The 72,089-nt window shown below is 38.8% G+C and overlaps 1 protein-coding gene across 1 annotated transcript; it reads left to right on the top strand.

Annotated features, from left to right (window-relative positions):
• The first annotated feature begins 17,858 nt into the window (after window positions 1-17,858).
• Window positions 17,859-58,751, top strand: SGPP1 (sphingosine-1-phosphate phosphatase 1). The gene is made up of 3 exons (XM_052647242.1): window positions 17,859-18,554; window positions 50,205-50,294; window positions 58,200-58,751. The coding sequence occupies exons 1-3, from the start codon at window positions 17,859-17,861 to the stop codon at window positions 58,749-58,751; spliced, it is 1,338 nt and encodes a 445-aa protein (XP_052503202.1).
• Window positions 58,752-72,089: the final 13,338 nt, after the last annotated feature.

Genomic DNA, 72,089 nt, shown 5'->3' with positions numbered 1-72,089 from the left:
TGTCAGACTTTATTTTGGGGGGCTCCAAAATCACTGCAGATGGTGACTGCAGCCAGGAAATTAAAAGATGCTTACTCCTTGTAGAGAAAGTTATGACCAACCTAGACAGCATATTAAAAAGTAGAGACATTACTTTGCCAACAAAGGTGTGTCTAGTCAAGGCTATGGTTTTTCCAGTAGTCATGTATGGATGTGAGAGTTGGACTATAAAGAAAGCCAAGGAATTGATGCTTTTGAACTGTGGTGTTGGAGAAGACTCTTGAGAGTCCCTTGGACTGCAAGGAGATCCAACCAGTCCATCCTAAAGGAGATCAGTCCTGAATGTTCATTGGAAGGACTGATGTTGAAGCTGAAACTCTCCAATACTTTGGCCACCTCTTGCGAAGAGCTGACTCATTTGAAAAGACAATGATGCTGGGAAAGATTAGAGGCAGGTGAAGAAGGGGATGACAGAAGATGATGTGGTTGGATGGCATCACTGACTCAATGGAGATGAGTTTATGTAAACTCCAGGAGTTGGTGATGGACAGGTAAGCCTGGCACGCTGTGGTCCATGGGGTTGCGAAGAGTCGGACACAACTGAGCGACTGAACTGAACTATAAGTCAGACAGACAAAGACAAATACCAAGTGATATTAGTCACACGTGGAATCTAATTTTTAAAAAATCATGCAAATGAACTTATTTACAAAGCAGAAACAGACTCATAGATTTTGAAAACAAACTTATGGTTATGCCTGTGTGCTAAGTTTCAGTCGTGTCTGACTCTGTGAGACCCTCTGGACTATAGCCCATCAGGCTCCTCTGTCCATGGGATTCTTCAGGAAAGAACACTTGAGTGGGTTGCCGTGCCCTCCTCTAGGTTTATCAAAGGAAAAACATGGAGCAGGAGGGAAAAACTGGGAGTTTGGGATTAATATGCACACACTACTATATACTAAATAGATATCCAACAAGGACCAACTGTATAGCACGGGGAACTCTACTCGGTATTCTAATACTCTGTACAAGAAAAAACTATGAAAAAGAATGAACATATGTATATGTAAAACTGAATAACTTTGCTGTAACCTGAAACTAACACAACATTGTAAATTAACTATATTCTAATAAAATTTAAAAAATAAAATAAAACTTCAGCTATTAAAAAAAAATAGTGTTCTTTCTTTCCTCTGTAGGGGGTTATAGTGGTTGTATATGCTTACCTGGCCTATGAAACCTTGATGAATCTTGTGTAAAATACCAGCTTATCGTTTTGAGGTACAATCCTTTGTCTCAAAAATATATATGACTATTCCTATGGTTTGTGTTTTTGTGCTCAATTTAAGAAACCTTTCAGCCCCCTTAATACAATAAAAATACTGTCCTACATATCATTTAAGAAGTCTGAAGTTCTGTTTCCTGTATTTAGGTCTCAATCTATCTGGAATTTTCCTTTGTATATTGTATGATTAATGGTCCATTGCTTTCCCATAGAGATTCACAAGGGTTTCCTTGTGATGGCTCAGTGGGTACAGAATCTGCCTGCAATGTAGAGACACAAGAGATGCAGGTTTGATCCCTGGGTTGGGAAGATCCCCTGGAGGAGGAAAGGTCAACCCATTCCAGCATTCTTGTAAAAAATATCCCACTTACTGAGGAGCCTTGCGGGCTACAGTCCAAAGGGTCACAAAGAGTTGGACATGACTGAGCAACTAAGCACACACACACACACACACACACAACTATTAAAGAGAGTCTTATCTAAAAACCTGACATTTATTTACTTAGGATTTTAATGTAGTTTCTAACATTTTATCATTTCCCTCAAAAAAGGATTACATATGTTAATATTTTATTAAATTTATTCCTGAATACGTTTGGTTTTTTTGTTGTTGTTGAAAACAGCGTTTTAAAAAATTACATCTTCCAACTGATATAGGCTGTTGAATTGCAGCTGACTTTTGCATGTTGATTTTTAAACAGTCTTGCCAGTTTCTCTTATTGATTTTAATAATTAACTTCTAGATTTAAAAATTTTAGGGACATTACTGTTGGTCCAGTGGTTAAGAATTCACCTGCAAATGCAAGGGACACAGGTTCCATCCCCCTGGTCTGGGAAGATTCCACGTGTTGTGTGGCGACTGAGCCCATGTGCCACAGCTACAGAAGACCACTGCTCTAGAACCCGTGCTGGGCAACAAGAGAAGCCACCACAATCAGAGGCCTACACTCCACAACCAGAGAGTGGCCCCTCCTTGCCGCAACTAGAGAAAGGCTGCACGCAGCAGAGAAGACCCAGCACAGCCAATACATGAAGAAATAGATAACTTTTTTAAACCTTATACCATTCACCAATAGTGACAGTTTTGTTTCTTCTATCCCTGAAGCAACTAAGGTTTCCAATACAATGTTGAAATGAAATGGTAATAACAGGTATCTTTCACTTGCTTCTGATCTTAGATATGCTTGTTGTTGTTGTTCAGTCGCTCAGTCGTGTTTGACTCTTTGCAGCCCCATGGACTGCAGCATGCCAGGCTTCCCTCTCCATCACCAACTCCCCAAGTTTGCTCAAACTCATGTCCTTTGAGTCAGTGATGCCATCTAACCTTCTCGTCCTCTGTGGTCTCCTTCTCCTCCTGCCTTCAATCTTTCCCAGCATCAGGGTCTTTTTTAATGAGTCAGTGTTTAGTATTTCACTATTGGATAAAATGTTTGGTATAAGTTTTTGCAGATAACTTTTATCAAGTTAGTAAGTTTCATTACAGTCCACATTAAAAAAGAACATTCTTTTGTGAATGGATGTTGAATTTTATTTAATATTTTTCCTTCATCACCTGAAAAGATTACATGTTTTTCTTAGATTTGTTGTTAACACAATAAATTACATTAATTTACCTACTATTAAACTAACGTGTCTTCAGTATAAATCCAGTATGCTAACATTTCTAATATACTGTTTGATTTGATTCACTAATGTTTTGTTCCTCTATTTCAATGCAAAGAAATAGAGGAAAACAACAGAATGGGAAAGACTAGAGATCTCTTTAAGAAAATTAGAGATACCAAGGGAACATTTCATGCAAAGATGGGCTTGATCAAGGACAGAAATGGTATGGACCTAACCGAAGCAGAAGATATTAAGAAGACGTGGTAAGAATACACAGAAAAACTGTACAAAAAAGATCTTCATGACCCAGATAATCATGATGATGTGATCACTAATCTAGAGCCAGACATCTTGGAATGTGAAGTCAAGTGGGCCTTAGAAAGCATCACTAATAACAAAGCTACAGGAGGTGATAGAATTCCAGTTGAGCTGTTTCAAATCCTGAAAGATGATGCTGTCAAAGTGCTGCACTCAATATGCCAGCAAATTTGGAAAACTGAGCAGTGGCTATAGGACTGGAAAAGGTCAGTCTTCATTCCAATCCCAAAGAAAGGCAATGCAAAAGAATGCTCAAACTACCCCACAATTGCACTCATCTTACATGCTAGTAAAGTAATGCTCAAAAATTCTCCAAGCCAGGCTTCAGCAATACGTGAACCGTGAACTCCCTGATGTTCAAGCTGGTTTTAGAAAAGGCAGAGGAACCAGAGATCAAATTGCCAACATCCGCTGCATCATGGAAAAAGCAAGAGAGTTCCAGAAAAACATCTATTTCTGCTTTATTGACTATGCCAAAGCCTTTGACTGTGTGGATCACAATCAACTGTGGAAAATTCTGAAAGAGATGGGAATACCAGACCACCTGACCTGCCTCTTGAGAAATCTGTATGCGGGTCAGGAAGCAACAGTTAGAACTGGACATGGAACAACAGACTGGTTCCAAATAGGAAAGGGAGTATGTCAAGGCTGTATATTGTCACTCTGCTTATTTAACTTCTGTGCAGAGTACATCATGAGAAACGCTGGACTGGAAGAAACACAAGCTGGAATCAAGATTGCCAGGAGAAATATCAATAACCTCAGATATGCAGATGACACCACCCTTATGGCAGAAAGGGAAGACGAGCTAAAAAGCCTCTTAATGAAACTGAAAGAGGAGAGCAAAAAAGTTGGCTTAAAGCTCAACATTCAGAAAATGAAGATCATGGCGTCTGGTCCCATCACTTCATGGGAAATAGATGGGGAAACAGCGGAAACAGTGGCTGACTTTATTTTTCTGGGCTCCAAAATCACTGTAGATGGTGACTGCAGCCATGAAATTAAAAGACACTTACTCCTTGGAAGAAAAGTTATGACCAACCTAGATAGCATATTCAAAAGCAGAGACATTATTTTGCCGACTAAGGTCCGTCTAGTCAAGGCTATGGTTTTTCCTGTGGCCATGTATGGATGTGAGAGTTGGACTGTGAAGAAAGCTGAGCGCCAAAGAATTGATGCTTTTGAACTGTGGTGTTGGAGAAGACTTGAGAGTCCCTTGGACTGTAAGGAGATCCAACCAGTCCATTCTGAAGGAGATCAACCCTGGGATTTCTTTGGAAGGAATGATGCTGAAGCTGAAGCTCCAGTACTTTGGCCACCTCATGCGAAGAGTTGACTCATTGGAAAAGACTCTGATGCTGGGAGGGATTGGGGGCAGGAGGAGAAGGGGACGACAGAGGATGAGATGGCTTGATGGCATCACGGACTCGATGGACGTGAGTCTGAGTGAACTCCGGGAGATGGTGATGGACAGGAAGGCCTGGTGTGCTGCGATTCATGGGGTCGCAAAGAGTCGGACACGACTGAGCGACTGAACTGAACTGAATGTTTTGTTTAGAATGAAAGTGTTAGTTGCTAAGTTGGGTCCGACTCTGCGACCCCATGGACTTAGCCCACCCCTGGTCCCTCTGTCCGTGGAATTCTCCAGGCAAGAATACTGGAGTGGATAGCCATTCCTTTTTCTAGGGGATCTTCCTGACCCAGGAATCGAACCTGGGGCTCCTGCCTTGCAGGCAGATTCTTTATCTGAGCCACCAAGGAAGCCCTTTTTTAGAATATTCACCTTATTTTATGAGTACTAGTAGCCAGCAGTTTTCTTTTCTTGCTTTGTCCTTCTCTGATTTTGGTTATCAAGGACATGTTAGTCTGATTACCCATTTTACCTGTAGAAGAGAAATATACACATTTGTAGATTCAAATATTATTCCTCTGTAAATGGAGATTTATGAATTATGTCAAACATGAACCAGTTAAAGAATGCAGATAAGACATATCTATTCAAAGTAAATGCTTTCTTCGACACTATCATTTCTTTTCATTTAATCTTCTTGCACTCCTACATAGACTATCTCTCTGGCTATGTAGTATATAGAGCAGTGTAGTAAAAGGAACATAGTATTCCACCAATACCCAGCAGACTTAATTCTCATTCCAGCTCTGCCACATTCTAAGTTGCCTCAAATATAGATTGATGATAATAACTTATTTATTATCATTGTCAAGATCAGATGAAATAACGTATATGAAAGCCAGCTTTATAGAAATGTACTACGCAAACTACAAAGAATCATTATTCTTTGCTAATTCTGGTATTCTTCCCAACTCAATGTAAGAGCATTTCATTTAAACTCTTTTCCAATTGAGTATATTTTGGATGAAAATATACCTAGTTTTGAAAATCTAAAGTTGCTAAATTTAGTTGCAGAGTTAATACAAAAAAGATTTCTGAAATACAAATTATGATGTGAAAGATTGTTTTGCTGTCTTAAGACAGTAAGTGGAAATGATATGATTTTATAGTACTCATAACTTATATACGAAACTAATTCTATGCACTAACAGTTAAAACACTATGAGAAAGAAGAAGAAAGCAACAGAGATCTGCTTCTGAAGTGATAGCCTACTTCTGGAGATACATATATAATATGTATATGAACTTGATGTTAAAAAAATGTTCATGACACTTTATTTAAAGAGACTAGGGAAGATTTCATTCAAGACAAACTACTGCAACGAGGGTTCTTCATTTGAGGAGAGAGAATGGGCTCAACTCTGAATACAATAAAGACAAGCAGGGATTTACAGTCAAGGAGCAAGATAGAGGTCAGTGGATAGAACACATTAGGGATAAGGGAGATTCCTGCTAAAGACTGGCCCTAAAATATCAAGAATGCAGGATGAGGAATTCGATCTGATACAAGGTGATCAGATACCAAAGGTGGAGGACTTTCACTAAACCAATTCAGCAGGATTCTTTGGAAAACTAGACTAAGTGGCCAGGGACCAAGCCCAAAGTCGATTTAGTCTTGGTCGAAGAGAGAGAGTCTTTGGCGGTAGCTGGAATGTTTGTCTCTCGACTAGATGGTTGAAATACCAGCTTTCTCTAGCCTCACACTGAGAAAATCTAAGGTTGCTTCAGGTCAACTCACCTTGTTAACCTGAACCAGCAACAATTAAAACTACAGAGTTCAAATTACAGTTTTGAAGCCTAAGATCCATTGTTTGCACTTAACCTTTCAGCAATAATTTTAGTATCTGACAACCACTTCTGACTAGCCCAGGGCACGAAAGTGTAATAAGAACAACTTTGGAAACAATGGAATGACTAAGTTCCAGATAAATTTAATAATACTGGAGTCTTTATCCTTTTATTAGATGTGGGTGTGTTAGAATGAATGACAATGCCTCCAGTTCTGTTCAGTCGCTCAGTCGTGTCCGACTCTTTGCAACCCCATGAATCACAGCACGCCAGGTCTCCCTGTCCATCACCAACTCCCAGAGTTCACTCAAACTCCTGTCCATCGAGTCGGTGATGCCATCCAGCCATCTCATCCTCTGTCGTCCCCTTTTCCTCCTGCCCTCAATCCCTCCCAGCATCAGAGTCTTTTCCAATGAGTCAACTCTTCACATGAGGTGGCCAAAGTATTGGAGTTTCAGCTTTAGCATCATTCCTTCCAATGAACTGATCTCCTTTAGAATGGACTGGTTGGATCTCCTTGCAGTCCAAGGGACTCTCAAGAGTCTTCTTCAACACCACAGTTCAAAAGCATCAATTCTTCGGTGCTCAGCTTTCTTCACAGTCCAATTCTCACATCCATACATGACGACAGGAAAAACCATAGCCTTGACTAGACGGACCTTTGTTGGTAAAGTAATGTCTCTGCTTTTGAATATGCTATCTAGGTTGGTTATAACTTTCCTTCCAAGGAGTAAGCGTCTTTTAATTTCATGACTGCAGTCACCATCTGCAGTGATTTTGGAGCCCAAAAAAATAAAGTCTGACACTGTTTCCACTGTTTCCCCATATATTTCCCATGAAGTGATGGGACCAGATGCCATGATCTTCGTTTTCTGAATGTTGAGTTTCAAGCTAACTTTTTCACTTTCCTCTTTCACTTTCATCAGGAGGCTTTTTAGCTCCTCTTCCCTTTCTGCCATAAGGGTGGTGTCATCTGCATATCTGAGGTTATTGATATTTCTCCTGGCAATCTTGATTCCAGCTTGTGCTTCTTCCAGCGCAGCATTTCTCATGATGTACTCTGCATAGACGTTAAATAAGCAGGGTGATGTTATACAGCCTTGATGTACTCCTTTTCCTATTTCGAACCAGTCTGTTGTTCCATGTCCACTTCTAACTGTTGCTTCCTGACCTACATACAGATTTCTCAAGAGGCAATGCCTAGGTCTTGCAATAAAACTCAAACAGGTTTGGGCTTGACATCCAAAGAATACTAACACTTATGCTTTCAACAGAAATCTGAGTATAAAGTAATGCCTCAAGTAAGGCCTTAAGAAAGCTGACCTTTATCTGAAGGTTAAACAGTTCCCTTACCCTTCTTCCCCAGAGGACTTAGATAAGATGCCTGCCTGATTTGTCAATGACAGAGCCACAGAGAAATATCCATTCTTTGCCTCATAAATGAAGAGCTGAAATGTTTTGTCCCCACTGATCAACAGGAAAAAATATTAACCAAATTTTGTTTAAGCTTCTTTCCTTCCTCCAGGATCCTGTACTTGGGGCCACCCTGAGTCCTGAGGCAGCATACAGCCCCTCCTTTAGGGTAGCTCCCTGAGAAGAGGTTGGCATTAGGGTGAAACACCCTTGACTTACTCCATCACAGGAGGAACCCCTGGTGGCTCAAAAGGTCAACAGTCGGCCCGAAATGCGGTTTGATCCCTGGGTCGGGAAGATCCCTGGGAGAAGGAAATGGCAACCCACGTCAGTATTCTTGCCTCTTGCCTGGAAAATTCCATGGATGGAGGAGCCTAGCAGGCTACAATCCATGGGGCTGCAGAGTTGGACACGACTGCGTGACTAACGCAACAACCGGTCCTCGCATCCCACATCCCTCACCTGGTCCTTTCTATCCTTGCTCACTCCTCTCTACAAAAAAAACCTCTTTTTTGCCCAACTCCTGATCAAGTCAAATTTTATTTGATTTCTCACGTGGCTAGCAAATAAATCTCTGCCAAGATCACAACTCCAGCCTCAGCATTCTTTGCACTCTTTTTGCTCTTTTTCTGGCTCTCTGCTGCCTGAGAATAAAGTCCAAATTCCTTAGTGTAGCTTTTAAGTCTTTCCAAGAGGTCTAACATCTCTTGTTTCTCTCACTGAACGCTTTCAGTGGTTTCTAAAACCTGCCTTGCTTTTTCTAGTCTCGTTGTGTTTAACCATTTCCTGTGTTTTGAATGTTTTCCTACCAAAATTACCCCATTTTAATTTCTATCCAACACACATACTGTTCCTTCCCTGTTTGGGAATTAATCTCTTCCACTATTATTTCCCTGACACTGTCTGTACCTCCATTAAAGTATTTAACATAATTGTCTATTACTACAGTAGGTTGTCTACAGTTTTTCTCTCTCCTAGAATATAAACTTCTTGAGGGCACAGATGTGCCCATTCCTCTGTGTATTTTCTCTGGCCTATAGCCTAATGCATTGCATTTGGTAAACATTCAATATTTGATCTTGTGATTAAAATGAATGCAGATAAAACATGAGAATTCAGGAGTCAATTGAAAATTATTTACAATAAGAAGATGGAATTTCCTAATTAATAATGGTCATAAGAGAATAGCAAAGATTGAGCTGGTTATTTTACTACCTCTTGGGAGGCAATGGATGAGATGAGATGGATGCAATGGTTGGATGGCATCACGACAGAGGATAAGATGGTTGGATGGCATCACCGACTCAATGGACATGAGTTTGAGCATGCTCCAGAAGTTGGTGATGGACAGGGAAGCCTGGCGTGCTGCAGTCCATGTGGTCACAAAGAGTCGGACACGACTGAGTGACTGAACTGAACTGAACTGAACTGGGAGGCAATATAACATAATGTGTTAAGACTGTGGGCTCTGGGTGTCAGGTGTCTGAAAGCAGGCTTTGCTACTTACCAACTCAATGACCTTGAACATTTTGTTTAATCTTTCTATACCTCAATTTTTCATATATATAATGAAGATAGAAAAAAGATTTACCTTACAGGGTTGTTGTGAAGATTAAAGTAGAAAAAAGATTTACCTTACAGGGTTGTTGTGCAGATTAAATTAGTTACTGTCAGTAAAGCCTATCAAATAGTACACATCATGTAACAAGACTCAATAAACATTACTTTTATTATCAAAATTGGGTATCTAAAAAAAAAAAGCTTCACTTTCTTGTTGCCTGTTAGTGATTGTTGGAGTTAAATGATTCCAAGGAATTTGTTACCAAATAGCTACTGGTCACACTGGTTGGTCACACTGGTTGGGCTTTCCTTGTGGCTCAGCTGGTAAAGAATCAGCTCCCAAAGCCAGAGACCTGGGTTTGGTCCCTGAGTTGGGAAGATCCCCTGGAGAAGGGAAAGGCTGCCCACTCCAGTATTCTGGCCTGGAGAATTCCATGGACTGTATAATCCATGGGGTTGCAAAGAGTCAGACACGACTGAGCGTCTTTCACTTCACTTCACTCACACTGGTTGGAACAGACCTGAGGCATTGCTAAGGATTATTAGGTCTCTCAAAGATTTGTATAAGAAACTACTACAGTTATGCTGGGAATGAGCCAAACCCAAATAATCAAGTTTATTCAGAATCTTTCTAGGGGAGTTCTGCAGGAATGGATTTCTAAAGCTCTTTCACCCATATATTGTTGTTCAATCATTCAGTAGCATCCCACTCTTGGCAACCCCATGGACTGTAGCCCACCAGGCTCCTCTGTCCATGGGATTTTCCATGCAGGAATACTGGAGTAGGTTGCCACTTCCTGCTCCAGGGGATCTTCCTGACCCAGGGATCGAACCTGCATCTCTTACATTGGCAGGAGGTTTCTTTACCACTGAGCCACCAGAGAAGCCCATATATATATTGACTGACAACATTCAGGTGCTAGGTATACAGACAGATATAGGTAATAATCAAGGATATTATTCCTGTCTTCAATTAATTTATGTTTTAGTGTAGGAGACAATCCTGAAGGACTTAGCCAGGTGAGAGATAGAAGGAAGTGAGTTCAAGACAGAAATAAAACAAGCTGACACAGAATGGACACAGAGCCCTGACACAGAGGCACGAGGGAGCATGAAATATTCAGAGCAATTCATTTCAGAATAACTAAATATAGAGTGAGGGTAAGAGGATAAGCGAGGCAGTAGTAAAGTAAGAGGGAGAGACAGGAACAGGATGATGATGACCTTGTCTACAAGGCCTGAACACCACCTGGCTTCTTTCACTGTGCCTGTTAAAGTTCCCCTAGCTTGCATACCTCATGGGAGGAGAGGAGAAGACAACAAAAAGTCAGGTAGGAGCCAAATAGCCTACGTAAAAACCAAAGTGCTGGACAGACTAGATCTCAATCACCTGGTTTCTCCTCTTACATCCTGACAGATCTACATTTAGTTCTTCGGGAATGACAAAGTAAAATTTGAATTTTTTATTCTGAAGGCAATGGGGAGACTCTGAAGAGCTTTAAGCAGGATAGAACTGTGATCCAGTTTGCCTTTAAAAAGCAGTTTTTAAAGCAAGGAAGAGATTTGAGGGGATGGTGAATAGAGGCAGAGGTATAAAGAAGACAATGCGTTGTATCTAAGTATGTGGAGTTTGAGATAATGATGGATATTTGTATGGTGATGTTAAAATGATAATATACCAAATTCAGACAGGGCTTTAAATAAAATTTCCAATGTATATCCTGCAGTTAACCCACTTTAGAGCTAAAAAATTTCTTACCTATATGAGGTTATTTTTAGCTTTTCCATAATCCTACAAGGCTCTTGTTCTTAGTGCTCTGAAACTATAAGTGATTTGCTGAAGATCTTACAGGAAGTCAGTGGCAGATCCATGCCCCAAATCTAGGTCTTCCAAATCAAGATAATGTTCTTTCCATAACTGTACATGGTTATAGTAACTTATCAACTCCTTATTCAGTGTCAATTTTGCTCTCAGCATCTTGTTAGTAGAAATAAAAACGACTTAGAAGCAAAGCACATGTCCTTGCCTCTGGCGGACAGCAAAAGGTTTTGCAGCAACAAAAACTGTTCATCACCAAAGCTGTAGGTGAGCAATCGGATCTGACTTTTAGTTCTAACTCTGCCTCTAACCACCTGTGTGATTTTATTTTATTTGAAAATTGCAAAACCTACCTCAAAAAAACGCTTAAATAAAAAAGGAATGTATTGGCTTATGAAATCCAAGGAAGAACTGAACACAAGCATCAAGAAAGGCAGGGCAGGGACCTCCCTGGTAGTACAGGGGTTAGGAATCTGCTTGCCAATTCAGGGGTCACGGGTTCGATCTCTGGTCCAGGAAGATTCGACACGCAGCAGAGCAGCTAAGCTCGTGTGCCAACTACTGAGCCCACATGCCACAGTTACTGAAGCCCGTGAGCCTGGAGCCTGTGCTCTGCAACAAGAGAAGCCACCACAATGAGAAACTTGTGCACCGCAATGAAGAGTAGTCCCCACTCCCTGCAACTAAAGAAAGCCTGCCTGCAGCAACAAAGACATAGCATAGCCAAAATAAATACATAAATTAAAAAAAAAAAAAGCACTACAGACTTGGGGTAAAATAAAATGGTATAAGTGGTCTATATCATAAGGGAAAAAAAATTCCATGGTGATCTCAGCCTATGTGGGCCAGAAGTAAAAGTGGGTGAGAGACCATTTATTTTGTTGACTGAGATATTCTCAGACCGTTTTTTTCCCTTAGAATATTCCTTTGGGAGAAAGTGAAAGGCTGGGGCAGAGAAAATGTAGAAGATAAAAAAATTCAACTCTTACTTTTAAAATTTTATCTACATTCATCATACATCTTTACATTTGTGCTATGATAGGTATCTTTTTGAGAATTCAGAGGAAATCCTAATTTTGAGAAGTATAAAACTAATCAGAGATGCAGGATAAAATCACTAGGTTATATGTAAATAATTTAATAAATATGGGTATAATCATTCAAAAATATTAATAATGACCACTTACTGATGCCATAAGTGCTATGTAGTGACATTTACATTTCAAAAATATTTTAGTAATAGTAATAATTTATGGTGACTAGTTTACAACATATAAATTTTGCAGCTTAACAAATAAGAAATTAATTTGAAACAGAAATAGGCTCACAGACATAGAAAACAAACTTATGGTTACCAAAGCGGAATGGGTAGGGGGAGAGAAATTAGGAGCTTGGGATTAACATATACACAATACTGTATACCAAACAGATAAACAACTAGGACCTACTGTATGGCACAAGGAACTAGACTCATTATCCTGTAATAATCTATAATGGAATAGAATCTGAAAAAGAATATATATGTATATAGACACACAAATACATGTATCTATGTATACTTAATCACTTTGTTGTATACTTAAAACTAACACAATACTGTAAATCAACTATACTTCAATAAAAATATTTAAAAATTCTAAACAAACAAACAAATAAATTTAGCTGGATTCCAGACAGGCAAAAGAAAACAGATTGATAATAATGAATATTCAATTTAAAATGAATATTATCATTTTCTTATTAAGTAATATAGTTTCTCCGTCCCCTGGAGGGGTTTAAGGAGATATAATTCACACTGAACATTGTATTAGTTTAAGGTGTATAACATAATGATTTAACACATTACTGTAATTTTAGTTAACATCCATCACCTCACATAGTTCTTTTTTTCTTGTGATGAGAACTTTTAAAAGCTACTCTCTTAGCAACATTCAAATATACAATACAATACAAATATACAATACAATAGTTTTGAAGCTAACTTACTTAGAAGGTGCATTTCTATTGATAAAGTCCTTTGAACTCATTGTAAAAGTGGCTGAATCAATGATCTGCACATGTGCTTAGTCGTTCAGTCATGTCCAAATCTTTGTGATCCCATGGACTGCAGCCCGCCAGGCTCCTCGATTTATGCGATTCTCCAGGCAAGAATACTGGAGTGGGTAGCCATTTCCTTCTCCAGGGGATCTTCCTGACCCCGGGATTGAACATGGGTCTCCTGCACTGCAGGCAGATTCTTTACCATCTGGACAACCAGAGAAGCCCGAATCAATGATTTACCACAATTCACTGTGATAAATTATCTGTTGAAGGCAGAACAACCAAGGCCAAGACTGTGTATTGTATTTTCCTTCTACTTTAAGGAAAGTTCCGTTAGAAATGACAGCAACATTTTGCCTTTATAGAACATGAGTCTTCAAAATGTTTCAATATTACATGAAGTGCAAAGAAGTATATCACAAAATTTAACATATCAATTGTAGGACATGGATTGAGACATTTGTTACAATGTAAGTACATGGAAACTTATATTACCATATGTAAAATAGATACGAATTTGCTGTTATGACTCAGGGGACTCAAACTGGGGCTCTGTAGCAACATAGAGGGGTGGGACGGGGAGGGAGGTGGGAGGAAGATTTGAGAGGGCGGGGACATATGTACATCTATGGCTGATTCATGTTGATGTTTGGCAGAAACCAACAATTCTGAAAGCAATTATCCTTTGATTAAAAAATAAATTAATTGAAAAAAAAGACATTTGACTTTGCAGGCAAGACACTGAATCACACCCAGAGAGTCATATCTTTACTTGGCAGAAACATTTTCTTTTAAAAAATGTTTATGCTTTATTTTAAAAACGCTTGCCACAGAATATTTAAATTTGAATTTTTATACAATTAAATTTCCATTAAGTCCTAAGATGTTCTGCTATGAAAAGTTTGGAGTGAATGTGAATAGAATCCACCAAAACTACTATTTTTTTTTCACTATGGTGCTTTGGTTTACAGCTAAGACATTTTCCTTATCATTAACAGATTTATTGTACTAGCAGGAGAGTGCTAGCCCCTTGAAGTTCAGTCAACTTGCATTTTTCTTCCTCCTTAGTGCAGTCATAGGCCAAATTCCCATTCCCCATCATCTCTGTTTCCATTACTTTTAAAGGGAATATTGCATTCTGACAAAATAATTCAGCCACGGGATATACAGACATTCCCTGGTTTGTGATGGATTGATTGAAGATTTTTTGACTATATGATGGTGCAAAGATATTACACATTTAGTAGAAACCATACCTCAAATTCTAAATTTTGATAGTTTCCAGAGCTAAGGATATGCAGTACAACAGGCTGGGCAGGGCAGGGGAGAGTAAGGAGCGGCAGCTTTCAGTCAACTACTAGATGACAAGATTAGATAATTAAGACACTTATAACCATTCTGTGTCCACACGGCCATTCTGTTTTTCACTTTCACTGCCAGTATACAACAAATTACATGAGATACTCAACACTTAATTAAAAAACAGGCTTTGTGTTAGGTGATTTTGCCAACTGTATACTAACGTAAGTGTTATGTTTAAGGTAGGCTAGGCTAAGCTATGTTGATAGATAGTTTAGGTGTATTAAATGTATTTTTGACTTAGGATATTTTCAATTTATGATGGGTTTATCAGGACCACCATTGTAAATTGAAGAAAATCTGTTAAGATCACCTTCTACTTTGTTTTCTATTCTTTTTTCCCTGCTATCTTTAGACTAATCCCCAGAATCAAAAATTTCTTGGCTGAATCTGAATAATTCCCCTCTGAACAAATTATTTTCATAGAAAAGCATGTGTAAATTGCCTTACAGACACTTCTCTCTACAAAGCTGCTCCTTGACTTTAAACACCAGCTAATCATCTGTTTGGCAGAAGCAGTCAGAGCTAACCCAATGCCACCTTCCTGCCTTTCACTCCACACAGTGATTGCTTGTATCTCATTTCCTAGAACTGTTTATTATGCTTCGCTTTACATCTTTGAATATATTTGCATGTTTTCTCTTGTTATGTCTTCCTCATTAAATTAGAAATGTCTCAATATTAGACAATATTTTCCAATCAGGGATGGACTATTGTTTGCCTGCAGAGCTATGAATTTAAATGTAGTGAGTAGTGAAAGTCGCTCAGTCCTGTCTGACTCTTTGCAACACCATGGACTATAGCCCACCAGGTTCCTCAGTCCATGGGATTCTCCAGGTAAGAATATTGGAGTGGGTTGCAACGCCCTTCTGCAGGGGATCTTCCTGACCCAGGGATCGAATCTGGGTCTCCTGCATTGCAGGCAGATCCTTTCAAATCCCTTCCTTCCGATTCTCATAATCTGATTCTAGTTCAGGCACTCATTCTCTCACTTGGTTACTGTAATCATCTTCTAATGATTTACCTGGCCTCTGGTCTCTGACCTGTGGCAATTCATCACTGATTTCCTTTCTAGTCCTCTTTCTAAGCACAGTTCTAATGGTGTTAGTGACCAAGCTGAAAGGCCGTTGATGGTCCCGCACTGCTTACAAGCACTTCCCAGGTGGTGCTAGTGGTAAAGAACTTGCCTCCCAATGCAGGAGATGTAAGAGACACGGATTTGATTCCTGGATCAGGAAGATCCCCTGGAGGAAGGCATGGCAACCCACACCAGTATTCTTATCAGGAGAATCCCATGGACAGAAGAGTCTGGTAGGCTTCAGCCCATAGTGTCACAAAGAGTCGGACACGACTGAAGCAACTTAGCATGTATGCACTGCTTGCAAAATAAAATCCCCAGCCTTTACAATCTGGTCCTATCTTCCCTTTCTAACCCCATTCCAGTCACTTACCCTTCCTACTCTGTATTCTATGAGCTATTAACTGTTTATCAAATATGTCTTTGCACATTTCCATCTGTCTTTATTCATTTTCTCTTTTCCAAAGATGGGCTTCTCCAACTATTCATATATCACTTTTCAATTATGATCTAGCTTAATAGGATCACCTCAACAACTTTTTTGCTGTTCCTAGTCAACTTGTTTCTTCTCCTTCCCAGAACATGTTGTTTATGACTCAGTTTTAGCACTTACCATCTGGTCTATACTCCAGAGGGGGATCTATCTCTGTCTCCTATTTATCTTGTGAGCAACTTGAGGGCACGGATGATGGTTTATTCGTCTTTCTATGGTCACAGCCTGGCAACTGGAGTGGGAGGAGGAAAATCATTCTCCCTGGGAAAGAAGAAAATACAATATTTCTAATGACATAAGAAATATGTCATTAGAGGGGAATTTTCCAGCCTGTTTCTTGGAAGAAGTTCAAAATTTTAAATTTAGACATTCACTGTACCTGAAATAACTTCCTGGAACTAGAGTTCAGAGCCCTTCTTATAAAAACCACTCTTTCTAGAAGTCAAATTTGTAACCTGTGGGACATGAAAGTTAAGTTTCTAAACCAGCCTTATCAAACTCAGAAATCTACCCCCTGAGTTCAGCTGCCAATTACACATCTTCTGTGCAACCCTGCTAGCTATTGGAATTTATCAAAAGGAAATTCTATAGGTAGGTAAAGAATAACTGTGATCTGGTAACTTAGACAAAAATATTTGTTAAATTCAAAACCAAACAGAGACCAGTCTTAATTCCTCGGGCAGACAAAACCAACTTAGTCACTTTTTTGGAAATAATAAGCAAAATTTGAACTGCTTCTCAAGGCTGATATGAGGTAACCCATGAAAATTCTATTATAACCAATCACTATGAAGAAGAAAAAAGTCACTACCTTCTCACCATATAAGCTGCTTTATAACAATATACCCCGATGCCTCACTCAGTATCTTGGTTTGAGCGATCCTAGTTGACAAACTGTCTCTTTGGTGTGTGCACAATATCCATTTACTAATTACTACTTCAGCGATTTATTGGTTTTACTTCACTTATTTCTGAGCTTTTGACAGTCAATGACACCCTACTGTCCTGGGATCTATATCTACTCTCGTCACCACCAGTCAACTGGCACGTGGCTTTAAGGACATCTCCGTAATTACTTGTAATTCCTTGAGTGCGTGGCAGTTACTTCGCTTTCGTTCACCATTCACCATTTGATTCTGTGCCAGCAGGACGTCCGGATGCTTGGCCACTGGCACCGCCGAACCTGGCACCAGGATCGTGGCCTTTCCCAGTCAACGCCGGACCGAGAGAAGCCGGCAATCCCAGCCAGCAGGGAGCGAGGGCTGAAGTTGAAGAGGGGCGCGCAAAGTCCGGCCCGCCAAGCGCCGCGACGCCTGGTGGGTATTAATAAGGAGAGCCTCCAGGCCGCCGCTCTGCAGAGCCTCAGCGCCCTCACGCCACCCGGGCGCGCTCGAGGCTGACCCGCGCCGCCGGGCCCCCTTCTCCAGAGGCCGTGGGGGCGGGGTCCGGCGGGGCGCGCGCCGGCGCGTGGAGGCCAGGGCGGTGGCGGAGCGCGCGCGGCGAGGGAGGGGCGAGCGGGGCGGGGGCGCGCGGCGGCGGCTGCGGCCTGTGGCGCCGTCCCCCGGCAGAACCCAGCTGGTGGCGGGAGGCGCCGCCCGCCTTGCAGTTGTCGCTGCCGTAGGCGCGCCGAGACGGATCCGGGCTGCGCCGGGGGCCGGCCCACCCTCGCGCCGCCGTCCTTCGGCCCGCGGGCCGCGGGGTTCCGTTATCATGTCGTTGGGGCAGTGGCTGGCCCAGCTGATGAGCAGTTTGCAGGACCCGCAGAAAGTGGCCCGTTTCCAGCAGCTGTGCGGGGTGGAAGCGCCGGTGAGCTGCACAGCCGCGGCCGCCGCCGACCCGAGGGAGGATGAGAAGGCGGAGGCGCAGCTCGCCGGAGAATCGCGGCGCAGAGAGCGGCAGCCGGGGGCGTCCGGAGGCCCTCCGCCGCCCGGGAGCGACCGCAATCAGTGCCCGGCCAAGCTGGGCGACGGCGGCGCCCCCAACGGCGTGCGGAACGGGCGGGCGACCGAGGTGGGCCCAGCCTCGCCGCGGCGCGCGGGGCTTCTGCGCCGCAACTCGCTGACGGGCGAGGAGGGACAGTTGGCCCACGTGAGTAACTGGCCTCTCCACTACCTGTTCTGCTTCGGCACGGAGCTGGGCAACGAACTCTTTTACATACTGTTCTTCCCCTTCTGGATCTGGAACCTGGACGCCCTGGTGGGCCGGAGGCTCGTGGTCATCTGGGTGCTGGTCATGTACCTGGGCCAGTGCACCAAGGACATCATCCGCTGGCCGCGGCCCGCCTCGCCACCCGTGGTCAAGTTGGAGGTTTTCTACAACTCTGAGTACAGCATGCCCTCCACCCATGCCATGTCCGGCACCGCCATCCCCATCTCCATGATCCTCCTCACCTATGGCCGCTGGCAGGTAAGGGTCCCTGTTCTCTCCCCGCACAGCCTCCGAGCCCTCGTTGCTCTCCGCAGTCGCTTGATTTTGGCCATTCCCTTCCCAGACTTCTCTTTCCACAGGTTTTCACAGTACCCTGCAAACAGGCCCTTTCTACCTTAAATAATGATAATGAAACGGTAGGGAAAACCTAAGACTTAGCCATCAAACTCTTATTTTAATAGTAATGCTTTTCTTGGAACCTAAAGGAAATACCGTTCGTGGAGTAAGTAATACATTATCATCGGGCTTTAGTTGAGTTGATAAAAGGTTTTTAATTCTTGTGATGCACAGACTGTCATTATGATTAAGTATACCGTGCTTATAATTAGTCGTTGGGTGATTAAGATTCACCCGTTTTATACGGTGCCTTTCCCCAGACTGATCTGTGTCTCAGGCGTAGGTAAAGTTATTGACTTTTTCTGGTGACAGTGTTTGTAAAATAAACATGGTCATTCAGGCAATGAAGTAATGAATTTGAAACGAAAGCCAGGCTTAGTGGAAGTTAATGGAGCACCGCCTGAGTGCTCTTTTTAAGGGGTGTGGTTGCTAATTTGCTGATAGACACAATTTAATTAGCTTTTGGATCACTGATCTGTACTGTCAGTTGTTGAGCTACAGAATGTTGAATTAGCTTTGCAACTGCTTGGTTTTAGTTGGTCTTAAAAGTAGGGATCTTGGTCAGACCAGTGGGCTTGTAAAAATGGTAAATATGACAGCCTGACAGCCAGGAATGTGAGTTTTTAAACAGGAAAACTTTTATATTTTGCATACTACTCCTGGCCTCCCATTTTTCGGTTTTTCGTGGTCTGTAAATGCATATTTAAAAGCTAGATCTTTTTTATATAGAAGCAAAATTTCTTTTTAGACTGATGTCTGTTTTATCTGGTCACTTTAAAATTCTTTTTGAAGTTCAGTTGGTTTACAATGTTGTGTTAGTTATCTGTCTTTTAAATTGTAAGGAGGTTTGTTCATTCTGCAGACCAGTCCCTTAAGAATAAAGTTAATAACTATGAAGAATCTAAGGAATCAGACTTCTTGGTTTCCATCCCCCCCATTACAGCACGAAATTATCTTCTGAGAAATACACATCCTGTGTAAACTCTGTTATGGTAAAGTTACCTATCTCAGACTTAATTTCAGTATACATAAACCCTTGTCCTCACAGACACTTCTGGGCAGTGCATTGCTTACAGACTGGAAAATGTGTAATGTGTGTAATAAGAATGGCAGAATTATGAGGGAAGAGTACCATGAATGTTTTTTCTTTTTCCCTATGCAACCTAAGGAGTTACACACAGTAATGTTCAGATTGTAAAGTAATGCTGCTTGTTTTGCATAATAGGTAAATATCTCAAATGCACTTAATCTAAATACTTCAGAGTTTAAGATTGTCATTGAGTTACGATATTTACTGGTTAGCTAATGATGTTTCTCTTATTTTTATGAGATTTTTCGGGATTCCGTAATGATAGAGCCTTTTTAAACTCCTCATTGAGTAGCTATGTTGCAAGCAATTAATTTTTAGCAGTCCAAGTAAGAGAAAGTAGTTTTTTTTCTCTTCATTCATTGAGAGCACATGTTAACAGGAAGTCTGAAAACAGTACCATGGGATGCATCTATCAGTATTCTAACACTTCAAGGTTATTTGTATTACCAGAGTATGCTTACAGTATAGTTTTTCAACAACCTAGTATATTTAATTCAAAGTTTGAGGGCTTTATATATCATACAGTTTTAGAATTAGAGCTAGTCAGGACTTAAACGTCTCCTGGTCTCAAACTGTCATTTTACAGATGTTGAAACTGACCAGTTACAGTAGAATTAATCGTGTAAAATTTGTTTATTCTTTTACATGTCCATTACAGGTTTGAATAAACTTCCAAAATTTGAGTAATTATTTGTCTTTGATTAGTTGTTTTGAAAAAAAGACTCCCTTACATGAAAGTTCTGTATTAATAAATGGTTGTAATAATTCAGTACCAAAAACCTAAATGACCTTTTAAATTTTTTCCTTTTTTGTTTAAAAACCTTGCTATGAATTGAAAACAAAAGTACCTTGCTTTGCTTTAAGGTGTTTTGGTCCTCTTCTCTGCCAATTAGTATTGTAGTACTTAGGAGGCTTGTATTTCCAGAGTGAGTAATGAAAAAAATGTATGTATTGCAAAGTGGGATAGGAATTAAACAGTGAAAGCCTAGTGCTTTTCTACGTAACAGCAGTTTTGGCTCACAGTCGCCGTCTGCTTGTGCTCCTGCTGCTTGTTCACGACAGGTGTGTTTGTCTCTACATGCCTAGGATGCTGAAACTTCTCTGGACACTTGAGTTATCTCCCTTTGGTAGGACATCTGCTTCACTCCTCCCTTCATGCCACTTCCTGTTCCTGCTTGAAATCTGGTCATGGTTCACTTACATGAAACCTTTTAAGTGAAACCTTTAAGTTTCATTATTCGTGTGTTCTTAAAATAACAGTAAGCCAGAAAAATTATTAGGGCTTGCATCAACTGCAGTTCCTATAGCTTACCCCCAGAGATTCTGATCCATTAGATAAGTAAGGGGTATTGCATTTTATTGAAATTCCCTAAATATTTTTGAGGAAAAAAACATGTACTTTCTTAAGTCCCATCCAGTAAAATTAGTATATTTGATCCTTAGACTATATTTTATATTTCTCCAACATTGCTGTTCTTTTGCAGTTCTTTTAAAGGCATGTTAATAATACAAAAAGGGAAATTGAAACAGTATGGCTCCAAACAATTATTTGATATACTGGAAGAATTTTTTCCAGTAATTCAGGATAAAAAGTGTTATGGCATTTCTCCACGTATTAAATAGCTTGATCATATTATTTGTTGGAGTTTTTTATAGCTGAATTGAGAAAAAGTAAGAAATAAGGAACATTCGATCTTAAAAACATAGTCTTTTGAAGAATAATATAAAAAAGTAAAGCACTCCTTTTATATTTATTTCTGCATGTTCTTTCCAGAAATAAAAAGTCTTAATTTTTCAATAATATGGCATATAATGAGTTCAAATTTTATACTTGACTTAATAACATTAAACAATTTATAGATGAATTTCATTTTAAAAAAAATTAGTGACATCACATGCTTTATAGCCTTACCCATTCCCAACTAGTCCATATGCTTTCACTACTTTTAAAATTATTATTAAAATAAGGACTATTATTATCTTTATTAATATTTATTAAGGCCTTACTATGGGTCAGATATTGTTTGAAATGTTTATTACCTCATTTAGTCTGCTCTTAAAACATACCAGTGTTTGATCCTACTGTTAATACAAGCTTACAAATTAGGAAACTGAGATAGGGGAAGAATAACCTTCTCAAAGTTATATAGCTAGTGAGTCACAGGCTGACTGCAAACTTATGGACAGACTCCAGAGCTTACAGAGAAAACTCTTCACATCATGCTTTGTCAAGTTTAAATTAACTTTGCCGTGATAAAATTTTCGAAATAGATATGTGTCCTTACAATACAAAAACAGCTTTGAAATGCCTTGAGATACATGTACAAAAGTCACAAATATTTCTTTTAAACATAAGTTGTTGACTGAAACTAAATGCTGATTTAATTACCCTTCCTTTCTTCTATTTTTCTAATATGAATTTAAAAAATTAAGCATAATGAAGGCTTTGGGGAAAAAAACCTAAGATATTTATCATAATATAGTTTATTGTAGATAATAAAGGAAACTATTTATGAGATCATGAAATGATAAAAGGCAAAGAAGTAAGAAGTAAGAGAAGAGTTAGAAAAGTAGGTCACAAATGACAAAGACCAGAAAAGGCTTTAGAAGCCACAGGGAACTGATCATTATAGTAATTCTGGGAAGAAATACAGTTTATTAAAAAATGAAATTGGCTTGCTACTTTATTTCTTTTTACCTAGCTGATACTTGGCTTTGAAATGCACATTTTTCTGATTTTATACATGCTTATTAATAAATCTCAATTTTAAATTTATTTATTTGAATGGATAATAGATTGTTGAAAATCCAATGTTTACGTAAAAAATGTGAAGAGGAGAGTAGGGCTTTCCCCCGTGGCTCAGCAGTAAAGAATTCATCTGCGATGCAGGAGACTTGGGTTGCAACACAGAAGACTTGGGTTCGATCCCTGTGTCAGAAGATCCCCTGGAGGCGGGCCTGGCAACCCAGTTCCGTATTCTTGAGAATTCCATGGACCGAGGAGTCTGATGGACTTACACAGTCTATGGGGTCACAGAAAGCTGAACATGACTTTAAGCTACTGAGCACGTACAGTTTTTCTTTTTGTTGTCACAGCTAGGAGGCTCTCTTTTCCAGAAGGAGTCATCATTAGAAATTTCTTATTTAATCTTCTGGAGATGATCTTTACTGTGCTAGTGGTATATTTACATAGTTTGTTCTTCCTACAGATGGCAACGTACTATACTGTTCTGGACCTTGCTTTTTTCACTTAGAAATATATTGTGAAGGTTTTCCTTTTCATTTACCCAGCAGTTAATGAATACTAATTTTGTGCTTGTGATTGTTTTAAATGCCTTACATGACTTTCAAGCCCCAGAAAATCCCATGAGTATTGTCACTGCTTTGCAGAAGAAACTGAGGCAGAGGAAGTTAAATAACTTGCCCAAAATGACTCTGCAGGTATCTAACAGAGCCTGGATTTCAGATTCAGGCAGTCTGGCTCTGAAGTGACCGCACACTGCTGTGTTATACTGTATCTCTGAATTCGCATTTTGCGTTGAGAGAGTGATCTGATTTTTGCACATGCATGATGTTCCAGTATATTAGCAGCATAATTTATTCAGAACGTGACTGTTCCGTTACTGCCAATTCAAAGACATTCTCTATTCTTTTCCTACAAGATTGTTGGTATTTACTAATTTTTAAAAACTATACCTCTTTGGTTTTCTTTTGTTTTGTTTTTTTTCCAAGTCCTTGCTCTACCTTCAAATAATGTTATACCAGTTCAGGTACAGCAATAGCATGCTTTATTTTTCCCTTTTCCCTCCTTTGTATTGTTGTCATACATTTTACATCTATATTATAATACTCAGAGTACGTTGTTATTCTTTTTGTATAGTGTTCCAGGATTATTTCTAGAAATATTTTTTCCTCCCCTCTTCCCTAACATCCTCCCCTTCTGGAACTTGTCTCACGTATGTTAGATTTGTTAAACACTGGTCACTTGTAGATCACTAGTGCTTTGATGATGATGATGATGATGACTGTGGTGCTTTTGCTCTCTCTGCTTCATTTTGGACAGTTTCTATTGCTATGACTTGAAATTCACTGGTTTTCTGCAGCGTCTAATTTTCTTGTAAACATCATGTAGAATGGGGTATGATTTTAGATACTGTATACTTTTATATCTGGAAGTTCCTATTGGATCTCTGGTCTAGTATACAATTAAATTACTTGTCAGTTTACTCCTTTTAGGCTCGCTGGAGTGAATCTGGAATAACCATAGTCTAGAGCTCAGTTAGCCTGACTGACTTACAGTGATAACCTTCTGAAGATGACCCAGTTCCCTCAGCTCTCTGCCGGATGTTAAAGCAGTTGCAGGTGTGTATAAGCTCTGGGAATTACATGGTTGTCTACCACTTTCCAGTAGCTTTCCCCCAGCCTGGTGGACTTTTGTCCCATGTGTGCATAAGGTAGTACACAGCCAGCCATTTGCAGAGACCCCCTCACCTCCACGGAGTTCTTGCTCCATGCAGAGTCCTGTTTCCAGTAGGCTCTTGAAAATTATTGCTGCTTTGGCTCCTGGGAACTGCTGATTCTCCCTCCGTAGCTCAGTAAGACTGTTGGACTTTGTTTCGGTTCCTCTTCTCATGCAACAGCCTGGAAAGTCCCTCTAGCAACAAGCCAGGGCAATCAGAGGGCTCTTTGCACTTGTTTTCTCTTTTCTTATGAATCACAGTCCTGTGCTATTTGTTTTCCAATATCTGAAAACAGTTCTTTCATATAATTTGTCTAGGTTTTTTATTGTTTTCAGTGCAACAGCTTTTCCTACAACAGTTAATTGTTTATGGGCAGAAACAGATATCTTTTTACCTCTACTGTTTTGTGGGGTTTTTTTTTTAATGGTTATAAAATACAACAGCTTCAGTTCAGTTCAGTTGCTCAGTCGTGTCCAGCTCTTTGTGACCCCATGAACCTGCAGCACACCAGGCCTCCCTGTCCATCGCCAACTCCCGGAGTCCATCCAAACTCATGTCCTTTGAGTCGGTGATGCCATCCAACCATCTCATCCTCTGTCGTCCCCTTCTCCTCCTGCTCTCAATCTTTCCCAGCATCAGGGTCTTTTCCAGTGAGTCAACTCTTCGCATCAGGTGGCCAAAGTATTGGAGTTTCAGCTTTAGCATCAGTCCTTCCAATGAACACCCAGGACTGATCTCCTTTAGGATGGACTGGCTGGATCTCCTTGTAGTCCAAGGGACTCTGAAGAGTCTTCTCCAACACAACAGCTTGCTGAGATGTAATTCATGTACCATACAATTCACCCATTTAAAATATACAAGTCAGTGGCTTTCAGTATATTCATAGTATTGTGCAACTATCACCACAGTCAGCTTTGTAACATTTTCATCGTCCCCCAAAGAAACCCCATCCCCATAGTCATTGCTCCCTATTTTCCCCCAATCTCTCAGCACCTCTAGACAATCACTAATCTACTCCATAGATTTGCCTACTGCTGTCATCTTGTATAAATAGTATGTAGTCTGTTGTGAATAGCTTTTTTCGCATGGCATAATGTATTAGGATTCATCCATTTTGTAGCATGTATCAGTACTTCAATTCCTTTTTACTGCTGAGTAATATGCCAGTGGTAAAGAATCCACCTGCCAGTGTAGGAGACACAGGAGAAATGAGTTTAATCCCTTGGTCAGGAAGATCCCCTGGAGGAGGAAATAGCAGCCCACTCCAGTATACTTGCGTGGACAGAGGAGCCTGGCGGGCTGCAGTCCATGGGGTCACAAAGAGTTGGACACGTCTTAGTAGCTGAGCACGCGTGCATGCAGGCCAGCAGATGAATATACACTGTTTTATGTGTCTTTTCATCTGCTCATGGACATTTGAGTTCACTTTCTGTGCCGTGGTGTGTGCTTGGTTTCTCAGTCATGTCCGACTCTTTGTGACCCTGTGGGCTGTAATCTGCCATACTTCCCCGTCCATGGGGATTCTCCAGGCAAGAATACTGGAGTGGGTTGCAATGCCCTCCTCCAGGGGATCTTCCCAACTGAAGGATTAAACCCAGGTGTCCCGCAATGCAGGCGGATTCCTTACAGCTGAGCTACCAGGGGTTCACTTTTTAGTTATTTTGAATAATGTTGCCTTGGATGTTTTTACATAAGTTTTTGTAGACATAATTTTTTTGGTGTTTTTCCTCTTGGGTTACTTACTAGTTTTTGAAGTCTTTTATGTTATGGTGAAATTAGCCTTTTGATTGTGGTATGATCTGGAAATACATTTTCCTAAATTATTACTTCTCTTCTGACTTTTTTTCCAAGCAGAATTTTTTTCTTTTTACATATCAAGTTTTATTTAATAGTTTTGGGGTTTTGTATAATGTTAGGATGTCCTCCTACCATGGTTTCCTATAGTACTTTTATAGTTTCAATTTTTTATGCTTAAGTTTTTGAATCTAGTCTCATTTTGAGGAAGGAATCCAACTTGATATTTCCTAATGGCACCATTTATTGAATAATCCATTTTTCCCTGTTAACTTGAACTGTCACTTTTATCATATATTAAGGATAGGTATATATTTGGGGTCCTTGCCCATACCTTGAGTTAGAGTTGATATATCTGATATTGTGTGCAAATGTGTATGCTTAGTTACTCAGTTGTGTCTGGCTCTTTGTGGCCCCATCAACTGTAGCCCACCAGGCTCCTCTGTCCATGGGAATTCTCCAGGCAAGAATACTGGAGTGGGTTGCTATGCCCTCCTCCAGGGGATCTTCCCTACCCAGGGCTCAAACCCAGGTCTCCCACATTTCAGGTAGATTCTTTACTGTCTGAGCCACAAGAGAAGCCCAAGAATACTGGAGTGGGTAGTCTATCCCTTCTCCAGGGGATCTTCCTGACCCAGGAACTGAACCAGGGTCTCCTGCATTGCAGGTGGATTCTTTACCAGCTGAGCTACTAGGGAAGCTTGTGTTGCACACAACAGTATTGTGTGCAAATACTATACTGTTACTATAGTTTTATAAATATTTTTTCAGAATTCTCATTGGTTTTTTTTTTTGTTTGTTGTATTTATTTATCTTTAGTTGAAAGAGAATTGCTTTACAATATTGTGTTGGTTTCTGCCATACTTCAGCATGAATCAGCCATAGGTATACGTATGTCCTGTCTTTCTCTTTTTGAAATTTAATTACTTACTTTTGGATGTGCTAGGTCTTTGTTGTTGCCTGGGCTTCTCCCTGGTTGTGGCGAGCAGGGGCTACTCTCTAGTTATGGTGCACAGACTTATCGCTGCAGTGACCTTTCTTGTGGAGCAGGAACTCCAGAGTGTGGACTCAGTAGTTGTGGTCCATGGGGGCTTAGTTGCTCCACAGCATGTGGAATCTTCCCGGATCAGGGATTGAACCCATGTCTCCTGCATTGGCAGATAGATTCTTTAACACTGAGCCACCAGGGAAGTGTGCCCCTCTTTCTAGAACCTACCTCCCACCCCATCCTACCCATCTAGGTTGTCACAAAGCCCTGGTTTGAGTTCCCTGAGTTATACATTTACTCTTTTTATTTTTCTTTATGTACTTTAGATTTTGTCTAGTTCTAAAAGAAAAATCCTTTTGTGGTTCTTTTTATTGGAAAGATAAAGTTGTTTTGCATTCAAGTCTTTGATCCATCTTCAGTTGGTTTGTATGTGTTGTGAGGTATGGATCTGACATAATTTTTTATATAAATATTTAACTGACCTTGTACCATTTTTGGATAGTTTATTCCTTTCCACTATAGTATTATTATCTGTAATACCACTTACGTTACATATCAAGTTCCCATATTTTCAGGTCCAGTTCTGGGTTCTCGGTTCTGTTTTACTGGTCTGGTTGTCTAATCTCTTTAGTGATAATCGTTGCCTTAAATGCTATAGTTGCTTTAAAGTAAGTCTTGGTATCTGTTTATGAAAGTTCTATATCATACTCTTCAAGATTATGTTGGCTATTTTTGAATATTTCTTTTCAGTATATATTTTAGAATCACCTCTTTAATTTCCATGTAAAAGCCTATCTGGACTTTTACAGAAATTGAAATGAATTTATAAATTAATACAGAGAGAATCAATAGTCTTACAATATTGAATTTTCTTATGTTTGAATATGATAAATTTTACTTATTTAAATTTTCTTAAATGTATTTCAGTGAAGTTTTATAATTTTCTCCATATGGATCAACCATATTTTTTGTTGGATTTATTTCTGGTTACTTCATTTTTTGTTACTGTTGTAAATGATATCTTGTTAAAATTCAAATATTCTAACTTTTTTGTGGCTGTAGTATAGAAATGCCCTTGGCTTTCATACATTGATCGCATATAAACTTTGTTCAACTCTCAATTAATTTAATAATTTGTATGATAGTCTCATATGTTTTCTATGGGGAAAATCATGTCAACTGAGAATAATGACAAGTACATTTGTTCTGTTGTAATTATACATTTGTTTCTTCTGATTGACTAAAAAGCTTTAATCAAGGTAATGACATTCAATTCCACAAATATAATCTCTTCACATTTTTCTTAAGTACTAGGCAACAATATAAGCCCTCCAGATATCAGAGTGAATAAAACAAATAAGTTCTGTTTGCTCAAGGAGATTAGATTGGTATTTTAGAAATATTCTTGTATCTGTAGTATGGAAAATGGACTGGAAAGAAGCAAGGCAGGAGGCAGGTAAGCCAGACCTAGTAAGAAGTTGCTCTGCTTGCTAGTCCAAGGAGGAGTTGATGGGGAGCCACATCAGGAGACTGCATCATCAGCCTGCTGCCTGATTTTTTTATGACCTGTGAACTGTGAATGGCTTTCACAGTTTTAAATAAAGTCAAAAGAAGAATATTTTATGACACATGTAAATTATATTATTCAAAATTCTAGTGGCTTATACAGTAAAGCTTTATTGGAACACAGCCATGTCAGTTCATTTGTATATTGTCCCTTGTGCTTTTGTGCTACAACAGCACAGATGAGTAGTTGTGACATTGATTGTATAGTCCACAAAGCCCAAGATAGTTACTTTCTGGCTCTTTACAGAAAAAGACTTTACTGGCCCCTGACCTACATAGTGGCAGAAGAGAGAAATGTGTGAATTTGAGAGAGATTAAGCTACAGCATTGGCAAGGCTTGGCAATTAACTGGATATGTCTATAAAGAGGAAAAAATGGAGTAAAGGATTCTTCCCAGATTTCCAGATATTTGGAAAGACAAGAAATAGTAGTTTGATTTCTAGAAATAGAAAATATTGAAATCAGGTCAGATTTAGGGAAAGGAGTAGGAGCTTGGAGATGAATTCTGTTTTAGATATGTTGAGTTGGAGGTGTCTGTAAGACAGCCCTTTGTAAATATCTGGAAGGCAGCTGTATACATGAAAGAGACCTGGGCAGGTTTGGTCATCAACATGAATTTGCAGAACAAAGTGCTGAGAGTGGACGCTATTGCTCTGAGAGAGTGCATAGAGTAAGACGAACAGAGGGTCTAGTAGGAAAAAAACTTTAAAGACATTAATATCTAAGGACTGGCTAGAGTGAAAGGAACCTGGAACCGAATCTGATAAGTAGCAGTTTGAGAGGTAAGAAGATACCTTAGGGATTGTCTGACTAAGGCTGGGGGCAGGGAGGGGTGTACAGTGTTCCAGTAATCCATTTGAACTATCTTAAGCAAAAAAAAAGTTATTTGAGGACTAGAGGCAGGTGTCTCATGGAGGTCAAGGCTGAAGTGCTACGAGGTCTCCTGAGGGACTGGAGCCAAGCTCTGGAGTACTATCAGAAGGAAGGGCATGCCGTCCATCTTTGCTTCTTGAGGTTGCGTGGCCTCTTAGTTCTGCTGCTTTCTTCTCTGTCTCTACTTTGGCATGTGTCTGGCAGCCTCACCCCTAGTTCTACGTCATTTCTGAATTCAAATATATAACAGAGACTGGCTGACCTTCTCACTTTATTTCAAACCCCTATTAGGAAAAAGAACCAAATCAGCTTCGTTCAGCCAGTGGGTCTGCTTCTCTAGAGCCAGTTGTCTGATCTAGTAGCTGTGGTCCAGAGAACAGCATCACACAGTGTGAACGCTTCTCCCGGGCCACATTGCTGGGTCTAAGTGGGGCGCTTCCAGAAGAGAGAAGTATAGACTGGACAATATCGTAAAAAGAATATACTATAAATTATAAGTTAAAGAAAAGGGGGTATTCTGGAGAAGAAAAGTAATTTGATATAAGTTGATATTGTTAAATGTTGATATTGTTAAAAGGATGACTACTGAACCTTATAGAAGATTCGGAAAATAGAAGAATAGGACAAAGCTAGTATTAACTTTATTCCTTACAATTTTGAAACAGTTTGGACCATATTGTGTATGGACTTTATTCTTTATTTAATTAATGTGTGATGGTAAATTTTATGTGTCAACTTGGCTAGGTCACAGTACCCAGATTTTTGGTCAAACACTATTCTAGATGTTTCTGTGAGGATATTTTTAGATGACAGAGAAAGAAGGTGACAGACCATAAAGAAGGCTGAGTGCCGAAGAATTGATGCTTTCTAATTGTAATGCTGGAGAAGACTCTTGAGAGTCCCTTGGACTGCAAGGAGATCAAACCAAGTCAATCTTAAAGGAAGTCAACCCTGAATATTCACTGGAAGGACTGATGCTGAAGCTCCAATACTTTGGCCACCTGATATGAAGAGCCACTTGATAACCTTCTGTAATGTAGGTGGGGCTTTATCCAATCGGTAGAAGATCTTAAGAGAAAGAAAGACTACCCTCCTCCAAAGAAAGCATCAGTTCTTTGGTGTTCAGTCTTCTTTATGGTCCAGCTGTCACATCTGTACATGATTACTGGAAAAATCATAGTTTTGACTATGTGAACCTTTTGTCAGCAAAGTGATGTCTCTGCTTTTTGGTTTATCATAGCTTTCCTTCCAAAGAGCAATTTTAATTTCCTGGCTTCGGTCACCATCTGCAGTGATTTTGGAGCCCAAGAAAAGAAAGTCTGTCACTGTCTCCCCTTGTACCGAAGAACTGATCTTTCCAATCGTGGTGCTGAAGAAGACGCTTGTGCCTTGGATTGCAAGGAGATCAAAACAGTCATAAAGGAAATCAACCCTGAATATTCATTGGAATGACTAATGCTGAAGCTGAAGTACCAATACTTTGGCCACCTGATCCAAAGAGCTAACTTGTTGGAAGAGACCCTAAGCTGGGAAAGATTGAAGGCAGAAGGAGAAGGGGGTGGCAGAGGAGGAGATGGTTAGATAGGATCACTGACTGAATATATTGACATGACTTAGCAAACTTCATGAGTTAGTGGGGAACAGAGGAGCCTAGGTACTGCAGTTCATGAGGTTGCAAAGAACTGGAAATGACAGCAACTGAAGAACACAACATCCCCCAAGGAAAAGGGGATTCTGTCAGCAGACTGCCTTTGGATTTGAGCTAATCAAGTTCCCTAGGTTTCCACACTGCTTGCCTGCCCTGCAGGGTTTGGATTTGCCAGCCTCTGTAATCCTTAAAATAAATCCAATAATAAAGCAAATTCTTTACAATAGTAAATCTCAATGTGTATGTGTACATACACATCCTGTTGGTTCTTTTTCTCTAAAGCGTTCTGACTAATACATTTTGTCATAAACTTTCAATCAGTAAAAGTTCCTAGAAAACATTATTAATGAATGAAATATTTTCATCTTCCTGCAAACTACTTTTGTATTACAGGGTTTCCGTTCCCATTGATATTACTTATAAATGAGGAAACTGCGTTACAAAGAGACTATGAAACTTACCCCATGGTCCCACACCTGAAAAAGTAAACACCTTTCATGGGATCTGTCTAGCTCCCAGCCCTCTAAAGGCTCCCTCACCTATAGGGCTCACATATTTTCTCTACATGATGTCGCCCATCAGGATTGAGAAGAGTACTATTTGGGCAGGTTTCCTGAGAGAAGAAGTAGTAAATTCAGAAACCTTCATCTGCCCTGTGGACTGAAGAAGAGAGAAACTGGTCTGCAGGAAAAGAAGAATGAAGTGGATATGTAAAGAGAAGAGATGGCCCTGTGACTGTACGGCTTATAATTCCAGTTTCTTCTTGAAACTTAGCCTCATTCTGCCCTAGTGTTCTAAATCTTTCTAATGTATCTATTTTTCCCCCTCAAGATAATTAGATATATCTGTTATTTTCATTTTTAGAGTCCCAATAAATGTATGTAGTAAGTCATTAGATCCAGGTCTGTGTAAGTTTATTTGGCAGTGCTGTGGAGCTTGTGGGATCTTAGTTCCCTGACCAGGGATTGAATTGGGCTCTCGGCAGTGAATGTACTGAGTTCTAACCACTGGAAAACCAGGGAATTCCCCAAAATTGATATTTTTAAACACTATGGTCAGTAAATACTGATTTATTCATTGTTATATGTTATATGTAAATTTATGGTAAACATACTTATATATAATCCTTGCCCTCATTTCTGTTTTTTTAGTGAAAAGTTATAGGAGAGAGGTTACTGATTCAATGTATATGAATATTTAGAGCTCTTTTATGTATTGACAGAATGCTTTCCAGAAAGGTTGCCTCAATTTTTACTCCACTAGCAGTGTATGAGAACAGTATCATATATGAGTATATCATTAATGTTTTATTCTTGTCCTCTGTTGTTTACATAAATACACTCCATTCCTTAAATTAAAAATACATAAATTTTTTGTTGTTTGCTTTTGTCCTACATTTAAGTTACTTTAAAAATTTTTGAATTCTACTAAAGACAGTTTTCATAACTGCTTTTTAATTGTATTAATAAATAATTATATTGACTTACCAACTTCAGTGAGTAGGAATGGAAATACCCTAATATAAAAAATAATTCTGATTATGTGTGATAAATATTTAAGGAAAGCATATCAATAAGGGTAAAACCATTTAGTAGAATAACTGAAGGAAATGTTTAGATAAGTGTTCCATGATAGGGTTTACAATGAAAAGATTAGATAGTGGTATGAAATGAGAAACATCTAGGAGATCATGTGATCTGTTTTGAGTTTAGTAAATTTGTATTAATTTGAAAATTTGAAGGATTTGTATATTTTTCTTTCACATTTTGTTGTTGTTTTGGGTTTTCTTGGCTGTGCAGCTTGCAAGGGATCTTAGTTCCCTGATCAGGGATCAAACCCACACTCTCTGCTGTGAAGATCGACTCATTGGAAAAGACCCTGATGCTGGGAAAGATTGAAGGCAGGAGAAGAGGGGGACAACAGAGGATGAGATGGTTGGATGGCATCACCGACTTGATGGACATGAGTTTGAACAAGCTCTGGAGTTGGTGGTGGACAGGGAAGCCTGGGGTGCTGCAGTCCATGGGGTTGCAGAGAGTTGGACACAACTGAGTGACTGAACTAACATTCTTTTTAGAGGAAATACTTAAATTTACCAGATAAAGCTCAACATTCTCTAAGAAGAAAATGGATACTAGGAACCCTTATCAAACTTGAAATTATAACCTATTTGTGTAGTGATAAAAGTATAAAGTAACATGGATGGTAACTTGGAAGAGGCATCAGAATAGGCTGCTAGAATGTAGTACTTAAATATTATGTAGCATCCCTGGCTCTGTTTCTTATTTTGTAAAGACAGGGGAATGAAATCAGTATAAGATATCCTTTCTACCTGTAATTAAGTGAAATTTAATTTTTCTCCATTCTAAGAAAAACCAAGTAAAATATATCCATGATGTTTTTGATCCTAGTGATACAAGGAATTAAACAATACACTTTGGGAATTCTCTGGAGTTCCAATAGTTAGGACTCCACACTTCCACTGCTGGGTACCACTGTTCAATCCCTCTTGGGAAGCTAAGATCCCACATGCTGAGCAGCCAAGAAATAAATAAAATAAAAGAATTGCTGGATACCTTAAAAAATAACACACTCTATACAGCATAGTATAGTGGTTAAGAGTTCAGACTTGGGAATCAGATTTCCAGTGTTTGAATCTCATATCTGTAACTTAATACCTATTTGATTTGGGGCCTCTCTGTGAGGCATTTCATTTAAATTAGAACACCTACCCCTTAGGGTTGTTCTGATGATTAAATGAACTAATATTTGTAAAGAAAGTGAAGTTGCTCAGTGGTGTTCCGACTCTGCAATCCCATGGACTGTGTAGCCTACCAGGCTCCTCCCGTCCATAGAATTTTCCAGGCAAAAGTACTGGAATGGGTTGCCATTTCCTTCTCCAGGGGATCTTCCTGACCCAGGGATTGAACCCGTGTCTCCCTCATTGCAGGCAGACGCTTTACCATCTGAGCCACCAGGGAAGCAATATTTGTAAAGCTCTTATAATAGTGCCTGGTATAGAGTTAATTGTATGTTAAATTATTTATTACTATCTCAGTAAAGAACAAACCCACATGCATTTCTTTTAATATATGCCTAGAATGGAATTTAGGGTATAAATTAGGGTATAAAAAATTTAGGGGTGTACACCCATGGTGGATTCATGTCAATGTATGGCAAAACCAATACAGTATTGTAAAGTAAAATAAAGTAAAAATAAAAATTTACAAAAAAAAAAATTTAGGGTATAAAAAAATCCATTTTGAGTTTTCTATTGCAATACCTTTTGCATTTTGAAAATTGCTATTGTTGTTTAGTCGCTCAGTCGTGTCTGACTCTGTGACCCAATGGACTGCAACATGCCAGGCTTCCCTGTACTTCACTATCTCCTGGAGCTTGCTCAAACTCATGTCAGTTGAGTCACTGATGCCATCCAACCATCTCATCCTCTGTCATCCCCTTCTCCCGTCCCCTTCTCTTCCTGCCTTCAATCTTTCCTAGCATCAGGGACTTTTCCAGTGAGTTGGCTCTTCCCATCAGGTGGCCAAAGTGTTGGAGCTTCAACTTCATCATCAGTCCTTCCAATGAATATTCAGGATTGATTTCCTTTAGGATTGACTGGTTTGATCTCCTTACAGTCCAAGAGACTCTCAAGAGTTTTCTCGAACACCACAATTCAAAAGCATCAGTTCTTCAGCGCTTAGCTTTCTTTATGGTTCACCTCTCACATCCATACATGACTACTGGAAAAACCATAGCTTTCACTAGACGGGGTTTTGTTTCTTTTATTTTCATGGCTGTAGTCACTGTCTAGAGTGATTCTGGAGCCAAGAAAATAAAGTCTGTCACTGTTTCCATTGTTTTCCCATCTATTTGCCATGAAGTGATGGGACCAGATGCCATAATCTTCATTTTTTGAATGTTGAGTTTTAAGCCAGCTTTTTCACTCTCCTCTTTCACCTTCATCAAGAGGCTCTTTAGTTCCTCTTTGCTTTCTGCCACTAGGGTGGTGTCATCATTCATATCTGAGGTTATTGGTATTTCTTCCAGCAATCTTGATTCCAGCTTGTGTTTCATCCAGCCTGGCATTTCACATGATGTACTCTGCATAGAAGTTAAATAAGCACAGTGGCATAGAAGTTAAATAAGCACAGTGACAGTAAACAGCCTGGACATACTCCTTTCCTAATTCTGAACCAGTCCATTGTTCCATGTCCAGTTGTAACAGTTGCCTCTTGACCTGCATACAGGTTTCTCAGGAGGCAGGAAAGGTGGTCTGGTATTCCCATCTCTTGAATTTTCCAGTTTGTTGTGATCCACATAGTAAAAGGCTTTAGCATAGTCAATGAAGCAGAAATAGATGCTTTTCTGGAATTCTTTCATGTTTTTCTATGATCCAATGGATGTTAGCAATTTGGTCTGTGGTTCCTCTGCCTTTTCTAAATCCAGCTGTACATCTGGAAGTTCTTGGTTCATGTACTTAAATTCCACTACTCCATTTACTCTCCCAAGTGCTGTTGTCATCCCAGAGTAGATTTATTCCCAACTGTAAAGATTTGAATTAGGAATTTAAAAAAAATCTCCACAGAATCTGTAACATTAGGAGAAATTTAGGCATTGGAGAAGTTTTCTGGCACCTTGTAAGCAAATGGCTATATTAGATGAAAACTTATTTGATAGGTTAAAATCAGAATGAATTAATGAATTGGAAACTGCCTGCAAGGCTGGTTACTAAATTATTTTGTTTCTACTCTGGTTTCTGCAGAGAGAATTAGTAGTTTGTATTTCGTCTTAACTATCTGCAAAGCTGTGGTCTGCCTGTGATACCTAGCCCTTGTTTTTTTTCTTTTTTAACTTTTTAAATTTGTTGCAGTATGATGACACATTTACAAGAGGCTTGGAAAATATACCTCCACTATGTATTACAAGTTTTAAGTAGATAAATTATTAGTTGGAGTTTCAATATCAAACTCTCAAAACTTAGTAGAATGAATAGACAGAAAAGTAGAAGGATATAGTAGACCTGAAAAGCCCTATGATCCAATTCAGCATAACTAAGATTTATACAGTTCTCACATGACAGCAGAATACAAATTCTATTCAAGTTCCCATAGACTGTAAGCTGGATTTCACATTATATTTAGTTGCATTGAGCTCCATGTAAGAAATTCTGATAAATACTCTTTCATTTTTATTCTGTTTATTTTCTAATTTTCCTTGTTATAGCTTATTAGATACATTCATCATTTAAAAGACATTTAATTTCCAAATACATGAAGTTTTTAAAGTATCTTTGATAATAATTTCTTTTTTATATTATTATTTAAATGCTTTCTTCTCTGCATTTAAAAAAACTTAAAACTTCTCTGAGTTTTTTCAGTCTTTTAACTTTATTGAGGCTTTCAATGTTTACATCAAAGATCTCTCTTGGTAAATGTCACATTGCACTTGAAAATTCGTGGGTTTTTTTCAAGTATCTTATAATACTGATTTGTAACGTATTTCCACAGTGATCAGAGAACAGACTATGATTTTAGTACCTTTAGACCATGAAATTTCTGCACCTTGTTTTACGTCCCTGGATATGTTCCAGTATTTCCTGGATTATAGCCTGTGTATGCTATGTTATGCTATACGAAGTTGCTTCAGTCATGTCTGACTATTTGTAACCCTGTGGACTGAAGGCCACGGGCTCCTCTGTCAATGGGATTCTCTGGGCAAGAATACTCGAGTCAGTTGCCATGCCCTCATCCAGGGAATCTTCCCAACCCAGGGGTCTAACCCAGGTCTCCCGCACTGCAGGTGGATTCTTTACCAGCTGAGCCACAAGGGAGGCCCAAGAACACTGGAGTGGGTAGCTTATCCCTTCTCCAGGGGAACTTCTGACCCAGGGATGGAACCAGGATCTCCTGCATTGCAGATGGTATTCTTTACCTGCTGAGTTACCAGGGAAGATTACCTTCATTAGTCTACCAGTGGAAAGTACCATGAAGGAAAACATGCTAGTTTAATTACTTTTTTTGATTAATTGTTTTTCTTTCTAGTATAGAAAATATAGTTTATAATGTGCTATTGAATGAAGAGGTTTTTATATTTCTATGAAAATTGAATTGCTTTGTATTAAAAAGTATATATTACTTTTAAAAGCTTAAGCTTCAGAATCCTTACCTAATAATGTTTGTTCTAAAACAAGTATTGGAAATGCCTTTTCCTGAGTTTCGTTAGTTCAGTTGCTCAGTCATGTGTTTTTGCGAGCCCATGGACTGCAGCAGGCCAGGCTTCCCTGTCCGTCACCAACACCCGAAACTTGCTGAAACTCATGTCCATCAAGTTTGTGATACTATCCAACCATCTCATTCTCTGTCATCCTCTTCTCCTGCCTTCAATCTTTCCCAGCATCAGGGTCTTTTCCAATGGGTCAGTTCTTCACATCAGGTGGCCAAACTGTTGGAGCTTCATTTTCAGCATCAGTCCTTCCAATGAATATTTAGGGCTGATTTCCTTTCAGATGGACTGGTTTGATCTCCTTGCAGTCCAGGGGACTCTCAAGAGTCTTTCCAACACCACAATTCAAAAGCATCAGTTCTTCAGCGCTCAGCTTTCTTTATAGTCCAACTCTCACATCCATACATGCTGCTGCTGCTAAGTCATTTCAGTCATGTCCGACTCTGTGTGACCCCATAGATGGCAGCCCACCAGGCTTCCCCATCCCTGGGATTCTCCAGGCAAGAACACTGGAGTGGGTTGCCATTTCCTTCTCCAATGCATGAAAGTGAAAAGTGAAAGTGAAGTTGCTCAGTCGTGTCCGATTCTTAGCGACCCCATGGACTGCAGCCCCAGGCTCCTCTGTCCATGGGATTTTCCAGGCAAGAGTACTGGAGTGGGGCATCCATACATGACTACTGGAAAAACCATAGCTTTGACTAGATGGACCTTTGTTGGCAAAGTAATGTCTCTGCTTTTTAATATGCTGTCTAGGTTGGTCATAGCTTTTCTTCCAAGTAAGAAGCGTCTTTTAATTTCATGGCTGCAGTCACTATCTGCAGTGATTCTGGAGCCCAAGAAAATAAAGTCTGTCACTGTTTCCTCATCTGTTTGCCATGATTGATGGGATCAGATGCCATGATCTTTGTTTTCTGAATGTTGAGTTTTAAGCCAGGTTTTTCTCTTCTCTTTCAGTTTCATCAAGAGGCTCTTTAGTTCTTCTTTGCTTTCTGCCATAAGGCTGGTGTCATCTGCGTATCTGAGGTTATTGATATTTCTCCCAGCAGTCTTGATTCCAGCTTGTGCTTCATCCAGCCTGCTATTTTATATGATATACTCTGCATATTAGTTAAGTAAGCAGGGAGACAGTATATAACCTTGACATACTCCTTTTCCTATTTGGAACCAGTAAACCTGAGTTTACTCAACAGGATTTTCAGATTTTGGTTTATCATGGTGAATTCCAGAGATGCTCTTATTAGAAATAAAGTTTGCAACAGCCCAGGTTTGGGGACAGAACTGAGTGATACCATGGCTTTTGACCCCAGGTTATCTTGAATGAGATACTGATAGTGGCTAAAGGCTTATGTTTACTTCATTCACCAAGTATTTATTAACTGCCTTATCATATGTAGACACTAGACAATAGTGAAAATAAATACTATTATTTTAAGTACATATAAGTATTTGTAGTACATGTGTATATATAGAATGTATACAGAATATATCTTAATGCATAAATATAGCCTGTGTCAAAGATAAGGGTTGTTCATTTCTTTCAGTAAAGTCTTGTAGGTATTTTATTCTTTTGGGTGCTATTATAAGTTGAATTGTTTTCTTACTTTCCTTTCCAGACTGCTTATTGCTGATGTGTAGAAATAAAACTCTTTTTTGTGCATTGATCTTGTTGTACCTGGCAACTTTGCTGAATTCATCTCTCAACTCCAATAGTTTTTGTGGATTCTTTGGGATTTTTTGTTTTTAAGGTCCCATCTTTGTGAATAGTTTTGCAGTGAAGTGAAGTTGATCAGTCGTGTCTGACTCTTTGCGACCCCGTGGACTGTAGCATACCACGTTCCTCTAGCGATTGGATTTTCCAGGCAAGAGTACTGGAGTGGGATGCCATTTCCTTCTCCAGAGGATCTTCCCGACCCAGGAATCGAACCCGGGTCTCCCAAATTGTAGAGATAGTTTTACTTCTTCCTAATTTAGATATTTTAAAATTTCTTTTCCTTGCCTAACTGCTCTGGTTAGAACCTACAATACAATGTTAGATAGCAATGGTGAGAGGTAGACATCCTTGTCTTGTTCATAATCTTGGCAGGCAAGCTGGGCGGGACCTTTCGGCCATTGAATGTAATAGTATCTGTGGATATTTCATAAGTGCCCTATATCATGTTAAGGAAATTCCCTTCTGTTCCTAGTTTTCGAGATCTTTCATTGTGAGGGAGTGTTGAATTTTGTCAAATGCTTTTTCTGTGTCCGTTGAGATGATCATGTGTTTGTTTTGCTTTGTTTTTACTTCCTTATGTTAATGTGTATGACGCTGATTTTTTTGTTGAACGACCCTGTATTTCTGAGATAAATAACCATTTGATCATGGTGTGTAATACTTTTAATGTGCTGTTAGATTTTGTTTGCTAGTACTTTCAGAAGATTTTTGCTTTAGTGTTCACAAGGGCTAGTGGTCGGTAGTTTCCTTGTGCTGTCGTTTTCTGGTTTTGGTATCAGAGTAATGAAAGCCTCATAGCATGTGAGGAAGTATTCTCTGTGCTTCTGTTTTTTGGAAGAACTTGAGAAATATTGACACTGAATATTGACATTTATTTTTTAAAATAAATGTTTGGTGGAATTCACCAGTGAAACTGTTTGGACTTAGGTTTTTCTTTGGAGGTTTTTTTTCAATTTCTTTGCTTGTTTAGATTATATTTCTTCTTGAGTCAGTTTTGGTAATTTGTGTTTCTCTAGGAATTTGTGAACTTCATCTAGGTTATCTTAATTTGTTAGCATATTAACTGTTCATAGTTTTCTCTTATAATCCTTTCTATTGCTGTAAGATCAGTAGCAGTGTTTCCACTTTGATTTCTGGTTTTAGTTATTTGCATCTTTTTTTCTTTTTTTGTCCGCCAGGCTGTAGTTTTGTCAGTCTTGTTCTTTTTAGAGAAACAACTTTCAGTTTTGTTGATTCTCTTGTTTTACTACCCTGTATTTTGTATTTTTCTGCTCTTACCATTTTATTACTTCCCTCTATTGCTCACTTTGCATTTAGTTAGCTCTTCTTTTTCTAGTCCTCACTGTAGAGTTGTGAATGGTTTCTTTTGTTTTAATGCAGGACTCCACTGCTGTACATTTCCCCCTGAGTGCTGCTTTCATTGTATTACATGATTTGTATTATCTGTGTTTAGTTTCTATTTGTCCCTATTTTATAATTTCCCTGTGATTTCTTATTTGGCCTATGGTTAGTTAAGAGTAATTTAATTTCTTCATATAGTTGATCTTCATTATTCATGGATTGTTTGTAAACTTAGCCCAGGCAGTAAAATTTGTTACCCAAGAATCAGTATATTCAGACATGTGGAGAACGTGAAAAATTTGAGTCAGCTGGCATACATCTTCCCAGGCAAGGATGAACGAGGCAACAATCTGCTTTCTTGTTTCAGCTATTATTTACTGTAGACAGTCCTTTTTGCTCTGTTCATGCAGTGTTTTTCAAGTTTTTGTGCTTTTTGTTGATGGTTTTACTGTTAAAAGTCAAGTGAAAGTCACTCAGTCTTGTCCCACTCTTTGCTATTCCATGGACTGTAGCCTGTGCATGGAATTCTCCAGGCTAGAATACTGGAGTGGATAGCTGTTCCCTTCTCCAGGGGATCTTCCCATCCCAGGGATCGAACCCAGGTCTCCTGCACTGCAGGCAGATTCTTTACCAGTTGAGCCACCAGGGAATGGTCCCCAAACTACCGTGCTGTTTCAGTTCAGTTGCTCAGTCAAGTCCAACTCTATGCGACCCCGTGGACTGCAGCATGCCAGGCTTTCCTGTCCCATCACAAACTCCCGAAGCTTACTCAAACCCATGTCCATTGAGTCGGTGATGCCATCCAACTATCTCATCCTCTGTCGTCCTCATCTCCTCCTGCCTTCAATCTTTCCCAGCATCAGGGTCTTTTCCAGTGAGTCAGTTCTCCCCCTCAGGTGGCCAAAGTAATGAAGTTTCAGCTTCAGCATCAGTCCTTCCAATATTCAGGACTGATTTCCTTTAGGATTGACCGGTTTGATCTCCTTACAGTCCAAGGGACTCTCAAGAGTCTTCTCCAACACCTCAGTTCAAAAGCATCAATTCTTCAGCACTCAGCTTTCTTTATAGTCCAACTCTCACATGACTACTGTAAAAACCATGGCTTTCACTAGATGAAACTTTGTCAGCAAAGTTATGTCTCTGCTTTTTAATATGCTGTCTAGGTTGGTCATAGCTTTTTTTCCAAGGAGCAAGTGTCTTTTAATTTCATAGCTACAGTCACCATCTGCAGTGACTTTGGAGCCCAAGAAAATAAAGTCTGTCACTGTTTCCATTGTTTCCCCATCTATTTGCCATGAAGTGATGGGACCAGATGCCATGATCTTCATTTTTTGAATGTTGAGTTTTAAGCCCCCTTTTCCACTCTCCTCTCTCAGTTTCATCAACAGACTCTTTAGCTCCTCTTCACTTTCTGCCATAAGGCTAGTGTCACCTGTGTTATCTGAGGTTATTGATTTTTCTCCCGGCAATCTTGATTCCAGCTTGTGCTTCATCCAGCCTGGCATTTCACATGATGTCCTCTGGATATAAGTTAAATAAGCAGGGTGACAATATACAGCCTTAACGTACTCCTTTCCCAATTTATAACCAGTCTGTCATTCCATGTCTAGTTGTAACTATTACTTCTTGACCTGAATACAGATTTCTCAGGAGGGCAGGTAAGGTGATCTGGTATTCTGGTATAAAGTGCTGTTTAGTGTCCCTAAACACAAAAAGGCTGTGATCTACTTTACAAAGAAAATATACATGTGTGAGATAAGATTCATTCAGGCATCAGTTACAGTTCTTTTGGCCATGAGTTCAGTGTTAATGTATCAATAATACAGTACTTCCAGAAAAGAGAAGAGGAAATTTACCCATGTGTGTGTAAGGCCACTCTGGAAATGCAAAAGTAGTATTTGTAGTGTCTGATGAAGTTATGGAAAACATGGGAAAGTGGCTGAGTTTGTGGATTCATGAGCTGATAACCAGCTAAAAGAAAAAAGAAACCATAGTGGACAGCATTGATGTGAGACTGAAAGCCAATGAAACCATGTTACACAGAGCAAGGAAAATATTCTTCTCTTACAGTGCTGACTGGCCTGCACATTTCAAAACACTACACAGCATTAAAAATGTAAACTTTCAATAATCCTGAGTCAAGATCAAGAGGCTGTGGGATGTTCTTTAGATTATCTGCCAAGCGTTAGGAAAAAGGCTATGTGGAAAAGCAGGTTTTCAGTGCTGATGAGACTGGCTTGTAGAACTAGTTCTCCAATTATGTCAGTGTTTGCTTCAGTTGTTTTGGGGCTTTGGTGCAAATATGTTTATAATTGTTATATCTTCTTAATGAGTTGATCCTTTTATCAGTGCATATTGTCCTTTGTCTTTGGTAACAATTTTTGACTTGAAGTCTATCTTGTCTGATTTTAGTAGAGACACTTAGCTCTCCCTTTTGGATACTGTTTGTGTGAAATGTTTTTCCGTTTGTTCACTTTCAACCTATTTGTGTCTTCGGATCCAAAGTGAGTCTCTTAGGCCACATAGAGTTGGAGCAATGTTTCCTTATCTATCCTACCAATCTCTGCCTTTCATTGGAGAGTTTATACTATTTCTAGCCAAAGGAATTACCTGTAAGGAGTAACTTTTGATATTTTGCTATTTGTTTTTACATCTTTTGCCTCTTTTTGCTTATAATTTCCTACATTGCTGTTTTCTTTTGCATTTGAGTTTTTTTTACAATGTACCATTTTTATTCCCTTATTTTCTTGTGTGTATATTTTTTGATACTTTGTGGTTACCATGGGAATTATAATTATAAACTAGATATATTTTTGAAGGTATAACTGACACTTAGTGAACTCTGAGAGTTGGTGATGGACAGGGAGGCCTGGTGTGCTGCAATTCATGGGGTCGCAGAGTCGGACACGACTGAGCGACTGAACTGAACTGAACTGATGATGAATATGAATGGGGAACCCAAGATTAACAAGGTATTTGGCCTGAGGAATGAAACTGTAGGGAAGTCTTTTAGTGGGAAGGAGATAACCATAGGAATTTAAGCTGGTCAGAGGTGGAGATGGAATTGGGGATATCAGATTGAGTCCTTTTACATTGGAGATGCCTTTTAGACACTGATCACATAAGCAGCTGGATACAGAAGTCTGAAGTTCAGTAGAAATGTCCCAGCTAGAGATGGAAATTTCAGTCATGAACGTATAGCTTGTATATAAATCCTTGGGACTGGATGAAATCAATAGGGAGTGAGCATAGATTGGGAATTGGGCTCACTGATACTGAGTTGTGAGTTAAGGGGGGAACTAACAAAGATGCCTGAAAAGGAGTGGTCTATGTATATTTTATATATTTCTACTAAATTCTGTCATTTTTTAGGAAAGAATAATTCCACATGAATATGTTTTCTTTCCAGTTATATCTAATCGAGGACAGTAGTCCTGAAATATTCAGTTCAGTTCAGTTGCTCAGTCGTGTCCAACTCTTTGCGACCCCACAAATCGCAGCACACCAGGCCTCCCTGTCCATCACCAGCTCCTGGAGTTCACTCAAACTCATATCTGTCAAGTCGGTGATGCCATCCAGCCATCTCATCCTCCGTCGTCCCCTTCTCCTGACCCTAATCCCTCCCAGCATCAGAGTCTTTTCCAATGAGTCAATTCTTCGCATGAGGTGGCCAAAGTACTGGAGTTTCAGCTTCAGCATCAGTCCTTCCAATGAGCACCGAGGACAGATCTCCTTTAGAATGGACTGGTTGGATCTCCTTGCAGTCCAAGGGACTCTCAAGAGTCTTCTCCAATACCACAGTTCAGAAGCATCAATTCTTCAGCGCTCAGCTTTCTTCACAGTCCAACTCTCACATCCGTACATGACCACAGGGAAAACCATAGCCTTGACTAGACGGACCTTAGTCGGCAAAGTAAAGTCTCTGCTTTTTAATATGCTATCTAGGTTGGTCGTAACGTTCCTTCCAAGGAGTAAGCATCTTTTAATTTCATGGCTGCAGTCACCATCTGCAGTGATTTTAGAGCCCCCAAAAATAAAGTCTGACACTGTTTCCACTGTTTCCTCATCTATTTCCCATGAAGTGATGGGACCAGATGCCGTGATCTTCGTTTTCTGAATGTTGAGCTTTAAGCCAACTTTTTCACTCTCCTCTTTCACTTTTCATCAAGAGGCTCTGTAGTTCCTCTTCACTTTCTGCCATAAGGGTGGTGTCATCTGCATATCTGAGGTTATTGATATTTCTCCCAGCAATCTTGATTCCAGCTTGTGTTTCTTCCAGTCCAGCATTTCTCATGATGTACTCTGCATATAAGTTAAATAAGCAGGGTGATAATATACAGCCTTGACGTACTCCTTTTTCTATTTGGAACCAGACTGTTGTTCCATATCCAGTTCTAACTGTTGCTTCCTGACCTGCATACAGATTTCTCAAGAGGCAGGTCAGGTGGTCTGGTATTCCCATCTCTTTCAGAATTTTCCACAGTTGATTGTGATCCACACAATCAAAGGCTTTGGCATAGTCAATAAAGCAGAAATAGATGTTTTTCTGGAACTCTCTTGCTTTTTGGATGATCCAGCGGATGTTGGCAATTTGATCTCTGGTTCCTCTGCCTTTTCTAAAACCTGCTTGAACATCAGGAAGTTCACGGTTCACGTATTGCTGACTTGGAGAATTTTGAGCACTACTTTACTAGCATGTGAGATGAGTGCAATTGTGTGGTAGTTTGAGCATTCTTTGGCATTGCCTTTCTTAGGGATTGGAATGAAAACTGACCTTTTCCAGTCCTGTGGCCACTGCTGAGTTTTCCAAATTTGCTGGCATATTGAGTGCAGCACTTTGACAGCATCATCTTTCAGGATTTGAAATAGCTCAACTGGAATTCCATCACCTCCACTAGCTTTGTTCGTAGCAATGCTTTCTAGGGCCCACTTGACTTCACATTCCAGGATGTCTGGCTCTAGATGAGTGATCACACCATCGTGATTATCCGGGTTGTGAAGATCTTTTTTGTACAGTTCTTCTGTGTATTCTTGCCACCTCTTCTTAATATCTTCTGCTTCTGTTAGGTCCATACCATTTCTGTCCTTGATCGAGCCCATCTTTGCATGAAATGTTCCCTTGGTATCTCTAATTTTCTTGAAGAGATCTCTAGTCTTTCCCATTCTGTTCTTTTCCTCTATTTCTTTGCATTGATCGCTGAAGAAGGCTTTCTTATTTCTTCTTGCTATTCTTTGGAACTCTGCATTCAGATGCTTATATCTTTCCTTTTCAATATAAAAGAGACAGTTCAATATAAAATTAAAAGGTAGTTTTAATTTGGATATTCTTAAATATTAAATCTGCCAGATGAATTGGTTATTATGCATCATCTTTCTCCCCCAACACAATCCCACTTTAGGAGTATTAGTTTTATCTAGTTTATCTAGTTTAGTTTTTATTGTCATTTAGACCTGTGGTATTTTTTTATCTGGTTAAAAGATTACTTGATAAGATACTTCTTTGCTTTGATACTATAATTATGCTGAATTCTGTTATTCTCTGTGGAATAAATGTGAAAGTCATGTAATCAAAACTGGATCAGGTCTTCCCCCAAATGTTTCTTTCCACAAAAGAAATCTAGGGAAAATATTCTGAAGATGGAGACTAATGGCTAAAAAAAAATCAACCAGTCAATGAAAATAAAAGTGACTTGTTCTTTTCCCAGGTTTTTATCTTACCCTAAAGGTACACTAGAATGGGGGAAATGCCTCTGCATCTAGCTTGATTGCATTCCTCACTCCGTTTAAATACCTTGGAGATAGTAAACCTAAATAAATGTGTATTCAGTTCAGTTCAGTTCAGTTCAGTCACTCAGTCATGTCCAACTCTTTGCGACCCCATGGACAGGCTTCCCTGTCCATCACCAACTCCCAGAGCTTACTCAAATTTGTGTCCATTGAGTCGGTGATACCATCCAACCATCTCATCCTTTGTTGTCCCCTTCTCCTCCCACCTTCAATCATTACCAGCATCAGAGTCTTTTCAAGTGAGTCAGTTCTTTGCATTAGGTGGCCAAAGTAGTGGAGTCTCAGCTTCAGTATCAGTCCTTCCAATGAATATTCAGCGCTGATTTCCTTCAAATGTGGATTAAGTTAAGTTAAATTCAGTTTCATTGTTCCTGTTCAGTAATGCTCCTTATCCCCTACTTTCAGTCCTAGCTTTTGAGAATCAATAAATTAATGTTTCTTCTATCTGTTATGTACAGAGAATTCCCATTAATAACTTTGTACATTTTTAAATTCCTTTTGGGATCTAAGTAAAAAGAGAGAAAGAAGAAAGAATCATAGGAGACTTGTATGGTGGTTGTGGTGGTAGTTTTTACTTCTTTGACCCTCCCTGGCTAGTGAAGAAAAAAAAACAAGACCTGAGTACCTGCTACAGAGATCGAAGCCACTGTCATGGTCTCTTACCCAGAATATAGCAACAGCTTCCTAACCCGCCTTCCTGCTTCCACCCTTGCTCCCTTATTGTCCAGTCTCAGGTCACTGCTCTGCTCAGGACCCTGCAGCGTGGCTCCCCAAGGTCACGTTCCTTACACAGGCCTCTCAGGCTCTTCTTGCTCTGGTTGCCAGGACCTCTCTCACCTCTTCTCCTAACTATTCCGGCCACATAAGTCTCCTTGCTTGTCCTGTTTCCTCATTAGAGGCTTGGTTCTTCCTGCTTCCACTTCTTCATGTATATTCTTTCCTCAGATATCTGGTTGATCAATTCACTTCCATCCAGTCTTGCCTCAAATCTTAGTTTGTCAGTATAAAGCCTACAGTGACTATCTTCTAAAACTTTAACCTGCCCCCCATACACTCCCATACTATTACTTATCCTTATCCTATTACTGTTTTAATTATGATAAGTGTGGTTATGCTGTACTAATGATTTAACCCTGAAAACAGCTTAACAACAAAAGCTCCTTTCTCATCTGTGTTTCACATCCATTATGGGTTAGCAAACAACTCTGATCCACTTAGAACCTCCAGAGACCCGGGGTGAGGGAAGTTTGCCCATCTGGTGATACACCTCAGCATACAGCCTCCAGTATCACACCTGTAGGAATGAGAGCATTCATAGGATGATTAAAAGTGGCACACGTCACCTTTTCCCCAGTTCCTTGGTCAAAACCAGGCACATGGCCCCAGTCTAATTGCAAGAAAAGCACAAGGAATATTTGATGAACATTACTGTTTCAGCTCTGTATGTGTGTGTGCGCACGCGTGTGTGCGTGCATACTCAGTTGCTCAATTGTATCTGACTCTGTGACCCTGTGGACTAGTGTCCACCAGGCTCCTCTGTCCATGGAATTTTCCAGGCAAGAATACTGGAGTGAGTTGCCATTTCCTACTCCAGGGGACTGTTTTAGCACCTGTTCCCTTTTTATTTCTCCATAGTACTTATTATTTTTTATTATATAATTTGTATAGTCTATATAAAGTATTGTTTATATATTTACATATCATATAATTTGCATATGTTTATTATTAAGTTGCATTTCCTCAGTAAGAATTTAAGCTTATTCTCCTAGAAAACCTCACTACTTACAACTTCTTGGACATAAACCTTTCTTCATTCGCTCCTACTGCTTGTAATGTCCTCTATCATTTTTACCCTGTGCTCTTTTTTTCTGTAAAGATTAAATCCTACTCATCTTTTGAATCATACTCAGTTTGGGAGACTTTAAAGGTCCATGCCTTAGACTCCGTCCATCATGGCACTTACCCTCCTTACAGGATTACTTGTCTGACTGTGTCATTAACCAGGTTCCTCATGCATATTGGAAAACATCTGAAGGAATACCTGGAGCCTAGAAAAGGATGTATGAGGATCTGAAAAGGACAATATAAGTAGGATGAAGAGATGACAGAATCAAGAAATATTCAGAAAGTAAACTCAGTAAGACTTCATTGTTGGTTGAATATGAGGGATGGGGAAGAAATCAAGGATAATTCACACTTCTCATTTAGATTAGGATGCTTCCAAATGAAATAGGGAAAATGAGAGGAGGAACAAGTCTAGTTGGTAGGATGATGAGTAGGGTTTGAGGTGTAATGGGTTTAACGCTGTAAGGATCTCAAGTTGGAGATATGTGCAGAGGCTGGCTAAATGGTTCTTAATCCAAGGACATGCATAGGTCTCCAGAATGCTGAGTAGTAGAAGAAAAGGTGAAACTGCCAATAACTACTAAGGCCAGAACCCTTAGTTATACTAATGTTTAAGGAACAATGAGGAATGTTTTCTTGTGTGGAAAACACAGAAAAAAATAGATGGCGAAAGGGGAACGAGAGTGTGATGCTGTCAAAATCAAGGTATTTAGACATTCAAGAAAAAATATTCGGGCCATAGTAAATGCAGTGTCAGTGAGCTAAGTTGCTCCAGTTGTGTCCAACTCTTTGTGACCTTATGGACTGTAGCCTGTCATGCTCCTCTATCCATGGGATTCTCCAGGCAAGAATACTGGAAGTGGGTTGCCATGCCCTGCTCCAGGGGATCTTCCCGATCCAGGGATCGAACCTGCATCTCTTATGTCTCCCGTACTGGCAGGCGAGTTCTTTGTCACTAGTACCACCTGGGAAGCCCCTAGAGAAATCAAGTCAAAACAACTATGTACTAAATCTTGACCACTCTTGCAGCATTACTTAATTCCTTTCTTTTAACCTCACTTTTTATTGACCCACTTTCAATACTTAATTAATTGAACCATCTTGGCTTCCATTTGATTGGGAAATTTGAAGTAATCAGGCACAAACTGTCTCAAATGTGCCCCCTCTTCTTCGTTTACAAACTTAAGACACACCCAACCATCAGTCATTTCCTTCTTCCCTCTAGTATTAGGAGCTTCAAAGTCACCTCTAGTTAGTCTAGAGGTGTGCCTTTGATACTGAAATGAAAGTCAAAGTTGCTCAGTCATGTCCACCTCTTTGTGACCCCATGGACTATACAGTCCCTAGAATTCTGTAGGCCAGAATACTGGAGTGGGAAAGATCCCCCTTTCCCTTCTCCAGGGGATCTTCCCAACCCAGGGATCAAACTCAGGTCTCCTGCATTGTAGCCAGATTCTTTACCAACTAACTGAGCCACAAGGGAAGCCCAAGAATAGTGGAGTGGGTGGCCTATCCCTTCTCCAGCGGATCTTCCCGACCCAGGAATTGAACCGGGTTCTCCTGCATTGCAGGCAAATTCTTTACCAACTGAGCTCTCAGGGAAGCCCAACTGATAATAAAAGTCATCTGCATTTTAAGGTTTTTCCCTCCTTATGGCTTCCTGCTTCCAATATCCCACCAAAAATTTTCACAATATAGTTGCTATTTGAAATTATTAACGGACAACAAATTACATGATGTTGAATATTGAAGGAAGATGGGGAAATGGCAAACAGCAGTCACTGATGGAAGTGAGAGGGAAATAATGCCTCCTCCCCAGGGAAGCAATGACACTAAGCTGGGCCAGAGTCAGGTGCTTTTCCAGAGGCACTTTCATTTTGTAGTTATAGTAAAAGTATGTATTTTATTTGTTTTTCTTCTGTAGCAGGCCAGTGATTGAGTCTTTACTGTAGAAGCAAAAATGAGCCAGTTCCCACAATGAAGATTGTAGAAACATTAGATTTATTTGTTCATTCATGCAAAACTATTTCTTGAATGTCCGCTATGTGCCATGCTTAGGCTTAGGTGCTGGAAATATAACAGAAAGTAAACACACATACTTCTTGTTCTCCTTGAGTTTTTATCTGCTTGTTTATATTTAACCTGATTTATCTAACTAATTTTACTTTTTTTTTTTCCCTTCAGTATCCTCTCACATATGGACTGATTCTTATTCCCTGCTGGTGTTCTCTAGTTTGCATAAGTAGAATTTACATGGGAATGCACTCCATTCTGGTAAGGAAAACGTTGTGTTCATATTGCTTTGTTTTTTCTAAAATCAACATGCAATTTTATAATTTTTAATCATTTTTAAACTTACTGGAAACTTAAGTGAGAAAATATAGTTATTATAAATCTTTTTTTCTTGCAAAAATAGCAACAGGATGTTTTGCAAAGTTTTAAAGTAGTTAAAATATATATATTTCATAGAAACAGTTCCCAGCAATCACAAGAACCAAGTATTATTTAGGATAACATTTCTCCCTCCTTCCAGGTTCACTTTTCTCTTCCTATTCATTTTCTTCTATGCTTTTCCTACTGCTGAGTCAAAACTGACAGTGTAAATACAGACACCAAGGAGCATTACTTGTAAGTGAAAACCCAGTGAATAGAAATTAGATGAACAAAGACTGTCCTGGTGCCACTTGTTTTTGAGTATTAAACTCTAGTTTTCTTCTTTCCCAACAGTATTTTAGGGCTTACATCAGATATTTTATTTTGAGAATGCAATTCAGTTTCAAAAGCAGCAGCACAGGAACCCTGTATCTTTCAGCTATACCTACTCACTTCCCTTCCTGTTCCTCTGATTGACATTCCCTATTTCTGGCCCGCACCATCTCTAACTAGGGTACTGCAGCAGCTTCTTAATTAGTAGCTCCACTTCAAGTGTGACACAGCTCCATTCAGTGTTTAGCCTCCTATTGTAGTTTACTGTTCAAAACACAAATATGATGCTATATTGAATGACCTATGTTTGCTCAACTGTGAAGGGTGTTTCTTATCTTCACATTGTTAGGAATGCCTTAACCTCCACATGGAATGCTGTTTTCACTTTCTTTGCCTAACTATCAAATCCATTGTTCATGACTCACCAGAAAATATTATCCCCTAAAGCTTTGTTACCTTCTCCATCTTTTCTTTCTCAAGACTGGTTAGGTGGCCTTTCTCCCAGAACATCTTGAGCATAACTCTGGCATAGCACTTATGCTGAATTGCAGTTGCTTTTTTATTTATCTGTCATCCCCACTAGACAACAAGCAATATGAGAAAAATAACTCTACCTTCACATATACTGTGGTGTCTCTTAGAACACTCTGTGAAGGTATTATGTATTATAGATAAAGAATCAGAAGAAAGATGGAGAGAGAGGGACGAATTCACGGAATCCAAAAATTTATAAAGGGTTATATAAAATTTTTCTTGTCCTTAACAAATGAACACTTTTAGAATTTTCTACTCAAAAATATCTCATTTCATAGCTGAAAATCTTTCTCAGATTACTTACCTCCAGCAGCTGCCCCTTCACTAGTAAATTTACGAAAGTCCCAAATGCTATGTTAGGAAGCAAACTATTTGTGTTTTATTTTTTATAATTATTTATATTAATGCAAATTATGAATTGACATAATTTTTCTGACTAGTCTGTAATAATTTTATAATAGATCAATTATCACCTTTTTATATCAAATCTAATATTAGTCACAAGAAAATGTTTTCCATCTCTGTGCCTCATTACAGTTATTCCCTTCTACTCCCAATTAACCATATTGCACCTGAAAAACTACCAAAAGATTATGAACTAAGAATGATAATATTATCCCTAGATTCATTATCATCATAAAAGAGGAATTAGAATCTTACTATATTGAATATATCATCTCAAACACGCTGTTGTCCAAAGGAAATATAGTGGATTGATTATTCAACTGAGTTCAGTTCATGTTTTTGATACTGGATAACATCTGTTCTTGAATCAACTGAAGTAAAAACAATACTGATGTATTATTAAATTATAAGTCTGATAACCTAGTGTGTTTTTTTTTTCTTGTTCTTTTGGCCATAATGCATGACTTGCAGAATCTTAGTTCCCAGACCAGGGACTGAACCTGGGCCTGGGCAGTGAAAGCATGGAGTCCTTATCACTGGATCACCAGGGAATTCCCCAATCATTGTCATTTAGTTATTCAAAAGCATCCTGTCCCATAGAATATCTTTATCAGTTTTATTCTGACTAGCTACTCAATTTTAGTATGTGTATTATTACAAGTTGTTTTTCTTTTTCAAAAGTAAAATCACAGATGACTTGCAAGCATTGTAAATTATGTTCCTGTGTTACAACATTTATTAACATTAAGAAGAAAGTTCTAGTAATATAGTCTAAATAATTTATAAGGAACACTTTATTCAGTATTTCCCGTATGCTTTGTTTTTATTATTACAACACAAAGAGCAACACTTAATTTATTTTTAATGCCTACTTTACTGAATAGCTTCCCAGATGGTGCAGTAGTAAAGAATCCTCCTGCCAATGCAGAGACACAGGTTTAGTCCCAGGGTTGGGAAGATCCCCTGGAGAAGGAAATGGCAATCTACTCCAGTATTCTTGCCTGGAAAATATCCGTGGACAGAGGAGCCTGGCAGGCAATAGTCCATGGGGTCGAAAGAGTTGGACATGACTGAGCAACTGAACATGCACACACTTTCCTAAATATATCTCCTTAACCTTCAGAAAAGTAGAGGAGTTACTTCCTCCATTTCCCCTTTATTTTCTATCAGGCTTAGCTCTGAAAATGTCTTAAAACACAAGCCATTTAAAAATTACCAGACTAAGTACTTGTCAGATTACTAGTTTACTTCTACATTAGTAAAATTAAGAATATTTTATAATTACATTTACCTAAAATTGTACTAAAAGTTTGTCTATATGTGGAAAGTTTTTTTAGAAAAGTGTTATGAGATCCTCAAGTAGCATGTACCTCCAAAACACATTTTTATAAGAATCAAACTAATCAAATAACAGCAAAAGTCCTGAAAACATGTTATGGAGAAAGATCCAGAACAGTAAACACTAAGAGTCTTAATAGTAGTTCTAAGTAATAATTACTTGTTATTTTTATCCATATTTTCTAGATTTTCTATACTGAATATGTATTAAATTTGAATTTTAAAGATAAAAATTTCAAAATACATCCTTTTTAGTTGTTTATAATGAAGAATGATTCATTCCAGTAATATGTTTTGTTGTTAGAAACCCTGTTGGCATCACTGACGTGTTGAATTAGAATCAGGACACCTGAAATAAAAACACCACTAGGAGCAGACAGAAGTCTTGAATTCTAGTCTTAGCCAATCACCAGCCTCTCTAGTTCTATATACTGATTGGGAGAAATAAAAAGAAGGCAATTCCAGATTTGATATGTGATAAATCTGTATTGAATTTATGGTATTTGATATCCTCTACCATAAATTTGATAACTGTGACTATTCCATTCATATGTGTAATTAACTTTTACAGCAGATTTGTTATCTATAATTAATTTAAGTATCTAAAGTTATTTGCTTTCTTTTTGGAAAATTTGCTACTTTGAGTTCTTTGTTACCTTTAACATCAACTTTTCTTTATTGCATATTTTGTGCTGTAACGCTTAAAATCACTTAGTTACACAGTTTAATGTTGTACATTAAGTTGGTATCACAATGACAGCCACCGTGTTTATGTCCTGAATTCAGTCATTCTTCTTTTTGGTTCTGTAGCATGGAAATTAAATATGCCCTTTTTATCCAGGGTGATATCGTAAATGATTAATGACAATTAGAAAAGGAGGCAGATTTGTATAGAGTCTTACAGTAATTAAATTTAATATTCATAGAGCTATACAAAAAAAGTAGAGGACAATAAGATTGGATGTTTTATGTCATCCTGAAATATACTTCTAAAAATATAATTGCTATCATATATATCTAAAGAAAGCATGTTAATCAACAAGAAAAAGAAAACCCAAAGTAACAGTTGCCCTAAGAGACAAATATATCTTGCATATAAAAGGAATAGCCCACGGACTTATGAAATAATGCTTAATAATCACGGAAATGCAGATTAAACATTAAGAAATACCAACAACTGATGGGACCTGAATTTCTGTAAACATTTTGGAGATTATTTTATTTGCTTATAAAATTGAACATGCACATATACTTTGATTCTGCCTTTCCATTCCTAGGCACATGTCCTGGGTGTAGACCCATACAGGGAACATCAAAAGAAAGAATATAGTAGCATTGTTTAAGTTCCTGGTTGGTTTAAAAGTATATACCAATGAAGAAAGCATTCAAGCTCAGCTATAACCAATGAACTAATCCAAAACCTGAAAACAACCTGAGTGACTGTCAGTGGGAAAAACAGATAAATAAGTTATATAATCATACAAAATATTACATACTTGGGAAAGTGAATGACCTATAAACCACATATGATGAATGAATCTTAAGAGTTTAATGTTAAGTGTGAAGAGCAAATCAGAGGAGACTACGTATTGCCTAACATTTTTATAAAGCTCAGAAAGAAGCAACACTTGGTAATATTTTGTTTGGAGATATGTGATAAACCGTTTTTATTTATATTTTTAATTGGGGTGTAATTGTTTTACATTGTTTTACAATGTTGTGTTAGTTTCTGCTGTACAGCAAAGTAAATCAGCTGTAAGTATACATATATCCCCTCCCTCTTGAGCCTCCTTCCCACCCCACCCAGCATCCTACCGCTCTGATCATCACAGCACTGAGCTGAGCTCCCTGTGCTCTACAGCAGCTTCCCATTAGCTATCTGTTTGACACATGACCTGACCTGCCTCTTGAGAAATCTGTATGCAGGTCAGGAAGCAACAGGGAGAATTGGACATGGAACAACAGACTGGTTCCAAATAGGAAAAGGAGTACGTCAAGGCTGTATATCGTCACCCTGCTTATTTAAAACTTATGCAGACTACATCATGAAAAACGCTGGACTGGAAGAAACACAAGCTGGAATCAAGATTGCCAGGAGAAATATCAATCACCTCAGATATGCAGATGACACCACCCTTATGGCAGAAAGTGAAGAGGAACTAAAAAGCCTCTTGATGAAAGTGAAAGAGGAGAGTGAAAAAGTTGGCTTAAAGCTCAACGTTCACAAAATGAAGATCATGGCATCCGGTCCCATCACTTCATGGGAAATAGATGGGGAAACAGTGGAAACAGTCACAGACTTTATTTTGGGGGGCTCCAAAATCACTGCAGATGGTGACTGCAGCCATGAAATTAAAAGACGCTTACTCCTTGGAAGAAAAGTCATGACCAACCTAGATAGCATATTGAAAAGCAGAGACATTACTTTGCCAACAAAGGTCCACCTAGTCGAGGCTATGGTTTTTCCAGTAGTCATGTATGGATGTGAGAGTTGGACTGTGAAGAAGGCTGAGCACTGAAGACTTGATGCTTTTGAACTGTGGTGTTGGAGAAGACTCTTGAGAGTCCCTTGGACTGCAAGGAGATCCAACCAGTCCATTCTGAAGATCAATCCTGGGATTTCTTTGGAAGGAATGATGCTAAAGCTGAAACTCCAGTACTTTGGCGACCTCATGCGAAGAGTTGACTCATTGGAAAAGACTCTGATGCTGGGAGGGATTGGGGGCAGGAGGAGAAGGGGACGACAGAGGATGAGATGGCTGGATGGCATCACTGACTCGATGGACATAAATCTGAATGAACTCCGGGAGTTGGTGATGGACAGGGAGGCCTGGCGTGCTGCGATTCATGGGGTCATAAAGAGTCAGACACGACTGAGCAACTGAACTGAATGTATATATGTCAGTCCTACTCAAAGCAGGTATCTGTTCAGTCAGTACTCAGGTTTATGCAGAGTGATAGAACTATTAACCAGCATACCAATAGATTCAAAGTACTTTTTATAATTTCAGGTACACTCTATGTATCTGATTTCTATGTACCAAATGTTACATTATAACTATAATAAAAAATCTTAGGACAGAAAAACATTAAGCCACTACTCTGTTGCTTAACTGTATTGAATGCTATTGAGAAGTAACCATTGTTTTCGGCAGCATAAAGTTCACTGCTACTGTTGCTAAGTCACTTCAGTCATGTCTAACTCTGTGCGACCCCATAGATGGCAGCCCACCAGGCTCCCCCGTCCCTGGGATTCTCCAGGCAAGAACACTGGAGTGGGTTGCCATTTCCTTCTCCAAGGCATGAAAGTGAAAAGTGAAAGTGAAGTCGCTCAGCCGTGTCCGACTCTTCGCGACCCCATGGACTGCAGCCTACCAGGCTTCTCTGTCCATGGGATTTTCCAGGCAAGAGTACTGGAGTCGGGTGCCAAAGGTCACTAGTATCTATGAAAAGAGTGGTTTCAATGCAGTGATGAGTTTAGGAAAAAATAAGAAAGTGTGGAAGTGGAGACAGTGAATGTATGTGATTTTTTTGGATAAATTTTTCAGTGATAGTTAATCCCAGGGTTTGGTTTGGTTTGTTTTAAGATGAAAATTTTGGAATAGTTTTGTTCATGTCAGGACTGATTTGGAAAGAAAGATTCTTTTAATAACAGCTTTATTTCCTCCAATAAACCATCTTCTGTCATACATAAAAGTAGATGTCATTTTTGATCCCCTTTGCTTCTCTCTTACATTCAGATGATCACTAAGTCGAAGTTAGTCAACTCTTTTTTAAAATATTTTACTGAATCCATCTACGTATGTCTCTGTATGGACCACGTCTAGAGTGAGTCCCTGTAGTAGCCTCTCAACTTGTGTCTCTAGCGGTGTCCTGTCTTCCCTACTTTACCCCTATAATCTATTCTCTACACAGTGGATGGAGTGTTCTTTTATAAACATCGATCAGATTTTATTACACTCCTACTTGGGAATCTTTCTATCAGGCCTGCTGTCGCTTTTGAAATAAAGGGTGAAGTTCTTACCTAACCTACAAGGCCCTCCCTACGTGATTTGACCTCGGCCTGTCTCTTGGATCTCATGGCTGGCACTCTCTCTCTCACTGTTTGAGGCACACTGGATTTCTCTCAGTGCCTTGAACTCACTAGGTTCTTTTCTGCCTCAGTACCATGGCACTTGGTTATTTCTTCTACCTGGGACACTTTTCCTTAGGTCTAAAGATAGGGCTGACTTTTTTGGAATCAGATCTCTGCTCAAGTGTCACCTCCTTAGACAGGTTCCCTAATCACTCTTAATAGGGCCTATCCCATCGTCTTTAGTTTTTTTATAATAACCCCAAATGGTAATATTTATCTACTTTTTACTTACATGGTTATTATCAGTCATCCCACTAAAATGTAAGCTCTATGGCAGTAGGTATCTTCTCAGTTTTTAAGCAATATATCCCGCATTGTAGGCAGACGCTTTTACCGTCTGAGCCACCAGGGAAGTTAATATATCCTTAGCCCCTAAAATAGTGTCAGGCACATGTAGGTACTCAGTAAGTATTTGTTTAGTGAATTAAGAAAAAATAGGCTTTGTATCCTCTTTAGTCATGGCAATAATTATGTGTTTAGGTGTGTAATTATTAAATACATGAAGTCTTAAAATAAGTCTGGTTGATCCTTGAACAACTTTGACGTCAGTGTAGTAAAAAATCCACCAATAATTATAGTGTGCCCTTCATATACTTGGTTCCTCCATATCCACAGTTCTTCTTATCAGGGCTTCTGCATCCTCAGATTAACCAACCAGGGATCATGTAGCACTATACTACTGTTTACTGCTGAAAAGAATCAGCTTAGTGGAGCCACACAGTTCAAATCCGGGTAGTTCAAGGGTCAGCTAGCTGTATATTGCTTTTCTCAGAAATCACAACTACATACTTTAAGCTAGTTTATTGTTCAGGATTTGAATATAAATTTGTGTATAGCATATCTATATTAACTTATAAAAGGGCAGAACAATAAAAACATAATCATTTTATTATTATCAATAAATCTTTTTCGTGTAATGGTTTTAGTACCTACCATATATTATATAAAGTTTAATAATGTAACATTTTAAAATGTTAACATTTGAAATGTGTAATATGTACTTATTTCTTTAAATGCCAAACATAAATATACTAAACAACTGTGCTTTTTTCTTTTCTCAGGATGTTATTGCTGGATTCCTATATACCATTTTAATCTTGGTTATCTTCTATCCATTTGTGGATGTGATTGACAACTTCAACCAAACTCACAGATATGCTCCATTAATCATCATCGGGCTTCATTTAGCCTTGGGGATCTTTTCTTTCACTCTTGACACCTGGAGTACATCCCGGGGAGACACAGCTGAGATTCTGGGAAGTGGTGCAGGGATTGCATGTGGATCTCATTTTACCTATAAAATGGGTCTACTCTTAGATCCTCCTCTGGATATATTACCTTTAGCTAGGCACCCCATTTCAATGACTCTGTTTGGAAAAGCCATATTGCGGATATTCATAGGGATGTTCTTTGTACTAGTCGTCAGAGATATGATGAAAAGGATCACTATTCCTTTAGCCTGTAAAATCTTCAGTATACCTTGTGATGATATTCGAAAAGCAAGGCAGCACATGGAAGTTGAACTTCCTTATCGGTATATCACCTATGGAATGGTTGGTTTCTCCATCACATTTTTGGTTCCTTACATATTTTTCTTTATTGGAATCTCTTGATGGAGAACTACTGTTTATGAGAAGAAAGAAGGGTATCAATTACTGATATCTAAAAACCATATTCTAGTTAAAAGCCAAATCAGAGTTAGGCTTTTGCAGGACTTTAACTTAAATAATTATTTAAGTAAATTCTTAAGAGTCAGTGCATTTTATCACTGCACATCCAGTTACTGTTTTAGGTGAGCTGAGCTATTACAACATTGAGAAAATGATAAATACCATTTGGAATGTTCATGTAATATTTGGAGAGTTTTGTGCTGTTATGGATTCAAGTTATATAATATATATTAAGGAACATAATATCAAATTATGTATCTAATATATATTATATATAAAATAATATACCTAAGTTTCTTTGAACCATGGGGGTGTATTATAAAATCAATAATAATATGCAAACAGTTGTGCCTGTGTATTTGGATTTAATACAGGTATGTTATTAACTGATTAATTTTAATTTACAATGGGAACCATTTCCTAATCTAATTGCATAATTACTAGACCAGAATTCATATGTTACCACATATTAATTTACTGCCTCTTTTTACACTGCCATCATCTTTCATGTTATCCATGATGTTGAACATAGGAGGCATTTTTAATGGACCAAATTTTCCCAAAAATTAGTTTTTGAATTCCTTTTTTTTGTTGTTTTCCAGTTGTGTGCACTGTGTTGAATGTATTTTATTTGCAGTTGTTCTGGACATTAGTTTAATAAGTCAGGTACTGAATTTTATTGCTTGCTAATTGTGCCTTTCTGTTGCTGAATTAAGAAATGCCATGTATACTGTGATATAAAAATAAGGCTAACTTTATCTTAAGTTACATATAATCAGACAAATATTTTAAAAAATATCTGTCAAGCTAACAGGGCTAGAAGTAAACCACCTTCAATTCTTTAGCCTTTGTTTAGAAAGAAACGTGGAATGGGCTAAATTTTCTCACTAATTTATTGGGAACCTAAATGGATAAATATTCCATTTTTATAGGTATTTTTCTGTGCATTGCAAGTTATAGGAACAAGATATATTTTTTGTACATTGTCTTGGTCGTTTATACTACAGGTAGATAATTCCAATGAATGGAAATGTAACTGAACTTTATAGATGGGACAATGCACATGTTTCATATATAAACAAACCATTTTTCTAAATTATTTGGAAGGGATTGGATTTAGCAGTGTTAACTTTTAATACCCATTTAGTAGCTACTTAATGGTAAATTATAAAATTTAAAAGTGTCAGAATTTTAGATCTTATTTTTTTCAACCTTTTATTATTTTCACAGTGGAAGATTTGAGTATAAATATTAAACTATTCTTTATTCTGTCCGTGCCTTTATATTTTGAAGTGTAATTGTAATTAGGTTAACATTAAATTTATTTGTATTAAGTTTTGCATAAAGAGAATTAACTTTCCATGTAAATGAGCATCGGGTATGGAATTACTGACTTAGTGCAATATCTGTCTGATTATCCAGAGATATCAACTTAAGATGTTTCTATTTTGGGCAACATAACTATTTGAGCTCATATTTTTATAACTCTGATTGAGAATTTAAAGACATGGTAATTTTTGACGATAGTGCGTCTGATAATTGTAAGTAAAGTAACTAAATTTACAGCCTTTACCTATTAGTTAACAGAAAACCAAGGCACTTAGAAAGATACTGGTACGTTGGAAAATGCGCAAAGAACTTTTCTTTCAAAATGTGTTTACTGAATTGAATTTTAGGGACTATTTCCTATAATTTGGGTCTATGCTATCTTATTAATTTTTATATCGAGCTTAAAAGTATTTGAAAATATTCCATTCCTTTGTGATTTATTATTTTCTGTCCTATGGTAGTTCCATGCTAAATGTATTTTAAAATAAAAGCCAAATTCAAGATTGGAGGGTGTTTTGTTTGCCTTCTATGCATTTGTTTCTGTATTTCCTGGTAGAAATGTATGAAATATGTCTAGTATTTTCATTCTAGCAGTCTTTTCCTGTGAAGCATTTCATTCACTGTAAGTACTGTTTTTAGTAATACAAGACACTGAAGAAATTCTTTATGGTTCATACTGACTTTGGGCTCTATATATGATCATTCTGACACTGAACTTTCAGTGAAAATTTTCATAACTTTATTTTTAAAACTTATGCCTAAAACATGTTTCAATAAAACCCATGATTAAGTATTGCAGGTATTTAGTTGACTGCTAATCCATTAATTCAGGCTCATAATACTAGGAACAGGTACCTTTTCAAGCAGAATAAACATATGAACACTTTATTTTTAAATTATGAACTGTCATTACATGAATTGTAAAAACTAGGGATGCCCATAGGTTTTTACAATCTAATTTTAAAAACCTTAATATAAAGTGGTACTACTAAAGTAGATTTACATTAATTTTATTTATTAGCTTTCTTTATAAGTAGTTTATTAAATGTGTCTTTCAAAGAATATAAATATTAATTCAGTGATGTGAGTATAATTTAAAGCAAATTTTCATAAAATGTTTGATAAAGATGAATAAATACTAAAATGTTTTTGAGTGTTTTAGTAAATAAATAAATGTTTTTATTTTTGTAATCACAGAATTTTATGTGGCAAAGACTTTTGATTACTAAAGCAATTTTATTCTTGTTAGCAAAGAATATTTACTCTTAAATTTTAAAACCAGCTGTTTAATCTGGACATCAGCAAGGGTCAATTTTAAAAATTCAACTTTATAGTTGAATTAGTTCTTCTGAAAGGAGTTTTTGTTGTTTGCCGTGGAGATTATTTTGAGAAAGGGCAGCAGCAGTGGTTTGAGAAAAGAGTAATTGGATGTAGTGAATGTTACTGTGTTGATTATTTTGTTAAATTTTGGTCATGTTCTTCCAGTTTTTGCTCTTGCACATAAGTTAAAAAGACTTTTAAACCTGAATTTTAAGTAACTTTTACAGTTGAATTTTAATGGTGGTTACATAAGCTATACGCCTAATCCTTCTACAGGGAATCTTCCCGACCAGGAATCCAACTGGGGTCTCCTACATTGCAGGCAGATTCTTTACCAGCTGAGCTACCAGGAAAACCCTGAAGCTATAAATAGCACAATAAAAAAAAGTTTCAACATGCTAACTACAAAGGACATTTTAGAATGCTCTTCATTTTTAAGCATACGAGACCACTTCAAATTTTATAAACAAAGCATTCCACACCTTCCTTGTAAGACATACATGAGGGAAAATTCAAAGAAAAATAAAATAAAATTTTTAATAAAAATGTTTACAGAAATGCTAACTTTTTAACCTCAGCTAGTTGGTATTTCCTAATTTGGTCTTTTTTCCTTTCCCCATGTTTTGTCTTGGTGTATTTCCCATGGATGTCTAAAAAGCCCAGCTCCTACTACTGTAATCAGATGTGACAGGAATCTAATGGGTAATTTTAGGAGTATTTTCCTGTCAGTTTCTGAAAGCCAGATGAACTCTAAGACTGCTTTATGACCTGTACTAACAGACTGTATCATGACTGTCTACAGCATCATTGGGTTTATTTTCAGTCTCAAATGTCAGAGTTCATTATCTCAGCTTTTAAAAATTCATACATTTACTATTATGCTGTTTGCAATATTTGTTTGATTTAATAAATATTTTAAAAATTTCTTTTGTTACATAATGACATTTTCTTATGAGATGTAAAATGGATTCTTTTAAAAAATAGTTACTACAGTAATATTACCTCATGTTGCATGATTGCCCAGTCTCTAGATAGGTATGTGCATTTTCCAGGCAAAAAATTTCATAAGTTTTCATCAGCTTCTCAGAGAGATTGGTGATCTAAAAAAGTTTAAAAATATGTAACAGTCTACATTTTACTTCTTGTTCTGTTTTAAAGGTTCATGTTGTAAATAAATGCTTCCAATTCATCTAGTAAGAATTTTGTCACTTTTCATGCAAATATTTAAAGGATAATGATTTAGAGTCTTGAAATGTTTTGCATGTAATTACTACAATACCCCATTGTATAGAACAGAATGTGATTTGTATCCAGATAAGTTTTAAGATGTATTTTCTTTCAAGTTAAAATAAAATCTAAGAAAATATTCTGTATATGTGGGGATATAACTTTAGTGTCCAGTAATAAGCTATATAAATATGTTCTTGAGAATGTCATTTTGTACAGTTTGATGTTTAATCTTTCACATAACCAACTAATTCACAATCTGTGATTTTTATAATTAAAGTGATATTTACAATCAAAAGGTAGATGAGATACAGTTGGGGCTTAAATGTAAATTTTTTAACTTAAGCACTCCCCTTGCAGAGTCTACAGGCCTTGATGTGTTCTGCAACAAGGACTGCCTCCCAGGGGATGTGCTGGGATTTCTAGACATGCTCTGGGAGGGAACGTTGTGTTCTTCAATTTATTTCCTAACCTACTATGCTTGAGACCAGACTTCCTTCTGTAGGTTGAAGTCAGAAACTATCACACATCTAAACAACCCCAGCTGCTTAAGACATGGTTTATAAGGGTGAGTGTAGGAAGGGGTTTGCTAGTAATCAGAATTGTTGTTCATTTGCTAACTCGCGTCTGACACTTTGCAATCCCATGGACTACAGCACGGCAAACCACTCCGGTATCCTTGCCGCGAGAACCCCATAAACAGTATAAAAAGGCGAAAAGAATCAGAGAGACACAGTCAATGTGTTCTGGACCTGTCAGGTAATCCACAGTACACCCATGAGCACCTCAGTTTTCTGATTCAACATTATTCTTCCAGAGAGCTCTTGGCTTCCTCATTAGAACTGTATATGTGTGTCTGTTACTTATTTTAAAAGGAAGTAATAGCTATGTTGTCTTATTTTTACCTTACAATTAGCCCTCAAACATGTTAGTAGATAGCACAGATCTGTAAGGGTAACCATTCCATATTATTCACTTGAAACTCATTAAAAGAAAATTTTGGTGACTTTTCCATGATATGGTTTCCTAGCTAGAATAGAAAGATTATATAATTTTGTTTAGGGAGCTTTAGGTGTTCCATGTCACAATTGGTTCAGTTCAGTCGCTCAGTCATGTCCAGCTCTTTGTGACCCCATGGACTGCAGCACACCAGGCCTCCCTGTCCATCACCAACTCTAGCAGTTTACTCAAACTTATGGCCATTGAGTCGGTGATGCCATCTAACCATCTCATCCTCTGTTGTCCCCTTCTAAGCTTGCCTTCAATCTTTCCAAGCATCAGGGTCTTTTCAAATGAGTCAGCTCTTCACATCAGGTGGCCAAAGTACTGGAGTTTCAGGTTCAACATCAATCCTTCCAGTGTACATTCAGGACTGATTTCCTTTAGGATGGACTGGTTGGATCTCCTTGCAGTCCAAAGGATTCTCAAGAGTCTTCTCCAGCACCACTGTTCAAAAGCATCAATTCTTCAGCGCTCAGCTTTCTTTATAGTCCAGCTCTCACATCCATACATGACCACTGGAAAAACCATAGCCATGACAAGATGGACATTTGTTGGCAAAGTAATGTCTCTGCTTTTTTAATATGCTGATAGGTTGGTCATAACATTCCTTCCAAGGAGTAAATGTCTTTTAATTTCATGGCTGCAGTCACCACCTGCAGTGATTTTGGAGCCCCCAAAAATAAAAGTGAGCCACTGTTTCCACTGTTTCTCCATCTATTTGCCATGAAGTGATGGGACCATATCTTAATTTTCTGAATGTTGAGCTTTAAGCCAACTTTTTCACTCTCCTCTTTCACTTTCATCAAGAGGCTCTGTAGTTCCTCTTCACTTTCTGCCATAAGGGTGGTGTCATCTGCATATCTGAGGTTATTGATATTTCTCCCAGCAAGCTTGATTCCAGCTTGTGTTTCCTCCAGCCCAGCATTTCTCATGATGTACTCTGCACATAAGTTAAATAAGCAGGGTGACAATATACAGCCTTGACGTACTCCTTTTCTTATTTGGAACCAGTCTGTTGTTCCATGTCCAGTTCTAACTGTTGTTTCCTGACCTGCATACAGGTTTCTCAAGAGGCAGGTCAGGTGGCCTGGCATTCCCATCTCTTTCAGGATTTTCCACAGTTTATTGTGATCCACACAGGCAAAGGCTTTGGCATAGTCAAGAAACCAGACATAGATGTTTTTCTGAAACTCTCTTGCTTTTTGGATGATCCAGCGGATGTTGGCAATTTGATCTCTGGTTCCCCTGCCTTTTCTAAAACCAGCTTGAACATACGGAATTTCAAGGTTCACATACTACTGAAGCCTGGCTTGGAGAATTTTGAGCATTACTTACTAGAGTGTGAGATGAGTGCAGTTTTGTGTTAGTTTGAGCATTCTTTGGCATTGCCTTTCTTAGGGATTGGAATGAAAACTGACCTTTTCTAGTCTTGTGGCCACTGCTGAGCTTTACCAATTTGCTGACATATTGAGTGCAGCATTTTCAAAGCATCATCTTTAGGATTTGAAATAGCTCAACTGGAATTCCATCACCTCCACTAGCTTTGTTCGTAGTGATGCTTCCTAAGGCCTACTTGACTTCACATTCCAGGATGTCTGGCTCTAGATAAGTGATCACACCATCGTGATTATCTGGGTCATGAAGATTTTTTTGTACAGTTCTTCTGTGTATTCTTGCCACCTCTTCTTAATATCTTCTGCTTCTGTTAGGTCCATACCATTTCTGTCCTTTATCGAGCCCATCTTTGCATGAAATATTCCCTTGGTATCTCTCATTTTCTTGAAGAGATCTCTAGTCTTTCCCATTCTGTTTTCCTCTATTTCTTTGCACTGAAGGCTTTCTTATCTCTCCTTGCTATTTTTTGGAACTTTGCATTAAAATGGGTAGATCTTCCTTTTCTCCTTTGCTTTTGGCCTCTTTTCTTTTCACAAGCTATTTGTAAGGCCTCCTCAGACAACCATTTTGCTTTGTAGCATTTCTTTTTCTTGGGGATGGTCTTGATCCCTGTTTCCCGTACAATGTCACAGACCTCCATCCATAGTTCATCAGGGATTCTGTCTATCAGACCTAGTCCCTTAAATCTATTTCTCACTTCTACTGTATAATCATAAGGGATTTGATTTAGGTCATACTTGAATGGTCTAGTGGTTTTCCCTACTTTCTTCAATTTCAGTCTGAATTCGGCAATAAGGAGTTCATGATCTGAGCCACAGTCAGCTCCCGGTCTTGTTTTTGCTGAATGTATAGAGCTTCTCCATCTTTGGGTGCAAAGAATATAATCAATCTGATTTCAGTATTGACCATCTGATAATGTCCATGTGTAGAGTCTTTTCTTGTGTTGTTGGAAGAGGGTGTTTGCTATGACCAGTGCATTCTCTTGGCAGAACTCCATTAGCCTTTGCCCTGCTTCATTCTGTACTCCAAGGCCAAATTTGCCTGTTATTCCAGGTGTTTCTTGACTTCATACTTTTGCATTCCAGTCCCCTATCATGAAAAGGACATCTTTTGGGGGTGTTAATTCTAGAAGGTCTTGCAGGTCTTCAGAGAACTGTTCCAACTTCAGCTTCTTCAGCATTACTGGTCAGGGCATCAACTTAGATTACCATGATATTGAATGGTTTGCCTTGGAGACGAACAAAGATCATTCTGTAGTGAGACTGCATCCAAGCACTGCATTTCGGACTCTCTTGTTGATTAAGATGGCTACTCCCTTTCTTCTATGGGATTCTTGCCCACAGTAGTAGATATAATGGTTATCTGAGTTAAATTCACCCATTCCAGTCCATTTTAGTTCACTGATTCCTAGGATGTCGACCTTCACTCTTGCCATCTCCTATTTGATCACTTCCAATTTGCCTTGATTCATGGACCTAACATTCCAGGTTCCTATGCAGCATTGCTCTTTACAGCATCAGAGATTGCTTCTATCACCAGTCACATCCACAACTGGGTGCTTTTTTTGCTTTGGCTCCATCTCTTCATTCTTTTTGGAGTTATTTCCCCACTGTGCTCCAGTAGTATATTGGGCACCTACGACCTGGGGAGTTCGTCTTTCAGTGTCCTGTCTTTTTGCCTTTTCATACTGTTTATGGGGTTCTCAAGGCAGGAATACTGAAGTGGTTTGCCATTCCCTTCTCCAGTGGGCCACATTTTGTCAGAACTCTCCACCATGACCAGTCCGTCTTGGGTGGTCCTACATGGCATGGCTTATAGTTTCATTGAGTTAGACAAGTCCATGTGATTAGATTGGTTAGCTTTCTGTGATCGTGGTTTTCAGTCTGTCTGCCCTCTGATGGAGGATAAAGTGAAGTCTCAAGTCGTGTCCAACTCTTTGTACCTGTACCTTCCAGGCTTCTCCATCCATGGGATTTTCTAGGCAAGATTACTGGAGTGGGTTGCCATTTCCTTCTCCAGGGGATCGTCCCAACCCAGGGATGGAACCCGGGTATCCTGCATTGCTGGCAGACTGTTTACCCTCTGAGCCATAAGAGGACCTGGAGAAGCATAAGGGGCTTATGAAAGCTTCCTGATGGGATAGACTGACTGAGAGGGATACTTGCTCTTGTTCTGATGGGCAGGGCCATATAAATCTTGAATCCAATTTTCTGTTGATGGGTGGAGCTGTGTTCCCTCCCTGCTACTTACCTGGGACCAAACTATGGTGAGGTGGTACATTCCAAATTAGGGCTTCCCTGGTGGCTCAGATGGTAAAACGTCTGCTTGCAATGCAGGAGACCAGAGTTCAATCCCTGGGTTGGGAAGATCCCCTGGAGAAGGAAATGGCAACCCACTCCAGTATGCTTGCCTCCCATGGACAGAGGAGCCTGGTAGGCTACATTCCAGGAGGCCGCAGAGTCAGACAGGACTGAGTGACTTCACTAAACTAGGTGGAGGTAATGAAGATAATTACCTCCTTCAAAAGATCCCAGGCAGGTACTGCTACAGTCTGTGCCTCCAACCCTGCAGCAGGCCACCACCAACCCACGCCTTCGCTGGAGACTCCCGGACACCCACAGGCAAGTCTCTTGTGGGGTCACTGTTCCTTTCTCCTGGGTCCTGGTGCACAAGGTTCATGTTGGGGCCATACGCAGTAAATCTTTAATCCAATTTTCTGGTGAAGGGCGGGGCTGTGGCAACCTCCTTCAAAAAGACTTATGCCAGCACACCCTTGCAAGTCTATCATGAAGTTGGTTTCAGATTCCCAGGTTGAAAGCAGTGATTTCTCTCAAATCCTGACCCTGATACAGAGCTCTTCATTTTTTACAGAACTCTTGTTCAATATTGTGAAAATTTTTTTGTATGAATTCCATTCTGTGTGAAGATGCTAGTCAACTGGAATTGACTTTTGTGTTTCTGTTCTATGTTTTCTCCAATAAATATAGTGATAAAACAAGTGTGTAGAATAAAAGAAACAGACTCAAGCCAGTATGTTACAGATGATGCTAGAAGAGCAGAATTTTTGTCTTTGACTATAATTTGCTATATACCTTTCGGCACTAGCTCTATCTTCCATGAGACACTATGTCCTCACATAAAATGAAGAGGTTGGACTTAATATTTTCTAGGATCCCTTTCAACACTAGGTGGCTCAGAGGTTAAAGCATCTGCCTCCGATGTGGGAGACCTGGGTTCGATCCCTGGGTCAGGAAGATCCCCTGGAGAAGAAAATGGTAACCCACTCCAGTATTCTTGCCTGGAGAATCCCATGGACAGGGGAGCCTGGTAGTCCACGGGGTCACAAAGAGTCGGACATGACTGAGCGACTTCACTCACTCACTCACAGACCAAGCATGCAAAAACAAAGGGAATAGTTATACTGTTTTTATTAGGGTACTGACATTTAACAGAAGAGAAATTAACCCCTTTTGACTGAGGGAATAGAGTTGAAGGAGCCTATTCTTGTCCTGTCTGTAAATGGTTTGTAGACACCCCTCTAAGAAAGTTTGAAGTTTCTCCAAAGAGAAACAATGAGTTAATAGCTTTAGAAGTGCCATAATAGGAGGTTGTAAGTCTCAGTCATAATTTTTGTTTGAATCACAAGGTTTAAAGTGACTGCTAGGTATTATCCAATTCAACCTACTATCCAAATAGTTCTAAACTGAAATCACCTAAAAGAGATAGTTCTTTGTTTAAAAAGTAAAGTGGGGTGGGTTGCAGGCAGGGACAGGGTAGACGCCAAATTACCTATGGAGTTCCATAATTCATTCAGCATATTTTGCTAGTTATCAAGATGAACATGTAAATGAAAAAGAGAAAGAAAAAGAAAATTCCCTCTGGGATGCTCAATCAGAACTGAAACAAAAAACAAGAGAATTTTTTTTTAAATGTAAAAACTACCTCATTACAAGCATAGAGCTCATTATAAGCATAGAACCTTAGAAAATACAACCCTTGTAATAAATTCAAGCCATTTAAAATTTGCAGAGTGCATTATCAATTTAAATTTTTAAAAAATAGAGTAAGCAGAACATAAAACACTACCTTCGTTCATTAGAACATTTCTAAAATTTAACAGGGCTCACTGGCGTAAGGCATTTTTAAAAATATTTCAAAAGTTATGTTAGAAAACAAGATTAACAAACATCTGTCAGCTGTTCTCTTACAGTGAAATTTTTTCACAGAAATGAGAAGTTACTTGCCACAAAAAAGTTACATGAGATATATATGGATACATTCGTGTTGTAAAAACAACCTCAAATACAAGAAAAGCAGAAGTCCTATCTTGATCGTTATAATGTGATGCAATGTAATGTGCTCAGTTCAGCTCAGTTCAGTCGCTCAATCGTGTCCGACTCTTTGCGACTGCATGAATCGCAGCATGCCAGGCCTCCCTGTGCATCACCAACTCCCAGAGTTCACTCAAACTCATGTGCATCAAGTCGGTGATGCCATCCAGCCATCTCATCCTCTGTCGTCCCCTTCTCCTCCTGCCCTCAATCCCTCCCGCATCAGGGTCTTTTCCAATGAGTCAACTCTTTGCATGAGGTGGCCAAAGTATTGGAGTTTCAGCTTCAGCATCAGTCCTTCCAATGAACACCCAGGACTGATCTCCCTTAGGATGGACTGGTTGACCTCCTTGCAGTCCAAGGCGCTCTCAAGAGCCTTCTCCAACACCACAGTTCAAAAGCATCAGCTTCCTTCACAGTCCAACTCTCACATCCATACCTGACCACAGGAAAAACCATAGCCTTGACTAGATGGATCTTTGTTGGCAAAGTAATGTCTCTGCTTTTCAATATGCTATCTAGGTTGGTCATAACTTTCCTTCCAAGGAGTAAGCATCTTCTAATTTCATGTCTGCAATCACCATCTGCAGTGATTTTGGAGCCCCCAAAAATAAAGTCTGACACTGTTTCCACTGTTTCCCCATGTATTTCCCATGAAGTGATGGGACCAGATGCCATGATCTTCAGTTTCTGAACGTTGAGCTTTAGGCCAACTTTTTCACTCTCCTCTTTCACTTTCATCAAGAGGCTTTTTAGTTCCTCTTTACTTTCTGCCGTAAGGGTGGTGTCATCTGCATATCTGAGGTTATGTGCTCAGGCATGTCCAATTCTTTATGACCTTATGGACTAGACCACAAGGCTCCTTTGTCCATGGGACTTCCCAGTGAGAATACTGGCGTGGGTTGCCATTTCCTTCTTAAGGGGATCTTCCCAATCCAGGGATCAAACTAGCATCTCATGCATCATAGGCAAATTCCTTACCATTAGCGTCATGATAACAACTGCATTCTCCTCCCAGAAATAATCACTGTTGCCATTTGGAGGGTTTTTTTCCTTTGTATGTATATATTCACATACAATGAAATATAAAATTGTGGTTTTTTTTTTTCATAATAGCATTTTATAAAGGTTGGAGTTTCTATGAAAAACAGGATGTTGTACATATTGTTCTGAAAATTGCTCCCCTTTTCCTTCCAATTAATGACATATGTTGGAATTCATATAGAATTTCTCTCCTAGGGTTATCTTTTTCATCCTGAAACACGAACATTTTCCTGACTACTATTAAATCTCTGCCAAGAGCATGCACAAACATGCTGTCCCATGTCTCTGTTCTCTACTTCTTAAGAACTGACTGTATATTGTCTCTACTTTCTCACCACCTATTCCGTTTTACTTTAGAATTTAAGAGTTACAGAAAGGTTAGTATAATATCTGTATTCCCATTATATTAGTTTTGTGTGTACACTTGATTTGATATATGTATATATTATGGAAGGATCACCCCAATATGCCTAGTTAACATCCATCACTACACAGTCACAATTTTTTTCTTATGATAATATCTTTTAAGATTTACTCTCAGCAACTTTCAAGTATATCATACAGTATTATTAACCATTGCCACTATACTGCACATTACGTCCCATGACCTATTTATTTTATAACTGGAAGTTTGTATCTTTTGTCCCCTTCACCCATTTTGCTCACTCTTCACTCTCTACCTCTGGCAACCACCAATCTTTTCTCTGTATTTAAGACGTTTTTTTGTTTCACTTAGCATAATGCCTTTTAGCTCCAAGCATGTTGTTGCAACTGGCAACATTTCATTCTTTTATATGGGTAATAGTGATAATATTTCATTGTGTGTATATATACACACACCACATTTTCTTTATCCATTCATCCACTGATGGGCTCTTAAGTTGCTTCATGTCTTGACTTACAAATAATGCTACAGTGAACATGGAAGTGCAGACACCTTTTCAAGTAAATGTTTTTGTTTTCTTCAGATAAATATCCAGACACAGAACTGCTAGATCACATAGTACTCCTTTTTAAAACTTTTGAACAACTGGAGTGGGTTGCCAGTTCCTTCTCCAGGGGATCTTTCTGACCCAGGGATTGAACCTGGGTCTCCTACTGTGCAGGCAGATTCTTTACCATCTGAGCCACCAGGAAAGCCCTTTGTACAACTAACATACTTTTTTCTGTAGTGGCTACTACAATTTACAAATTACTACAATGTAAATTTACCCAATTTACATGCCCACCAACATTGTACAAAGATCCCCTTTTCTGTACCTCTTTGTCTTTTTGATAATAGCGATTCTAACAGGTGTGAGGTGATGGATTAGTCGCTCAGTCGTGTCCCACTCTGCTACTCCATGGATTGGGGCCCACCAGCGTCTTCTGTCCATGGGATTTTCCAGGCAAGAATACTGGAGTGTGTTGCCATTCCCTTCTCCAGGAGATCTTCCCGACGAAGGAATCAAACCAGGGTCTCCTGCATTGCAGGCAGACTCTTCACCGTCTGAGCCACTAGGGAAGACTTCTGAGTCACTATTTGTGAGATGATATTTCATTATAATTTTGATTTGCATTTCACTGACTGAACTGAAATGAACTGATGATTAGTAATTCAGTCTATTTTTAAAGACGTAAAATGTTACAGATG

Source organism: Budorcas taxicolor, chromosome 10 (assembly GCF_023091745.1).
Source record: "Budorcas taxicolor isolate Tak-1 chromosome 10, Takin1.1, whole genome shotgun sequence".
NCBI classification, from domain to species: Eukaryota; Metazoa; Chordata; class Mammalia; order Artiodactyla; family Bovidae; genus Budorcas; species Budorcas taxicolor.
The sequence above is the reverse complement of the archived record's forward strand: the minus strand, read 5'-3'. Positions and strand labels throughout refer to the sequence as shown.

Excerpts from the sequence above, each read along its gene's own strand:
- SGPP1 (XM_052647242.1), top strand. The coding sequence starts at position 17,859 with ATGTCGTTGGGGCAGTGGCTGGCCCAGCTGATGAGCAGTTTGCAGGAC. Across the intron at positions 18,555-50,204 it reads TCACCTATGGCCGCTGGCAG|TATCCTCTCACATATGGACT; the intron begins GTAAGGGTCCCT and ends TTTTCCCTTCAG. Across the intron at positions 50,295-58,199 it reads TGGGAATGCACTCCATTCTG|GATGTTATTGCTGGATTCCT; the intron begins GTAAGGAAAACG and ends TTCTTTTCTCAG.